Consider the following 72,089-nt stretch of genomic DNA (forward strand, 5'->3'; position numbering starts at 1 on the left):
AATCCCAGTGGATTGGAAGGCTGAGGCAGAGGGATCGCCAGTTCAAAGCCAGACTCAGAGAGACCTTGTCTCTAAATAAAACATTAAAAATGACTGGAAATATAGTTCAATGGTTAAGCACCCCTAGGTTCAATCATCAGTACCTCAGTAGAAAAAAAATTCACAAAGAATTTCTCAAATAACTAAATGAAATTAAGAATTTGAATAAAGACAGCAAGATACATTGCTTTACTAATTTTGGTTTCAAATTCTTGCCTCAGCCAACTTCTGTCCTCATTTTTTTTCAGGGATTATTGCTAATCTTAAAGCATCTCCTCAAGCCACCAGTTCAATTCCTAACACTCATTCTCAGGCCCTAAGTCATCCCAATTCTTCCCAAAACATGAGTGCTCAAGCAGTTTCATCATAAATAAATAAAAACAAAGAGACTCTTGTCTCCACCTTGCCCACTATCACTCTGTTTCTGTCTCTGTCCTTGCAACAACACTTCATCAACAGTTACCTCCCTTGTCTCCAATCTCTCCTTGCCATTTTGAAACCCACTAAGATCTTACCACCATTACTCCACCAATGGCTTCCACAGGGCTAAATCCAGTGGTCTATCCCCTGTCCTTGTCTTAGATTATCAGAGTCATTTGACAGAAAGAACTATCTCCTCCCAAACTGTCATCTGTATTTGGCTTCCAGAACAGAGTATTCTACTGTTTTCCCCTTTTCTCTCTAGTTGCTCCTTCTGGGTCACTTTGTCTGATTCTGCCCATATCCCCTGTGCCACATTCCAGCTGCAGCAAAATAACTGGGGGGGTGACTTGTGTACATTGATACAGCAGGAGTAGGAGCCATTTATTGTAGCACAGGAGGGGTATATATACATTACACACAGCTTATCTTAATTAACATAAACTAGATACAGCAGTCAATCAATAAGGCCACACTTAATGCCTCCCTGGGGTTACTTCACAAACCACTCCCTCTGTCAAAATGCCAGGCACCATCCTGAATTGTTTACAGACTTTAACATTTTCCCCTTTTTTTAAAATTTAAATAATGACCATAGTGGTTTTTACACAAACACCATAAATAATCTGCTACAAGCAGAATGGGAGGATACAAAATGCCACAATACCAAGCCAATTGATGGCTCAATGCAAAAAGCCCTTGGAAAAATTATAGCAGCAATGACACCGTTAGCAAAGATACCGAGTTACAATTTGTTGTAGATTACAGTTTGTTGTCTCAGTCCAGGTAAAGCAGTGTCTCAATAGATTAACTCACAGTCCAGGTAAATCACAGTCCAGGTAAGTTCTAAAGGCAGCTAGCTTAAATCACACTCCAGTTAAGTTCTTCAGGCAGCTAGCCTAAGCTGTAGCAGCAGAAACAGCAACAGCTCAGAAGTCTAGTCCGTTTCTCAGCTGAAGTTTTTTCCGGTTTTCAGCAACACTGGAAATTTTTCCACCCTCGTCCTAACCAGCACTGGGATGAAGGCAGGAACTCTGGCAATGATGCTAAAGAAAATCCAGTAGTATTCCACTAAGAACACAACCTTCAGAACAAGTTAGTATATTATCTCAAGGTTTTTTTACATTTGAAATAAGCCTTAATAGTGCTCATTACTCATTAGCTTCCAGGTGTGGGAGAACCACTGTAGTTACTGGCCTTGGAAATGATCAAACTTCAGGGATGCGGGCCGTCTTCCACCTGCAGCATCCTGGGCAGCCACAGATGGCCCTGGGGAGAGTCTGGGGAGTGTTCCAGACTCAAACTGTCACTGGGCACAGGGAGCAAGAGCCTGCGAGACTGTGCCTTTGGGTCAGGTTTCTATCTGGTCTCTCGCAGTGGCATCCCGCTCCCGAGGCAGGGGGCTGGGAAGAGCCACTGCCACTGCTTGAAAAGTCCTTGCTGTGCCATGACCGGCTCATGCACGTGGCAGCCGCCACACAGATTCACGCACCCTCCAGTCATGAAAAGTATTCAGTAATAGCCTATTGCTGCAACTTTTTTTTTTCTGATAATTTTTCCTCCTCTGAACTTTCTTCTTTCTGACTAGAGTTCCTAGACTTCCATCAACACATGCCCTAACTATTCTTGGTTCCACTGGGGTGCCTTCTACCCTTAGTAATTTACTTAACACCCCTTCCATATTTTTGTCACAAAGATAATACAATACACTGAGAAAAAACAAGACACAAACATACTGTATTAGTCTTCTCCATTTTCTCAAAATGACCATTTTTCCTCTCGCCCTATCTGCCTAGGGACAAACAGATTTGGGGCAACTTTTGTTTTCATCACTTACACCCAAGTGTCCCGGGGCTCCCCGTATGGGACACCATCTGCCACAGCACGGCTGCAGCAAAATAACCGGGGGGTGACGAGCAACTTGTGTACATTGATACAGCAGGAGTGGGAGCCATTTATTGTAGCACAGGAGGGGTATATATACATGACACACAGCTTATATTAATTAACATAAACTAGATACAGCAGTCAACCAATAAGGAATCTCCACACTTAATGGCTCCCTGGTGTTACTTCACAAACCACTCCCTCTGGCAAAATGCCAGGCGCCATCATGACTTGTTTACACACTCTAATGCCAGGTGCCATTCTGACTTGTTTACAGACTCTAACATCCCTGTCTCTTAACATTGGAAAATATTAGGACTCAGTATACTGTATTCTCTCTCCCTGGTCATCTCTCCCAGTCTCATGGCTTTAAAGACTTTCTGAAAGCTGTTGGTTCCAACCCCTCCTAGTCAGCTATAAGCCACCTCCTCTCTCTAGCTAGAGTGTTTCTTTGAACTCCAGATTACTAGTTCAAGTTGCCTACTTGACATTTTTACTTAGATGTCAGATTAGCATCTGAAACTTAAAAAAAAAATAGATTCTGATATTCACTCTGTCCTAACCCAGTTTCTCTCACAATCTTTTCCATCCCACTACATGGCAGCCCCAGTCTTCTAAGTGCTCATAACAAAACTCCTGACTACCCTCTTTTGTATCATACACATGACCCAGAAGAAAATCCTTTCACCATTTCAAAATATATCAATAATCCAAACAGTTCTTACTTCTTCCATCCTAGTACAAGCCACCCTCAAATTTTGTCTGTGCTGTAAAACTATCCTAATTGCTCTCCTTGATTTCATCCTTACCCTAACTACTCTCAATACACCAGCAAGAGTGAGGGTGTTACAACTTAAGTTATATCATGTCACACACTTGTTTAAAACTATCCAATAATATATCAGTAAAAGCCCAAGTCCTTACAATTTCCTGCAAGACCTCATGTGATCTGGCCTGTTACCTCTTGAATCACACACCTCCTGGCATCCTCTTTCTCATTCACTCTATTCCAAATTCCCTTCAGCCCCTACCTCTTCCTATATTTTTTTCTAGAAAGCTCCCCCCCCATGATTCATCAAGTCTTCCATGTCACTTCTTTCAGAACTACTCAAATGTCACCTTCAAGGTCTTCTCTATTTACGATGGGTAAACTGTAGTTTCCACCTCAACACACACACACACACACACACACACACACACACACACACGTCATGAGCTATTGGTTCCAACCTCTCCCTGTCGGCTATAAGCCACCTCTTCTCTCTACATCATGTGCAACATGTCCTTCTCTGACAGATATTCTTCCTCAAAGCTCACCAATCCTTAAAAAAATAAATAACATTTAGACTTTCTCATTTGTTCTCTTTATCTCAATATTTCTAAATCAATAAACCACAATAACAGACCTCACCTCCTCACCTCCCTTTCATTCAATAGCCCTCTGCAGTCTGATGTAGCCCTTTGTTACACTGCTGAAACTGCTTTCACTGAGAAATCTCCCAATGGACATTTTTCAGCATTGATCCCTTCTGTTAAAAAAAAAATCTAGGATTTAGCAGGGCTGCTGTCACAGTTGTTGCCGCCGCCGCCGCCACCTCTGCCACCAACAAGGCTCAGTACAAGGGTGCCCCAAGCGAGGCAGGATGCACCAAAAATCTGATGAAGAAATGGGAAGAGCAGCGGGAGCAGATGAATCAGAGGAAGCAGCAGATCGCAGAAGAGAATGTAATAAAATCCAACATTGACAAGAAACTCTCTGCACACTACAATGCTCTGAAGGCAGAGCTCAAGTCCAGCACCATCTTGTGACCCTGAATGACATTCAAGCCTAAAAGGAAGCACTGGTGAAGGAGCAGGAAAAGCAGCTGGCCAAGAGGTAGCAGTAAAAGGAGCTGCAGGTAAAGCTGGAGAAGCTGCAAGAAAGGAGCACAAGAAGGAGGCCAAGCAGAAGATCTCTAGCCTGCCCTTCACCTGGGAAAAAGAAGAGGAGGGAGGAGAAAAGGAGGAGGCCGTGGCCATGCATGAGGAGGAGCTGGAAAGGGAAGAGATCACCACAAAGAGAAGGAAATTGGGGAAGAACCCAGATGTGGACACTGGCTTCTTGCCTGACCAAGACAGGGAGGAGGAGAAAAATTGTCTCTGGGAAGAGCTGTAGCAGGAGTGAGAAGTCAAGCAGGAGAAGATTAAGAGTGAAGAGATTGAAATCACCTTCAGTTACTGGGCTGGCTCTGGACACCAGCGGACAGTCAAAATGAAAAAGGGCAATACAATGCAGCAGTTCCTCCAGAAGGCACTTGAGATCCTGCTTAAAGACTTCAGTGAACTCAGGTCAGCAGGGGTGGAACAGCTCATGTACATCAAGGAGGACTAATCATTCCCCATCATCACAGTTTCTGTGACTTCATCGTTACCAAGGTACATGGGAAGAATTGGCCACTCTTTAACTTTGATCTTCATGATGATGGGTGGCTACTCAGTGATGCCACTGTGGAGAAGTATGAGTCTCATGCAGGAAATGTGGTGCTGAGGAGCTGTTATGAGAACAACAAGCACATCTTTCCTGCCATCTGCTGGGAGCCCTATGACCCTGAAAAGAAGTGGGACAAGTATAAGATCCAGTGAGCATCCAGAAAGTTTTTTGGCCTTGGCTATCCCTGGCGAACCCCCATGTCTCCAGACCTCAAGGGTCTGACCCCCCTGTGACTGTGCTGCTGTGTCCTAGGAGAATGGTAGCCACTCATCCCCTGGAACTGTTATTGCTTTATTCTTTTACAATACATAAGTGCTCATGTTAAAAAAAAAAGATCTAAATAAATGAAGATGTAATTTGTTTTTTTTAAAGAGAGAGGTAGAGAGAGAGAGAGAGAGAGAGAAAGAGAGAATTTTTAATATTTATTTTTTAGTTATTGGCGGGCACAACATCTTTGTTTGTATGTGGTGCTGAGGATCGAACCTGGGCCGCACGCATGCCAGGCGAGTGCACTACCGCTTGAGCCACATCCCCAGCCCCAAGATGTAATGTTTATTAGAGAAAATTTAATATTATAAATTTGCCAATTCACCAGTAAATCATTCTACACATTTAATAAATTATAATCAAAATCCAAAAAGGGAGTATATGTGTGTGTATGCTTATGTGTATGTAACTAAACAGGCTGGTTCTAAAATTTATATAGAATTTATGAAAGTATATAAGATAAAAAGAGCAAAGGACCGAGAATAGGATTGATGCTATTGAAGATTAAGAAAGTAAGACAGGACCTTAATTCTAAAGTGATTATAAAGATATTGTGTTTATTAGCTTCTGTTAAAGGTGACAAAATACCACAAATATTTAACTTAGAGAAGAAACGACAGTCCCTTGCCTGAGGGTCTGGGCAGAGGAGGAGGGTATTTGGTAGTGGCTGGAGGCTTTTCTATGGGAAGTTGTCACTTTGCTCTCTCTGGGCCAGCCCTCCTCACTGGTTCTCCTTAGCTGCTGTCTGAGGAGTGTACCTGGAGGCCCAGGCTACAGCCCAGGCTGTTTCTCCCAGCCCGGGCAGCCACGCCACTTAGCAGGTGCTGAGTACCTCCCTTGCCACCTTTCTCCTCTGCCTCGCTGCCTGGCTGCCACAGTGCACAAGGGGTGTTGGAGGTAGATGGGCTCCGGACCCAGGAGGCGGCGGTGGATATGGCACTGGACAATAGCAGCCACAGATTCCAGCTACCATGGAGCCACAAGCCCTGCCCCAGGCATCCCTGTGAGCACCCCACTCACCCAGCCCTGGAAACCTCTGCAAGCAGCAGCACCACTCTTGCCTATTGCAGCCACATCACCTGCGGAATTGGAGCCACTATGATCACTGGCTCTTTTCTCCTACTTAGATTCCTTAGCACCACCATCATGGCTCAGCCAGAACCAAAGGCCCCAAGTCTCACTGGCACATACCATTATGTTGACCATGCCACTGGCCAGGTACTAACCTGTGACAAGTGTCCAGTAGGAACCTATGTCTCTGAGCATTGTACCAACACAAGCCTGCGATTTTGCAGCAGTTGTCTTCCAGGGACCTTTACCAGGCATGAAAATGGCATAGAGAGATGCTATGACTCTAGTCAGCCATGCCCAAGGCCAATAGTTGAGAAATTACCTTGTGCTGCCTTGACTGACTGAGAATGCACTTGCCCACTTGGCACATTCTAGTCTAATGGTACCTGTGCCCCCGCCCCCCATACAGTGTGTCCTGTGGGCTGGGGTGTGCACAATAAAGGGACAGAGAACGAAGATGTCCAGTGTAAGCAGTGTGCTTGGGGTACCTTCTCTGATGTGCTTCTAGTGTGATAAAATGCAAAGTGTACACAGATTGAGTCAGAACCTGGTGGTGATCAAGCCTGGGACCAAGGAAACAGACAAATGGAGTAAGGGAAATGAGACAGAAAGTGTAGACCTTGCTCTGTCAAAGACCTTGACTGAAAGTGGAGCAGAGAGTAGGAAAGGGGAAAGATTGGAGAGCCAGGGTCAAGGGCGAATCATTGTAATGAGACAGGACGAATTTTAAAATATAGGATAAAGAAAAGAAAGTTGGCTAGGGACCTTGTAACATTCCTATAATCTCAGCAACTCAGGAGACTGATGCATGAAAATCATAAGTTTGAGGCCAGCCTGGGCAACCTAGCAAGAACCTCTCTCAAAAAAAGAAAGAAAGAAAGAAATGAAAAGAACTGAGAATGTATTTCAGAGGTAGAGACACACTGGGTATAATACTCAGCACTGTTTAAAAAAAAAAAAAACACACCAAAACATTGAAAAACAAAAGAAAGTTTTACTTTTCCTCTTTTAAAGGAGATAAGAGGACATGAGGCCAAGAAGTACCAAAATTGAAAAGGAGAACAAACACTTCACTCCCTGAGACTAAAGGAAAGAAAGTAAGCACAGGCATAAATAAAGATAAACTAATACTTGACATATTTAATATTTAGGCTAATTTTCTGCTTAAATCTCAGCAAGCAGTTTTAAGCATTTTCCATATGTTTGCTCATTAACCATCAAAATAATCCTAAGAGGTAAGCACCATTATTGTCCCCATTTTACTATTGAGTAAACTATGAGAGTACCAAAAGTCTGAAGAGGTTTGTTCAGGCCACCTCCATGTAGCCAGTGAAGTAATTGGTATGTTCATCTATTGGAAGGGAGGAGCAAGGTGTACTAGGAATTTGCAGTTGAAATAAGTCAGGGTACCTCAATGTCAATATTACTGACATTTGGGTTCAGGTAATTCTTTGTTGTCCTGTGCAATATGACATGTTTAGCAATATTCCTGGCCCTTTGCACAAATATGTGAATGCACACACACACAGGATCTTAAAAAATGTCCAAAAACAATGCCAATGTCCCTGGGGAACCAAGTCATCCCTGAGGTGGAGGTACAGAAGACAGTGCTAACTCTAGACAGCCTGATGAAGAAGAGGAGAGGATCCAGCTCTTGCTGAAAAGATAAATGTTATTGTAAGATTCTCGGGCTAAATTCAGTTGGGAAGAATGATATAACCACTGGGGAGGGTGTTGCTATTGTTATTTGATTGTTTTGATTTGTATAATGAAAGGTGAATGCAGAAAAACTAGAAAGGAACCATGGCCTCCCAGAATCCAGTGTAACCAATGCATACTGACTATTATTAACACTGCCATCTGTGGTTTGATAGGCCTCAGGGAACAAACCATCAATTTCCATAAGTAAAATGTGATATAGCATTATTTATACTACATAGTTGTCTCATTTTCTCTGGCATGTACTTTGTAAATCTTAAGAAAGATACAGTTAATGTTGACTGTTACTATGCTAACATGTTTTTCCTGGACTCAGAGACCCTTGCCTTCACATCCATCATTTAATTCAAGTCTTCCAGAGAGAAATTTATTAGATTTCTTACTTCTTTTCTTTCTGAATTTAATTCTGTTTCTTATCTTGAAAATAGATTTCTACAAAATCTGGGGTCACAGTACTTTTTAAACATATTTGCACCCCCAAAACCTCTTTCACACTGCCCATTGGGCCATATAGTCTCTTAGAATAGCTTAAAGTAAAACAAAGCCTGTTTTTTTTTTTTTTTTTTACTTTATTGGGTCAACTGGTTAAATACACAGCTATAGAAATGAAGAGACTCTTAAAATACAATAGTAATTATACTGTCATTTGTTTATGACAATTCTATACCATAGTGTACAGTATTATAGTATAGATATGTCTTTAGTTTATGGTTGTGCTGTAAATCTGTGGTTGTAATTAATGCCCCCTCCCTGGATCAGCCAAAAGGTCACTGCACAGGGGAAAGCCCAAGACATGCTCCTGCTCCCTGATGAGCACTTGCCCAGGGATGGGGCCTTGGGAGCAACTCCTCTGCAGGGGGGCAGGCCCCAGTTTCCAAGCTGGGATGCCCTTGAGGAGAGCGCTTGGATGAACCATCATCAGCCACCAAGAGGGTCCCTCCACTGGCTTAGTTAGCTCATGTTTCCTTCTATGTATTTAGGTGGCTTGGGCCCCTCAGGCAACACAGTAAGTTTCCCTGGGCAATTCACAGAGCAGCTCACTAATAGAACATGAACTTACACCACGTGTTCCCAGAGCCCCATCATTTGCAGAAGCTGCTCACTGGGAAACAACATCTGAGTCCCTGAGGAGAGCTCGGCAGGATGTAGAGGCCTCGAGCGGCCTACTCCAGCCCCCTGCCATCCAGACGCCACCGCGCCCCACATTGCTGTCCTCCATCAGAGGGACGCCCACGACTTCCAGGCCTCTCAGCAGTTCCTCGATGTTCACCATCCCCAACCCGTGAAGGTCCAGGTTCCGGAAGAGCTCTTCAAAAACGCGGTAGGTTTCATCGTAATCAAGCCCGGCCACCGTGGGCAGCAGAAAGCCCCACACCCCACGCAGCATGGTGACAGAGTGCCAAAGAGCCCGAAAAGGAAGGAGAGCCCCAGCCCTGTAACTGGGTAGTGGGCACTAAAGGGCTTCTGTAGCGCTGCAACCGCCAACAGAATGGAGGGGTCAGTAGGCTGTGGCCCTGCCTATCCTGAGGCCACTCAAGTGTCAGCTGAGGACCACATTGTTCACCCTACTTGTGTTTGGCTGGAGAGTCCCACACAATTTTGATTCAGCCTCTAAACTGGCTGAGTGGTTGTGTTTATGAGGTGGCTGTTTCATTCAGTTGTGCTGGAAATCAAGATTGCTGTAGAGAAGCTTCCATTTGGTCCTCCTGGGCCAAGGGAGAAATACATATGCACATATAATACCAAACAAGTCCTAATGTTGTTTTCTCCTTGGATGTGTGTGTGTGTGTGTGTGTGTGTGTGTGTGTGTGTGTTTGTGTATTACATGTATATGAATATATATGCATGTGTATGTATCTAAAACCAAATCCTAATGTGTGTGTGTGTGTGTGTGTGTGTGGTGTGTGTGTGTGTGTGTGTGTGTGCATGTGCGTGTGCATCTAAGGGAAAAAATTAACTTTCTGATATGTAACATGAATTGACAATTGCAAATGTATACAATATATAAATATATGTTCACACATTCAGAGGAAATTTGGAGCCCATTCCTCAATTGTGTATTCTGAATTTGGAAAAAAAAGGCATCAGTATTTTTTAAAGCATCTTTGATGAACTGATGGGACAAAAATCAGTTAATGAGCATTAAGTACAAGAAATAAAAATACATTTCAGGTGAAGATCTAAATTTAAAAAGGTGAACCTTCTAGGAGAATTTTAATCTCCTAGATTTAAATTAAACCTTTAAAACCTCAGTATAGAAAAGGAGTTCCAAATTCAAACATAAAAAACAAATCATAAAATATAAATTTGGTAAAGTTTAAAACATCTGTGCATCAAAATATATCATAAATTTTTTGGGGAAACCCCCAGATAGAATGAAAATACAAACCTTAAAACCAACAAAAGATGGTGCTCAGAACACACAAGGAATCTATAAATCCATAAGAAGACAAATAACCTAATAGTCAAAGAAAAAGGACCTCACAGGACCTACAATTTATTAATGTTTCCATCTTGTCAAAGTCCTCACTTCATCATGTCCTCATTTCTCTCTTTAGTCCCACTTAGATTCCATAATCCATCATCTTAATCCGTAAATTACACATCCCTTTATTCCTTGCTCTGTAATCCATTTATCTTACTCATTTTCAAAACCCTGTTCTTGAGAAAATCCAGTTCTCTGTATTCACACCTGTAGCTGACTTTGGCTGTAGATAATCCTCCTTCAATGCAAAAAAAAAAGGAAAAAAATAGGTGCAAACTCTATTGAGAGTTTGGAGATATGACAGTAGAAAAAAGATATGACCTTGTGGAGAAAGGGTCCATTCAGTAGCTTCCATTTCTTAAATGAAAAATGAAGAACTATGGAAAAAAATGAGGATGTAATAATGTAAAGCAGAAAGTATCAGAAGGACAGTGTGTGAGGATCAGAAATTTGAGAAAATAAGAGATTCAAGATCATTACTGTGAAGAATGAGGCGGTTATGTTACAAAAGAAATAAGATATTTGGCCCTATGAGTACTAATTTAGGGCTATGAATTCATAGGATATCAATTTCCGAAATTTACTGGGCAACATGTAGCTCAGAATTGAGCACACCAGCCCTGACACATGCCTATAATCCCAGCAGCTTGGGAGGCTGAAGCAGAAGAATCACAAGTTCAAAGCTAGCCTGAGCATAGTGAGGTCCTAAAGCAAATTATGAAGACTCTGTCTATAAATAAAAAATAAAAAAGCATTGAGTACACCAATATTATAGAGTTGTAATGGACCATTACATCACACCTTCTGTCAGTATACCCATATGCCAACCTCCACTCTGATGTGGCATACAGACATCCTAATGCACTCTCACAGAGGCTCTGTGTCTCTTCGTAACACTTAGTACACATGCCTGATACATGACAGAGCAATAAGACAGAAGGAGTCAGGATCCTGTGGACAATGGAAACTTCATGTCAGACCTGATATACATAGATTTGTGTGTAACAGAAACAAAGTCAGATCTTAAATCACTAGTATTTTCACATTTTCTGCCTCCCACAGTTGATCCTAACTAACCAGCAAAAAATCTCTAATTAACTAAAAAGAATAACATAGCCACAAAAGTACTCATGTTAAACCACAGTCAAAATGTCTACAAATAAAGGGTTTGAAATGGTGAGTAATATCGATAGATATTAAAATAACTAATTCTTTATGGAATTAATATATTAGAAATTTTTTACTAATTTTATAAATATAGGGTAATGATATTTATAATAAGGAATTTCATAAAAAATGATAAATGAAGACAAGAATAATTGCACAGATTGCCTCAGCATTTTCTTTGCCTAACATTTATTGAGTACACAACCATGCTAAACAGTATATTGGCTGCCAGGGATAAGAAGATAAAACAAGGAGTCCCTGTCATTGAGGAGTTCACAGAGACATAAACAGATGATTTTATGTATTCTAATTTCCAGTATTATTTATTTATTTCTGAACATAAGTAGTTGATTAAGCAAATGGACAATTACTTTTTTCTTTTTTTTAACCTGTAGAAAAGAAATCAACTTTGGTAGAGAAAAGGGCTAACTGTAATTTCTCTCTCTGAGCAGTAGAGGGCAACAGAACATCAAAATGACAGCTTGAGTAAGCCTCTGTGGACCATGTTGTAGGCCTTTTCCTATAAAAGCAATTTATTCAACCAAGTGTTTTTTTTTTCTTTTCCCAGACTCAATAACATATTTAACTATGAATATACAAATTGCACAAATTCATTCTGAATAAAATACATTCATGACTTGAAAAAAAATAACAATTTTGTGGGGCTGGGGTTGTAGCTCAGTGGTAGAGCACTTGCCTAGCATGTGTGAGGCATCTGGTTCAACTCTCATCACCACATATAAATAAATAAAATAAAAGTTCATTGGCAACTAAAAAATATTTTTTTAAAAATAATAATTTTAATTTATTTCTGTGGCATTTATCATTTTTTTACATTTTTTCTCCATGTTATAAAATCATGAAAATTCATCATTCAAGAAAATACATTTAACCTGTTTTTTTTTTTCCCTCAAGTATCACTTCTTTCTTATTGGTGTCTTCTCAAGATTAATTAATCAAACACAATGTGGGCACCATCTGTGGGTTTTGACAGAAGAATAAAAAAAATTTCTTCAAATTACTTGTGAGTAGCATCTCTTTGCATAGTAAAATTTGACAACCTTCATTTATGTCCTCTCCTTTGACTATAATTCATATAAAAATATTCATGTGATCAAAGCTTTTTAAATTGCACTAAAGCATTTTATATTAATCCACAGTGTGTTTTCTGTGAAAAAGAAGGGGAGAATGGCTTTTCTTCATCATGTTTTGTTTAAGATTACTGTGGAAATGCTCCTCTAGGTACCAGTGAGTTAGTTAACTCTCATTTGGAAAGTTACCAGCTGGCACTTATTTGTGGAGCTCCAGTAAATGCTCAAATTATAAGTATTCACAGAAGGAGATGTTTTAAATTTGAGCTAGGGCAGTTTCCTAGGATTTCTGTAACAAATTACCAGAAACCCCATGACTTAAGACAATAGAAAATTACTCTGTCCTAGTTCAGGAGGCAGAAGATCAAAATAAAGGTGTTGGCAGAGTGTGTTCCTTCTAAAGGTTCAGAGGAGATTCTCTCCCTAGCCCCCTTTCTAATGTATGGTGGCTGCCAGCAATCCTTGATTTTCTTTTACTTTTAGCTGCATCACTTTAATCCCTGCCTTTGTCATAAGAGGTATTCACCCTATACGTGTCTCTGGGTATTCCCATGACCTTCTTACAAGGTCATCAATCATTGGATTTGAGGGCACATTCCAATCCTGTATGGCCTCATGTTAACTAATTACATTTGCAAAGACCTTATTTCTAAACAATGTCATATTCTGAGGTTCCAATAGACATGAATTTTGCAGATTCCTTTTTCAATCCACTACAAATAGTAAGGCTATTTTGTATGTCTTCAAAGAAATATTTAAAAGGAAGAAAAGTATTTTCTCTATGGAAATGAGTACCAAATATATTATATTCTATCAAAATAGATACATACCAAAATGTACTCAACTAAATTTTTTTATTTACTTTATTTTCATATTCATGTTATTTATGTTATCTTGTACAGGAGTTTTGAAGTGTATAATAAAATAACCCATTTATTTTACAATAAGTATAACATAAAATGTATGCTGATCTTTGTCAACAAATAGTGTGAACATTTTATTAACCCTGTATAATTAATAAATAAAGGAAGATACAGTAAAATTTTACTATAAGTAGAGTCCAAAAAGTTCTATTATGTAAGAATTATGGCCACATTACTGCAAGGTTAAAAAAAATTCTCAAGTAGATTTCCAGTTAATGTGTATTTTAATTTATGTTTACATTTATAAAATGTATAAGAAACAAATTATGTTAAAATTGTACCATATATTAAATATAAAAAGCCTTAAATAATCACAGAGCACTCCTCACCCTGGACACCTTTACCCTGTCCCCATTTGAGAATTGCAGCCAGGTAAAGTATGAAACCAATTACCAACCAAGTTCTACCTCAATTTATATTATCTTCTTCTTTTTTTCCTTTTTTTTTTAGTTGTAGATGGACACAACACCTTTCTTTCTTTCTTCCTTTCTTTCTTCCTTTCTTTCTTCCTTTCTTTCTTCCTTTCTTTCCTTCTTTCTTTCCTTCTTTCTTTCCTTCTTTCTTTCCTTCTTTCTTTCTTCCTTTCTTTCTTCCTTTCTTTCTTCCTTTCTTTCTTCCTTTCTTTCTTCCTTTCTTTCCTTCTTTCTTTCCTTCTTTCTTTCCTTCTTTCCTTCTTTCCTTCCTTCTTTTCTTTCTTTCTTTCTTTCTTTCTTTCTTTCTTTCTTTCTTTCTTTCTTTCTTTCTTTCTCTCTTTCTTTCTCTCTTTCTTTCTCTCTTTCTTTCTCTCTTTCTTTCTCTCTTTCTTTCTCTCTCTCTTTCTCTCTTTCTTTCTTTCTTTCTTTCTTTCTTTCTTTCTTTCTTTCTTTCTTTCTTTCTTGTGCTGAGGATCAAACCCAGTGCCTCACATGTGCCATGCAAGTTCTCTACCACTGAGCTATAACCACAGCCCTGAATTCACATGATCTTAGAGACACTTTTAGAATTTTCAGATAATAAAAATCAAGACTAAAGAACTTTAAAAAGATGATAAAGGGAAATTCCATCATGTTGCTTAATGACAGGGATGTATTTTAAAAAACAAATCTTTAGACAATTTTATAGAGTAAACACCAGAGTGCACATACACAAACCAAGGTGCCATAGCCAAACTACACACTAAGCTGTATCTTGTAGCTACCACATATAAGGTATGTCTTGTTGATCAAAGCATCTGCATTCAGCACATGACTTTACAATGAATTGTACAATACTAATTATCAAAAAGGAGGGAATGCATCTGTGTTGTGAAAAATGTAAAGTTTTTGTAGCAAAGAGTTTTTTGAAAAAAATCTTTCTGGAAGATAAAGATAGTGGATAATGTCTCTTAAAAATTCCTAAAATGATCACAATAACAGGCTTAATAAGGGTACTATGTTGTGTTGTTAAAATGAAGGTCATAAAGCTTAACCACAACTCATTCAATGAAGTTATGGCTAAGACTAGGCCAATGATTGTTCCAATTTATTTGAAGAATAGAAGTTAAATAATTGAAATAAATGTCCTCTAAACACACTTCAAATATCACCCTCCTGCTGGCCTTTTGGTAGGCAGAGGATGACAGACTCTATGAGCCATGCTCCCTGATGAAAACCCAAAATTAGTAGTCTGAGCTGCTAGTTATGAACATGCTTTAAAACAATTGAGCAGACAGAGAAGTGACCTTTTAAAGATAATATAGACAAATAAAACTCTGGTTGAATGCATGAAACATTCCTGCAAGGAAACTTCTGGGGTTTCAAGACCCAGCACAAGACTTCTTCTTCCCTACCTTTCTAAGGCCTAGTGATAAATGGGAATTAATTCAGAACACCAAGGAAAGCAGGAGGAGAATTGCCAGTGCAGGATGGAATATGCAAGAAGTGATTTTTGTGTAGGAGAGATAAATCTCCATGGCAGAAACCCACAGAAGCTTCAGGCTCAGTTTGCAGGTGCTTCTAAGTGCAGAGAACTAAGAGGCTAAAATGGAAGGATTGTTTGAAAGTGGGCCTAGCACATGATGACACCAGATATCTGCCTACATTTCCTGCCTTCCTCTGCCATTTTTAAATACATGAAATACCAACTAGCATTTCACCTCTGGGAAAAATAAGTTTTCTTCTTCTGAAAAACAGAATAAACTGAGGAGAATTAGGTATGCTGAGGATGGACATCAATGTCCTCAGTAAAGCCCTCTGCCTTCTTCTTTGGAGTTCCAAACCTCTCCCTGCAAAACTAAAAGTCATCAACCTTCTAACCCCAAGATTAAGGCAACTAGTGGGTAAATCTGTTTATTGACACTGTGGTTAGCTTGGGCTAGGGTTGTGGCTTGGTGGTAGCACATTTGTCAGGCATGTGTGAGGTACTTGGTTTGATCCTCAGTACCACATAAAAATCAACAAATTAATTAATTAAATAAAGGTATTTGTTCATCCCCAATTTAAATATATATATTAAAAAGCTGTGTTTAGCTATGTAACAAGAACTTGACTTCCTCATTCCTTAACCTGATGCTTTTCTGGGAAGGGACTACCAGACTAGGTATTTCATTTTCTGGCCTCCCTTATATCCAAATGTAGCTATTTAAGTACACAGAATGTGAGTAGAAGTGGTGTGTGTCACATTCAGGCCAGGGCTTTTAAGAAAGCAACTGCGGAGCTGGGATGTAGCACAATGGTACAGCACATGCTAAACATTTGTGAGGCCATGGGTTCTGTACCCAGTGGATGGTGGGGTGGTGGGGAGAAAGTGGGAAAGAAAGGAAGGAATAAAGAAAGAAAAAGTGCCTTTTCACATTCTCACTCACCCTGTGCCAGCTGGAAGCAGAAGCCACGAAGTTCAAAGATGGCTGTAGTATCAGGTGAAGGAGCCTGGGTCTCTGAGTCACTAGATGAGGAAAAGCCACCAATGAATCAGGAACATCTGAGCCATGCTGCAGTTGAGAAACAAGCAAATATCATAGAAAACCAATGAAGTTTTGAGGCTTATTTTGGTTACCAGGATTACCATAATTAATTATCCTTCCCATGTACATGGAGCTCCCAGCACAGGCACTTAACTTGTAGGAGGAAAGACCTATATATTCAATAGTAAGAAACTCCGAAAAGCTTATCTAGGACAGTCCCATTCTTAAATATGATGGACAAATAAAGATCCACTTTAGTGGTAAAATGCCCATAGGTTCAATGCCCAGTAACTCCCCGAAAAAAATTGAAGTGTTGAAAGACAAAGAAAATAAGCAGAATAAACAAACAAATTCAAGATTTACTAATCCAGAAAGAAGAACAGAGATTGTAGGCTTATAAAATAGGAAAAAAAAAACCTAAAATATTTGAATTTGAATTTTTAGAGAAATTTGAAAATATATTAATTACTTCCACAAAATTAGCCCTAGATAATCCTACTCCTAACCCTGCCCCCCCACACCAAAATAAAAATACAAAAGGAAAGTCTTGCAAACTAAGCATATGATTGCTAAAATTTAAAAAATCAATTGAAAGTTCATGGGACAGTGTGCCAGGTTTTGTGGCACATACCTGTAATCCCAGGGACTAAGGAGGCTCAGACAGGAGGATCACAAGTTTCAGACCAGCTCCAGCAACTTAGTAAGACCATGTCTTAAAATAAAAACATACAAAGATTGGTTATGTAATTTAGTGGTAAAGTACCTCTAGGTTCAATCCCCAGTAACCCCCAAAATAAAATTGAAGTGTTGAAAGACAAAGACTAGGACCTCTTCTAGAACATAAATCAAAAGATTAGAAAAAGAGAGCTTCAGAGAAGGTGAAACAAAGAAAATAAATCCTTAAGTTCCAACATCCAGCAAATAGAATAGAGAAGAAAAATAGCTGGGGGTATATCTCAGTTGGTAGAGTGCTTGCCTCACATGCACAAGGCCCTGGCTTCAATCCCCAGCATCACACACACACACACACACACACAATGTTGGGCCTGGGGTAGTGGCTCAGCAGTAGAGCGCTAGCCTAGCATGTCTGAGGTGCACGTGTGAGGCCCTGGATTCGATCCTCAGCACCATATAAGAATGAAATAAAGATAACGTGTCCAACTACAACTAAAAAATAATCAATACTTAAAATTTTTTTAAAAAGAATAGAGAAAAAATAAAAATAAGGAAGAATGAAATGGTAAAAATTTTAGAGACATCTCCTCCAAAGTTAAAGACATAACTATTCTTAATAAAGGTGATAAAGGAGTATCAAGGGAAAAAAAAAAGACCATGTCAGGTTACCATGAAATTTTAGAACACCAAATGATTAGAGAAATGATTTTATTTTTATTTTTATATTTTACTGTAGTAAGAACATATAACATGAGGTCTACCCTTTTTACTACATTTTAAGTTTATGGGACAGTGTGTTCACTGCAAGCATAGTGTTGTACAGCAGATCTCTAGAACTTACTTATTCTGGTTCACTGAAACTTTCTAGACATGGATCAAAAACTGCCCATTTCCCCTCCCCTAGTACCTGGCAGCCACCATTATATTTCTGCTTTTACAAATTTGACTATTTTAGGAATCTCTTGGAAGTGGAATATTGCAGAATATGTCCCTCTGTCATGAACTCATTTCAGTGAGCATAATGCCCTATATGCTCATCTCTGTAATTGCAAATGGCAGGATTTTCTTCTTTTTATGGCTGAATAGAATTTCCATTGTGTACATACCACATTTTCTTGATACATTCACATCCTGATAGATATTTAGGTTGATTTCATATCTAGGCTATTGTGCACAGTGCTCAAATAAACATAGGAAAAGTAGATTTTTTTTAAAGTCTGTAGAGAAAAGGAGGAAAAAGAGGTCAGTTACCAAGAAACAATAATAAACTGTCATCAAACTCCTTATTAGGAACACTCTGTGCTAGAAGAGAATGAAACAATGTCTTCACCATTCTGAGGAGGGAAAAACTTTGAGTATACAATTTTGTGCTGCCCTAACTGTTCTTAGTTCCACTAGGGTGCCTTCTTCCCTTAGCAATTTACTTAACACCCCTTCCAGATTTTCGTAACAAAGACAATACAACAAACCAAGACAAAACAAGACACAAACATACTGTATTAATCCTCTCTATTTCTCAAAATGTCCATCCTTCCTTTTGTCCTCTCTGCTTCTAGGGATGAGCAGATTTGCTCCTGTCCTATCTATAGGGATGGGCTGCTTTTCCTTGTCACTTACCCCCAAGTGTCCTGGAGCTCGCCATACAGGCCACCATCTGTCGAAGTCTGGCTGGGCAAAATGAAGGGGGTGGGGTGGGGTGGTGGATGGTTACAAAAATCTTGTGAAGGTTGATACAGTGGGAGCCACTTTATTATGAGACAGAGAAGAATACATACCCAAATAATTACACACAGCTTAACTTAATTAACATAAACTAGATACAGCAGTCAACTAATAAGGAATCCTCATCATCTTAATGATTATACACAGCTTAACTTAATTAACATCATTAGATACAGCAGTCAGTCATTAAGGAATCTGCATCATCTTAATGACTTGCTGGCCTTACTTCTCAAACCACTCCCCCTGGCAAAGTGCCAGGTGCCATCTTGACTTGGTTGTGTCTCTCAACATTGTGCTCTACCAAACTATAAATCAACATGAAGGCATATTAAAGACATTTTCAAATTTGCAAGTGCTCACAAATTTCATCTCCCTTCTATGTGATTGTCTGTTTCTGTTAAATATGCCTTTGGATATATTCCAGAGAAGTGAGGTACAAACCAATGATGATGTACAATATGAGGGTGTGGAACTAGGAGTGAAGTTTAATAAAAAAAAAAAAAAACAATTCCAGGTTGAGAGTTGTGCATGGAGTTTGCTAAACAATCTAAATCAGAATAGGAAGCCAGTTGGCCCCCAAATACAATGTCTTCAAGAACAAAAATGAAATGTGGTCTACATTACAGATAGAATAATTATGGAAATGTGTGATATCCATGATGTAGTAAAGAAATGTTCTCTCAGTAAAAATAAAAGAAAGACAAATAGAAATTTCAGGAAACACAAACAACAAAAATTATGGTTTGGCTTGGATATTGGTGGAACTATTGTCATGCTGGTTTATTTTGAGCCCAAAGACATCACTGCTGAAGAAGAAGAGGAAGAAGTGGAGAGTCTTCAAAGCATTTGAAAGTACTTGACCTCCAATGTGGCTTATGGGTCCAGGGGCATTAGGGATGTGCACCTGGAGCTGAAGGTCCTGACTCTGTGTGGATGCAAAGATAGGTGGTCTTCAGCTTTGCAAACTGCATGAACTAGACTGCTTAATCCAAGGAATTTTATGTATTGACTCAGTTGGTTTCAATGGACTATCACAGTGCTATTACTTTGAAATTCCTGCTGATTCTGAAAAATGTCAGAAGTTACCATTTGAGTTGAAAAACCCACATCCTCTGCTTCTGGTGAACATTGGCTCAGGGGTTAGCATTTTAGCAGTGTACTCCAAAGATAATTACAAGAGGGTCACAGGCACAAGTCTTAGAGGAGGAAATTTTTTTGGTCTCTGCTGTCTTCTTACTGGCTGTACCACTTTTGAAGAAGCTCTTGAAATGGTATCTTGTGGAGGTAGCACCAAAGTGGATAAACTAGTGCGAGATATTTATGGGGGAGATTATGAGAGGTTTGGATTGTCAGGCTGGGCTGTAGCTTCGAGAACATTAACCAGGTGGTATTTGTTGGAATTTTTTTGAGAATTAATACCATCATCATGCAGCTTTTGGCATATGCTTTGGATGATTGGTCCAAGAAACACTTGAAAGCATTTTTTTCAGAACATGAGGGTTATTTTGGAGCTGTTGGAGCACTCCTGGAACTGCTGAAGATTCCCTGATTGTTACCTTGGAGGCTATCCTGAAATTTCTACAATTGGATCTGTGGAGTTTTGTTTTTTAAAAGACTTACTCAGTTTTATGATCATGTACTACGTGAATCAAGTTGAGAAATGACATGTATTTTTCTAAGTCATCAAGATAAATCCTTAAAAAATTTCAGTCTAATCTAGCAACCAGTAAGGAAAGAAGCATTAAAAAACAAGTGGACCATGTTCAGATAGCATGAGAATTGCTGTGTTTAAGTTGTAAACTGTAGTTTCCACCTCAACACACACACACACACACACACACACACACACATCTTGAGATGTTCGTTCCAACCCCTCCCAGTTGGCTATAAGCCACCTCCTCTCTCTGCATCATGTGCAACATGTCCTTCTCTGACAGATATTCTTCCTCAAAGCTCACCTATCCTTAAAAAAATAAATAATATTTAGACTTCCTCATTTGTTCTTTTTCTTTATCTCAATATTTCTAAGTCAATAAAACACAATAACAGACCTCATCTTCTCACCTCCCTTTCATTCATTAGACCTCTGCAGTCTGATGTAGCCCTTTGTCACACTGCTGAAACTGCTTTCACTGAGAAATCTCCCAATGGACATTTTTCAGTATTGATTCCCTTCTGTTAAAAAAAAATCTAGGATTTAGCAGGGCTGCTGTCACAGTTGTTGCCACTGCTCACACCTCTGCCGCCACCAAGGCTCATTACAAGGGTGTCCCAAGCGAGGCAGCACGCCAAAAATCTGATGAAGAAATGGGAAGAGCAGCAGGAGCAGATGGAGCAAAGGAAGCAGCGGGTCACAGAAAACAACATAATGAAATCCAACATTGACGAGAAGTTCTCTGCACACTATGATGCTGTGAAGGCAGAGCTCAAGTCCAGCACCATCGGCCTTGTGACCCTGAATGACATGAAAGCCTAACAGGAAGCACTGGTGAAGGAGCAGGAAAAGCAGCTGGCCAAGAGGGAGGAGTCAAAGGAGCTACAGGTAAAGCTGGAGAAGCTGCGAGAAAAGAGCACAAGAAGGAGGCCAAGAAGAAGATCTCTAGCCTGCCTTCACCTTGGAGGAAGAAGAGGAGGGAGGTGAAAAGGAGGAGGAGATGACCATGCATGAGGAGAAGCTGGAAAGGGAAGAGATCACCACAAAGAGAAGGAAATTGGGGAAGAACCCAGATGTGTACACTGGCTTCTTGCCTGACCAAGACAGGGAGGAGGCGGAAAATCGTCTCCTGGAAGAGCTGTAGCAGGAGTGGGAAGCTAAGCAGGAGAAGATTAAGAGTGAAGAGATTGAAATCACCTTCAATTACTGGGCTGGTTGCAGACACCAGCAGACAGTCAAAATGAAAAGGGGCAATACAATGCAGCAGTTCCTCCAGAAGGCACTTGAGATCCTGTGTGAAGACTCCAGTGAGCTCAGGTAAGCAGGGGTGGAGCAGTTCATGTACATCAAGGAGGACTAATCATTCCCCATCATCACAGTTTCTGTGACTTCATTGTTACCAAGGTAAGTGGGAAGAATTGGCCACTCTTTAACTTTGATCTTCATGATGATGGGTGGATACTCAGCGATGCCACTGTGGAAAAGTATGAGTCTCATGCAGGAAATGTGGTGCTGAGGAGCTGGTATGAGAAGAAAAAGCACATCTTCCATGCCATCTGCTGGGAGCCCTATGACCCTGAAAAGAAGTGGGACAAGTATAAGATCCGGTGAACATCTAGAAAGTGGTTTGCCTCGGCTGTCCCTGGTGCACCCCCATGTCTCCAGAACTCTGATTCCCCTGCGACTGTGCTGCTGTGTGCTAGGAGGATGGTAGCCACTCATCCCCTGGAACTGTCATTGCTTTTTTCTTTTACAATAAATAAGTGCTCATGTTAAAAAAAAAAAAGATCTAAATAAATGAAGATGTAATGTTTATGAGAGAAAATTTAATATTATAAATTTGCCAATTCACCAGCAAATCAAGCTACACATTTAACAAATTATAATCAAAATCCAAAAAGGGAGTATATGTGTGTGTATGCTTATGTGTATGTAACTAAATAGGCTGGTTCTAAAATTTATATAGAATTTATGAAAATATATAAGATAATAAGAGCAAAGGACCAAGAATAGGATTGATGCTAATGAAGATTAAGAAAGTAAAACAGAACCTTAATTCTAAAGTGATTATAAAGATATTGTGTTAATTAGCTTCCGTTCAAAGTGACAAAATACCAGAAATATTTAACTTAAAGAAGAAAGGACAGTCCCTCGCCTGCGGGTCTGGGCAGCGGAGGATGGTGTTTGGTAGTGGCTGAAGGCTTTGCTATGGGAAGTTGTCCTTTTGCTCTCTCTGGGCCAGCCCTCCTCCCTGGTTCTCCTCAGCCGCTGTCTGAGGAGTGTACCTGGAGGCCCAGGCTGCAGCCAAGGCTGTTTCTTCCAGCCCAGGCAGCCACGCCACTTGGCAGGTGCTGAGTGCCTCCCTTGCCACCTTCCTCCTCTGCTTGGCTGCCTGGCTGCCACAGTGCACAAGGGGTGTTGGAGGTAGATGGGCTCCCGTCCCAGGAGGCGGCGGTGGATATGGCGCTGGGCAATAGCAGCCACGGATTCCAGCTACCATGGAGCCACAAGCCCCGCCCCGGGCATCCCTGAGAACGACCCCCCCCAGCCTTGGGTACCTCTGCAAGCAGTAGCACCACCCTCGCCTAATGCAGCTGCATCGCATTGCATCACATGTGGAATTGGAGCCACTATGATCACTGGCTCTTTTCTCCTACTTAGATTCATTAGCACCACCACCATGGCCCAGCCAGAACCCAAGGCTCCAAGTCTCACTGGCACATACCACCATGTTGACTGTGCCACTGGCCAGGTACTTACCTGTGACAAGTGTCCAGTAGGAACCTATGTCTCTGAGCATTGTACCAACACAAGCCTGTGAGTTTGCAGCAGTTGTCCTCCAGGGACCGTTACCAGGCATGAAAATGGCATTGAGAGATGCTATGACTCTAGTCAGCCATGCCCAAGGCCAATAGTTGAGAAATTACCTTGTGCTGCCTTGACTGACTGAAAATGAACTTGCCCACTTGGCACGTTCTAGTCTAATGGTACCTGTGCACCCCCCCATACAAGGTGTCCTGTGGGCTGGGGTGTGCACAAGAAAGGCACAGAGAATTAAGATGTCTGGTGTAAGCAGTGTGCTCAGAGTACCTACTATGATGTGCTTCTAGTGTGATGAAATGCAAAGCTTGCACAGATTGAGTCAGAACCTGGTGGTGATCAAGCCTGGGACCAAGGAAACAGACAAATGGAGTAAGGGAAATGAGACAGAAAGTGTAGACCTTGCTCTGTCAAAGACCTTGACTGAAAGTGGATCAGAGAGGGGAAAAGGGAAAGATGGGAGAGCCAGAGTCAAGAGAGGATCATTGTTATGAGACAGGAAGAATTTGAAAATATAGCATAAAGAAAAGAAAGTTGGCTAGGGACCATGGAACATTCCTATAATCTCAGCAACTCAGGAGACTGATGCAGGAAAATCAGAAGTTTGAGGTCAGCCTGGACAACCTAGCAAGACCCTCTCTCAAAAAAAGAAAAAAAGAAAGAAAGAAATGTAAAGAACTGGGAATGTATTTCAGAGGTAGAGAGCCCCTGGGTATAATACTCAGCACTGTTGAAAAAAACAAAAACACACCAAAGCATTGAAAAACAAAAGAAAGTTTTACCTTTCCTCTTTTAAAGGAGTTAAGAGGACATGAGGCCAAGAAGTACCAAAGTTGAAAAGGAGAAGAAACACTTCACTCCCTGAGACTAAAGAAAAGAAATCAAGCACAGGCATAAATAAAGATAAACTAATACTTGACATATTTAATATATAAGCTAATTAACTACTTAAATCTCAGCAAGCAGTTTTAAGCATTTTCCATATGTTTGCTCATTAACCATCAAAATAATCCTAAGAGGTAAGTACCATTATTGTCCCCATTTTACAACTGAGTAAACTATGAGAGTACCGAAAGTCTGAAGAGGTTTGTTCAGGCCACCTCCATGTAGCCAGTGAAGTAATTGGTATGTTCATCTATTGGAAGGGAGGAGCAAGGTGTACTAGGAATTTGCAGTTGAAATAAGTCAGGGTACCTCAATGTCAATATTACTGACATTTGGGTTCAGGTAATTCTTTGCTGTCTTGTGCACTATGACATGTTTAGCAATATTCCTGGCCCTTTGCACAAATATGTGAATGCACACACACACACACAGTCAGGATCTTAAAAATGTTCAAAAACAATGCCAATGTCCCTGGGGAACCAAGTCATCCCTGAGTGGAGGTACAGAAGACAGCACTAACTGTAGACAGCCTGATGAAGAAGAGGAGAGTATCCAGCTCTTGCTGAAAAGATAAATGTTATTGTTAGTTTCTAGAACTAAATTCAGTTGGGAAGAATGATATAACCACTGGGGAGGGTGTTGCTGTTGTTATTTGTTTGTTTTGATTTGTATAATGAAAGGTGAATGCAGAAAAACTAGAAAGAAAACGTGGCCTTCCAGAATCCAGTGTAACCAATGCATACTATTATTAACACTGCCATTTCTGTGGTTTGATAGGCCTTAGGGAACAAACCATCAAGTTCCATAAGTAAAATGTGATATAGCATTATTCATACTACATAGTTATCTCATTTTCTCTAGCATGCACTTTGTAAATCCTAAGAATAATACAGTTAATGTTGACTCTTACTATGCTAACATGTTTTTTTCTGGATTCAGAGACCCTTGCCTTCACATCCATCATTTAATTAAAGTCTTCCAGAGAGAAATTTATTAAACATTATTTCTTTTCTCTTTCTGAATTTAATTCTGTTTCTTATCTTGAAACAATATTTTTACAAAATCTGAGGTCACAGTCCTATTTTAAACATATTTGCATCCCCACAACCTCTCCCACACTGCCCATTGGGCCATGTAGTCTCTTACAGAAGCTTAAAGTAAAACAAAGTCTGGTTTTTTTGTTTGTTTTTTTTTGTTTGTTTGTTTTTTTACTTTATTGGGTCAACTGGTTAAATGCACAGCTATAGAAATGAAGAGACTCTGAAAATACAATAGTAATTATACTGTCATTTGTTTAAGACAATTCTATACTATAGGGTACAGTATTATAGTATAGATATGTCTTTAGTATATGGTTGAACTGAAAATCTGTGGTTGTAATTACTGTCCCCTCCCTGCATCAGCCAAAAGGCGACTGCACATGGGAAAGCCCAAGACATGCTCCTCCTCCCTGTTGAGCACTTGCCCAGGGATGGGGCCTTGGGAGCAACTCCTCTGCAGGGGGGCAGGCCCCAGTTTCCAAGCTGGGATGCCCTTGAGGAGAGCACCTGGATGAACCATCATCAGCCACCAGGAGGGACCCTCGACTGGCTTAGTTTGTTCTTGTTGCCTTCTATGTATTTGGGTGGTGCTGGTCCCTCAGGCAGAACAGTAAGGTTCCCTGTGCAGTTCACAGAGCAGCTCACTAATAGAACATGGACTTGCACCAAGTGTTCCCAGAGCCCCATCATTGACAGGAAGCCACTCACTGGAAAAGAACGTCTGAGGCCCTGAGGAGAGCTGGGCAGGATGGAGAGGCCTCGAGCGCCCTACCCCAGCCCCCTGCTGTCCAGACGCCACCACACCCCACCTTGCTGTTCTCCATCAGAGGGATGCGCATGGCTTCCAGGACTCTTGGAAGTTCCTCAATGTCCACCATCCCACACCCGTGACCGTCCAGCTGCAGGAAGAGCTCTTCAAAAACGTGGTAGGTTTCGTCGTAGTCAAGCCCGGCCACCGTGGGCAGCAGAAAGCCCCACACCATCGCGCAGCATGGTGGTAGAGTGCCAAAGAGCCCGAAAAGGAAGGAGAGCCCCAGCCCTGTAGCTGGGTAGTGGGCACCAGGGGGCTTCCGCAGCGCTGCAACCGCCTGCAGAAAGCAGGGGTCAGGAGGCTGTGGCCCTGCCAATCCTGAGGCCACTCAGGTCTCAGCTGAGGACCACATTGTTCCCCCTAGTTGTTTTGGCTGGAGAGTCCCACACAATTTTGATTCAGCCTCTAAACTGGCTGAGTGGTTGTGTTTATGAGGTGGTTGTTTTATTCAGTTGCGCTCAAAATCAAGGTTGCTGTAGATAAGCTTCCATGTGGTCCTCCTGGGCCAAGGGAGACATATATATATTCACATATAATACCAAATAAGTCCTAATGTTGTTTTCTGCTTGTGTGTGTGTGTGTGTGTGTGTGTGCGTGTGTATTACATATATATGAATATATATGCATGTGTATGTATCTAAACAAAATCCGTGTGTGTGTGTGTGTGTGTGCATGTGTGTGTGCATCTGATATGTAACAAGAATTCACAAATTCAAATGTATACAATATATAAATATATGTTCACACATTCAGAGTAGCTGAACAAGGAAATTTGGAGCCCTTCCTCAATTGTGTCTTCTGAATTTGGCAAAAAAAAAGCATCAGCATTTTTTTAAGGGTCTTTTAATTAATTGATGGGGCAGATATCAGTTAATGAGCATTAAGGACTAGAAATAAAAATACATTTCAGGTGAAGATCTAAATGTAAAAAGGTGAACCTTTAAATTCTAGGAGAATTTTAATCTCCTAGATTTAAATTAAACCTTTAACAATATCAGTATGGAAAAGGAGTTCTAAATTCAAACATAAAAAACAAATCATAAAATATAAATTTGGTAAAGTTTAAAACATCTGTGTATCGAAATATATCATAAATTTTTGGGGAGGAAACCCCCAGATAGAATGAAAATACAAACCTTAAAACCAACAAAAGATGGTGCTCAGAACACACAAGGAATTGTATAAATCAATAAGACGACAAATAATAGTCAAAGAAAAGGACCTCATGGGACCTACAATCTATTAATGTTGCCATATTGTCCCAGTCCTCACTTCATCATGTCCTCATTTATCTCTTTAGTCCCACTTAGATTCCAAGATCCATCATCTTAATCAGTATCTTACATATCCCTTTATTCCCTGCTCTATAATCCATTTCTCTTACTGATTTCAAAACCCTGTTCTTGAGAAAATCCAATTCTCTGTATTCACACCTGTAGCTGACTTTGGCTATAGATAATGCTCCTTCAATGCAAAAAAAGAAAACAAAATAGCTGCAAACTCTATTGAGAGTTTGGAGATATGACAGTAGAAAAAAAGATGACCTTGCAGAGAAAGGTCCCATTCAGTAGCTTCCATTTCTTAAATGAAAAATGAAGAACTATGGCAAAAATGAGGATGTAAGAATGTGAAGCAGAAAGTATCAGAAGGATAGAATGTGAGGACCAGAAATTTGAGGAAATAAGAGATTCAAAATCATTACTGTGAAGAATGAGAAGGCTATGTAACAACAACAATAACAACAACAACAAAAAAAAAACAAGATATTTGGGCCCTATGAGTACCAATTTGGGGTATGAATTTATAGGATATCAATTTCTGAAATTTATTGTGCATCATGTAGCTTAGAATTGAGCACACCAGCCCTGACACATGCCTATAATCCCAGCAGCTTGGGAGGCTGAAGCAGAAGAATCACAAGTTCAAAGCTAGCCTGAGCATAGTGAGGTCCTAAAGCAAATTATGAAGACTCTGTCTATAAATAAAAAATAAAAAAACATTGGGCACACCAATCTTATACAGTTGTAATGGACCATTACGTCACATCTTCTGTCAGAATACCCATATGCCAATCTCCACTCTGATGTGGCATACAGACATCCTAATGCACTTTCACAGAGGCTCTGTGTGTCTTCTTAACACTTAGTACACATGGCTGATACATGACAGAGCTATAAGACAGAAGGAGTCAGGATGCTGTGGACAATGGAAACTTCATGTCAGACCTGATATACATAGATTTGTGTGTAACAGAAACAAACTCAGATTTTAAGTCACTAGTATTTTCATGTTTTCTGCCTCCCACAGTTGATCCCAACTAACCAGCAAAAAATCTCCAATTAACTAAAAAGAATAACATAGCCACAAAAGTACCCATGTAAAACCACAGTCAAAATGTCTACAAATAACGAGTTTGAAATGGTGAGTAATATTGATGTTAAAATAACTTTAATTCTTTATAGAATTAATATATTAGAAAAAAATTTACTAATTTTATAAATATAGGGTAATATTTATAATAAGGAATTTCATAAAAATGATAAATGAATACATGAATAATTGCACAGATTGTCTCAGCATTTTCTTTACCTAACATTTATTGAGTACAATACCATGCTAAACAGTATTTTGGCTGCCAGGAATATGAAGATAAAACAAGGAGTCCCTACCATTGAAGAGTTTACAGAGACATAAACAGATGAATTTATGTATTCTAATTTCCAGTATTATCTATTTATTTCTGAACTTAAGTAGTTGATTAAGCAAATGAACAATTTTTTTTATTATTATTATTAATTTTTACCCGTAGAAAATAAGTCAACTTTGGTAGAGAAAAGGGCTAACTGTAATTTGTCTCTCTGAGCAGTAGAGGGCAACAGAACATCAAAATGACAGCTTGAGTAAGCCTCTGTGGACCATGTTCTAGGCCTTTTTCTATAAAAGTAATTTATTCAACCAAGTGTTTTTTTTTGTTGTTGTTGTTTTTTTTCCCCAGACTCAATGACACATTTAACTATGAATATACAAATTGTGCAAACTCATTCTGAATAAAATACACTCATGACTTGACAAAAATAACAATTTTGTGGGGCTGGGGTTGTAGCTCAGTGGTAGAGCACTTGCCTAGCAGGAATGAGGCTAAATAAATAAAATAAAAGTTCATTGGCAACTAAAAAATAATTTTTAAAAATAATACTTTTAATTTATTCCTGTGGAATTTATATATAAATTATATATATATATAATAATTCATATAAAAATATTCATGTGATCAAAGCTTTTGAAATTACACTAAAGCATTTTATATTAATCCTCAGTGTGTTTTCTATGAAAACGAAGGGGAAAAATGGCTTTTCTTTATCATAATGTTCTGTTTAAGATTACTGTGGAAATACTCCTCTAGGTACCAGTGAGTAGGCTAACTCTCATTTGGAAAGTTATCAGCTACCAGTTATTTGTGGAGCTCCAGTAAATGCTCAACTTATAAGTATTCACAGAAGGAGATGTTTTAAATTTGAGCTAGGGCAGTTTCCTAGAATTTCTGTAACAAATTTCCAGAAACCCCATGACTTAAGACAATAGAAAATTACTCTGTCCTAATTCAGGAGGCAGAAGATAAATCATAAAGGTGTTGGCAGAGTGTGTTCCTTCTAAAGGCTAAGAGGAGATTCTGTTTCTAGCCCCTTTTCTAATTTCTGGTGTTTGCCAGCAATCCTTGGTTTTCTTTAACTTTTAGCTGCATCACTTTAATCTCTGCCTTTGTCATAAGAGGTATTCACCCTATACGTGTCTCTGTGTCTTCCCATGACCTTCTTATGAGATCACCAATCATTGGATTTGGGGGCCCATCCTAATCCTGTATGGCCTCATCTTAACTAATTACATTTGCAAAGACCTTATTTCTAAACAAGATCATATTCTGAGGTTCCAATGGACATGAATTTTGCAGATTCCTTCTTCAATCCACTACAAATAGTAAGGCTATTATTTTGTATGTCTTCAAAGAAATCTTTAAAAGGAAGAAAAGTATTTTATTTATGGAAATGAGTACCAAAAATATTATATTCAAAATAGATACATACCAAAATGTACTCAACTAAATTTTTTAATTTACTTTATTTTCATATTCATGTTATTTATGTTATCTTGTACAGGAGCTTTGAAGTATATAATAAAATAACCCATTCAATATAAAATATGTATAACATATCAGTATGCTGATCATTGTCAACAAATAGTGTGTACACTTAATTAACCCTGTAGAATTAATAAATAAAGAAAGATATAGTAAAATCTTACTATGAGTAGAGTCCCAAAAGTTCTATTATGTAAGAATTATGGTCACATTATTGCAAGGTTAAAAAAACCCAAAAATTTCTCAAGTAGATTTCCAGTTAATGTGTATTTTAATTTATGTTTACATTTATAAAATGTATAAGAAACAAATTATGTTAAAATTGTACCATATATTAAATTTAAAAAGTCTTAAATAATCACAGAGCACTCTTCACCCTGCACACCTTTAGCCTGTCCCCATTTGAGAATTGCAGCCAGGTAAAGTATGAAACCAATTACCAACCCAGTTCTACCTCAATTTATATTATCTTCTTCTTTTTTCCTTTTTTTTTTAGTTGTAGATGGACACAATACCTTTATTTATTTATTTATTTATTTATTTATTTATTTATTTCTATGTGGTGCTGAGGATCAAACCCAGTGCCTCACATGTGCCAGGTAAGTTCTCTACCACTGAGCTATAACCACAGCCCTGAATTCACATCATTTTAGAGACACTTTTAGAGTGTTCAGAGAATAAAATCAAGACTAAAGAACTTTAAAAAAATGATAAAGGGAAATGCCATCATGTTGCTTAATGACAGGGATGTATTTTAAAAAACAAATCCTTAGACAATATTATTGAGTGAACACCAGAGTGCACATACACAAACATATGTGGCATAGCACCACTACACACTAAGCTGTATCTTCTAGCTACCACGTATATGGTTTGTCTTGTTGATCAAAGCATCTGCATTCAGCACATGACTCTACAATGAATTGTACAATTCTCATTATCAGAAAGGAGGGAATGCATCTGGGTTTTGAAAAAAGTCAAGTTTTTGTAGCAAAGAGTTGTTTGAAAAAATCTTTCTGAAAGATAAAGATAGCAGATACTGTCTCTTAAAAATTCCTAAAATGATCACAATAACAGGCTTAATAAGGGTACTATGTTGTGTTGTTAAAATGAAGGTCATAAAGCTTAACCACAACTCATTCAAGGTAGTTATGGCTAAGACTAGGCCAATGATTGTTCCAACTTATTTGAAGAATAGAGGTTAAAGAATTGAAACAAATGTCCTCTAAACACACTTCAAATATCATCCTCCTTCTGGCCTTTTGGTAGGCAGAGGATGACAGACTCTATGAGCCATGCTCCCTGATGAAAACCCAAAATTAGTAGTCTGAGCTGTTAGTTCTGAACATGCTTTAAAACAATTGAGCAGACAGAGAAGTGACCTTTTAAAGATAATATAGACAAATAAAACTCTGGTTGAATGCATGAAACATTCCTGCAAGGAAACTTCTGGGTTTTCCTGACCCAGCACAAGACTTCTTCTTCCCTACCTTTCTAAGGCCTAATGATAAATGGGAATTATTTCAGAACACCAAGGAAAGCAGGAGGAGAATTGCCAGTGCAGGATGGAATATGCAGGAAGTGATTTTAGTGTAGGAGAGATAAGTGTCCATGGCAGAGACCCAAAGAAGCTTCAGGCTCAGTTTTCAGGTGCCTTCAAGGGCAGGGAGCTAAGAGGCTAAAATGGAAGGATTGTTTGAAAGTGGGTCTAGCATATGTGGCACCCGTTATCTGCATATATTTCCTGCCTTCCTCTGCAATTTTTAAATACATGAAATACCAACTAGCATTTCACCTCTGGGAAAAATAAAATAAGTTTTCTTCTTCTGAAAAACAGAATAAACTGAGGAGAATTAGGTATGCTGAGGATGGACATCAATGTCCTCAGTAAAGCCCTCTGCCTTCTTCTTTGGAATTTCAAACCTCTCCCTGCAAAACTAAAAGTCATCAACCTTCTAACCCCAAGATTAAGGCAACTAGTGGGTAAATCTGTTTATTGTCACTGTGGTTAGCTGGGGTTAGGGTTATGGCTCAGTGGTAGCGCACTTGTCAGGCATGTGTGAGGCACTAGGTTTGATCCTCAGTACCACATAAAAATCAACAAATTAATTAATTAAATAAAGGTATTTGTTCATCCCCAATTTAAATATATATATTAAAAAGCTGTGTTTAGCTATGTAACAAGAACTTGACTTCCTCATTCCTTAACCTGATGCTTTTCTGGGAAGGGACTACCAGTCTGGGCATTTCATTTTCTGTCCTCCCTTATATCCAAATGTAGCTATTTAAGTACACAGAATGTGAGTAGAAGTGGTGTGTGTCACATTCAGGCCAGGGCATTTAAGAAAGCAACTGCGGAGCTGGGATGTAGCACAATGGTACAGCACATGTTAAACATTTGTGAGGCCATGGGTTCTGTACCCAGTGGATGATGGGGTGGTGGGGAGGAAGTGGGAAAGAAAGGAAGGAATAAAGAAAGAAAAAGTGCCTTTTCACATTCTCACTCACCCTGTGCCAGCTGGAAGCAGAAGCCATGAAGGTCAAAGATCGCTGTAGCATCAGTTGAAGGAGCCTGAGTCTCTGAGTCACTACATGAGGAAAAGCCACCCATGAATCAGGAACATCTGAACTATGCTGCAGTTGAGAAACAAGCAAATATCATAGAAAACCAATGAAGTTTTGAGGCTTATTTTGGTAACCAGCATTACCATAATTAATTATCCTTCCCATGCACATGAAGCTCCCAGCACAGACACTTAACTTGTAGGAGGAAAGACCTATATATTCAATAGTAAGAAAGTCCGAAAAGCTCTCTAGGAAAGTCTCATTCTTAAATATGATGGACAACTAAAGATCCACTTTAGTGGTAAAGTGCCCCTAGGTTCAATTTCCAGTAACTCCCTGAATAAAATTGAAGTGTTGAAAGACAAAGAAAATAAGCAGAATAAACAAGCAAATATAAGATTTACTAATCCAGAAAGAAGAACAGAGATTGTAGGCTTATAAAATAGGAAAAAAAAAAACCTAAAATTTTTGAAATTCTATTCTTAGAGAAATTTGAAAATATATTAGTTACTTCCACAAAATTAGCCCTAGAAAATCCTACTCCTCACCATGCCCCCCACACACACATCAAAATTAAATACAAAAGGTAAGTCTTGTAAACTAAGCATATGATTGCTAAAATTTCAAAAATCCATTGAAAGTTAATGGGTCAGTGTGCCAGTTTTTGTGACACATACCTGTAATCCCAGGGACTCAGGAGGCTCAGACAGGAGGATCACAAGTTTCAGACCAGCTCCAGCAACTTAGTAAGACCATGTCTTAAAATAAAAACATAAATAGGACTGGGTAGGTAATTTAGTGGTAAAGTACCCCTAGGTGCAATCCCCAGTAACCCCCCAAATAAAATTGAAGTGTTGAAAGACAAAGAGTAGGACCCCTTCTAGAACATAAATCAAAAGATTAGAAAAAGAGAGCTTCAGAGAAGGTGAAACAAAGAAAATAAATCCTTAAGTTCCAACATCCAGCAAATAGAATAGAGAAGAAAAATAGCTGTGGATATAGCTCAGTTGGTAGAGTGCTTGCCTCACATGCACAAGGCCCTGGCTTCAATCCCCAGCATCACACACACACACACACACACACACACACACACACACAAAATGTTGGGCCTGGGGTTGTGGCTCAGCAGTAGAGCGCTAGCCTAGCATGTCTGAGGTGCATGTGTGAGGCCCTGGATTCGATCCTCAGCACCACATAAGAAAGAAATAAAGATAATGTGTCCAAATACAAATAAAAAATAATCAATACTTAAAAAAATTTAAAAGAATAGAGAAAAAATAAAAATAAGGAAGAATAACATGGTAAAAATTATAGAGAGATCTCTTCAAAAGTTAAGGACATAACTATTCTTAATAAAGGGGATAAATGTGTACCAAGGAAAAAAAAAGACCATGTCAAGTTACCAAGAAATTTTAGAACACCAAATTATTAGAGAAAGGATTTTATTTTTATTTTTATATTTTACTGTAGTAAGAACATATAAGATGAGGTCTACCTTTTTTACTACATTTTAAGTTTGTGGGACAGTGTGGTAACTGCAAGCACAGTGTTGTACAGCAGATCTCTAGAACTTATCCTGGTTCACTGAAACTTTCTAGCATGGAACAGAAACTGCCCATTCCCCCTCCCCCAGTACCTGGCAGCCACCATTATATTTCTGCTTTTACAAATTTGACTATTTTAGGAATCTCTTGGAAGTGGAATATTGCAGAATATGTCCTTTTGTCATAAACTCATTTCAGTGAGCATAATGCCCTATACACTCATCTCTGTCGCTGCAAATGGCAGGATTTTCTTCTTTTTTATGGCTGAATAGAATTTCCATTGTGTACATACCACATTTTCTTGATCCATTCACCTCCTGATGGACATTTAGGTTGATTTCATATCTAGTCTATTGTGCATAGTGATGCAATAAACATAGGAAAAGTAGATTTTTTTTAAAATCTCTAGAGAAAAAGAAAAAAGAGGTCACTTACCAAGAAACAATAATAAACTGGCATCAAACTTCTTATTAGGAACACTCTGTGCTAGAAGAGAATGAAACAATGTCTTCACCATTCTGAGGAGGAAAAAACTTTGAATATACAATTTTGTGCTGCCCTAACTGTTCTTGGTTCCACTAGGGTGGCTCCTTCCCTTAGCAATTTACTTAACACCCCTTCCAGATTATCGTAACAAAGACAATACAACAAACCAAGACAAAACAAGACACAAACATACTGTATTTATCCTCTCCATTTTCTCAAAATGTCCATGCTTCCTCTTGTCCTATCTACTTCTAGGGATGAGCAGATTTGCTCCTGTCCTATCTCTACGGATGGGCAGCTTTTCCTTTTCACTTACCCCCGAGTGTCCTGGGGCTCCCCATACAGGCCACCATCTGTCAAAGTCTGGCTGCGCAAAATAACGGGGGTGGGGGTGGGGGTGGATGGTTACAAGAAACTTGTGAAGGTTGATACAGCAGGAGCCACTTTATTATGAGTCAGAGAAGTATATATACCCAAATAATTACACACAGCTTAACTTAATTAACATAAACTAGATACAGCAGTCAACTATAAGGAATCCTCATCATCTTAATGATTATACACAGCTTAACTTAATTAACATCATTAGATACAGCAGTCAGTCATTAAGAAATCTGCATCATCTTAATGGCTTGCTGGCATTACTTCTCAAACCACTCCCCCTGGCAAAGTGCCAGGTGCCATCTTGACTTGGTTGTGACTCTCAACATTGTGCTATACCAAACTATAAATCAACATAAAGGCATATGAAAGACATTTTCAAAATTGCAAGTGCTCAGAAATTTCATCTCCCTTCTATGTGTTTGTTTGTTTCTGTTCAATATGCCTTTGGATATATTCCAGAGAAGTGAGGTACAAACCAATAATGATGTAGAATATGAGGGAGTGGAACTAGGAGTGAAGATTAATAAAAAAAAAAAAATTCCAGGTTGAGACTTGTGCATGGAGTTTGCTAAACAATCTAAATCAGAATAGGAAGCCAGTTGGCCCCCAAATACAATGTCTTCAAGAACAAAAATGAAATGTGGTCTACATTACAGATAGAATAATTATGGAAATGTGTGATATCCATGTTGTAGTAAAGAAATGTTCTCTCAGTAAAAGTAAAAGAAAGACAAATAGAAATTTCAGAAAACACAAACAACAAAAATTGTGTAAAATAAGTCATGATACAAAAACAAATCCCATTAAAATACAGCATCATCTTAACTTATATCTGAAATGATAAAAGAGAATTTATTTCATTTGGGCACTAGAACATTCTTCTCCAAGGATTCTAGAGATCATAACCTTAAACCTATAAAAAGAAATGGAATTGTTGCACATTATTTGACTATGCAGTAAATGATAGTTAAAAAGACACAATAATATAAATTAGGGAAAGCACTAATTTTCAATTTTGAGGATCAAACTATAAGCAACATATGAAAGATGGTTCTCAGGAAAAGAATGAATTTGGCATTGACCTTGAAATGCAAAAACAAAAATACAGATGACAGAATATGTGAGGGTTCAGGTACAAGCATGTGGAAGATGGAAGAAAGGAGAAAAGGTCCAATTGCCTCACCAAAACATTTCCAGAGGCTCAGGAAGGACTGCCTCTGAGGAGGCAGGAGGATTGCCGCCCTATGGGGGCTGGCTGGTGGGCGGGGCAGTGGTGGGGGCTGCCAATGGGGGCCGGCCAGATCGACTTGCCCCTGGAGCACCATGGCAGGGCAGCCTCCACCTCACCCTCTTGGGCTGGGAGCCAGGGCCCACAGGCTCCGAAGGGCAGAGGCAGGGGTCACTGTGGCCTCTGGCGAGCAGCCTGTCAGCACCTGCTGTTGGGCTTCAACAGACGGTGTGAGGCCCCATGGGCTCAACTCCTACAGCGGCCCTGCCTGGGTCTCTGGCTCACAGGTCGAAAGCCTCCAGAAAAAGCAGCCGCTTTTTCCATGGTTTGGCTTGGATATTGGTGGAACCCTTGTCAGGCTGGTTTATTTTGAACCCAAAGACATCACTGCTGAAGAAGAAGAGGAAGAAGTGGAGAGTCTTCAAAGCATTTGAAAGTACTTGACCTCCAATGTGGCTTATAGGTCCAGGGGCATTAGGGATGTGCACCTGGAGCTGAAGGTCCTGACTCTGTGTGGATGCAAAGATAGGTGGTCTTCAGCTTTGCAAACTGCATGAACTAGACTGCATAATAAAAGGAATTTTATGTATTGACTTAGTTGGTTTCAATGGACTACCACAGTGCTATTACTTTGAAAATCCTGCTGATTCTGAAAAATGTCAGAAGTTACCATTTGAGTTGAAAAACCCACATCCTCTGCTTCTGGTGAACATTGGCTCAGGGGTTAGCATTTTAGCAGTGTACTCCAAAGATAATTACAAGAGGGTCACAGGCACAAGTCTTAGAGGAGGAAATTTTTTTGGTCTCTGCTGTCTTCTTACTGGCTGTACCACTTTTGAAGAAGCTCTTGAAATGGTATCCTGTGGAGGTAGCACCAAAGTGGATAAACTAGTGTGAGATATCTATGGAGAAGATTATGAGAGGTATGGATTGTCAGGCTGGGCTGTAGCTTCGAGAACATTAACCAGGTGGTATTTGTTGGAAATTTTTTGAGAATTAACATCATCGCCATGCCATGCAGCTTTGGCATATGCTTTGGATTATTGGTCCAAGAGACAGTTGAAAGCACTTTTTTCAGAATATGAGGGTTATTTTGGAGCTGTTGGAGCACTCCTGGAACTGTTGAAGATTCCCTGATTGTTACCTGGGAGTGTATCCTGAAATTTCTACAATGGGGTCTGTGGAGTTTTGTTTTTTTAAAAGACTTACTCAGTTTTATGATCGTGTACTACCTGAATCAAGTTGAGAAATTACATGTATTTTTCTAAGTCATCAAGATAAATCCTTAAAAAAATTCAATCTAATCTAGCAACCAGTAAGGAAAGGAGCATTAAAAAAAAGTGGACCATGTTCAGGCAGCATGAGGATTGCTGTGTTTAAGTTGCCCTTCAGAGTAGTGCTGTTGCACCTGTGGTGTTTTTGGAAATCAGCATAACTCACTACAGACACCTTGGAAGAGCTGTCCTGCCTTGAGCTGGCTGTGGTTGTGCATCCTGATTTAACTAGCTGTGTGCAGGACAGCCTTCTGTGTGTGATAATCTAGTCACTGTTTTCTCAGTACAGCCTTAGAGATCACCTGTGCATTACTCTGGTTTGCATTTAGCCTTTGTGTGTACATATTGAAAAAATGGTTTATTTTAAGTATCTGCAAACTTAATTGGGTGGGTTAATTCTGTTCCTGAAACTGAAAAAGCAACTTTTAGAAGGGCAGCTCTTGTGTTACTTCTCTAAATCATGGGAAGATCCATATGGAAGGAGAAAACTGCTGGCAGAATTCCCTAGGGTAAGGGGCATAAGGACCTGACCAAAGTGGGTGAGCTAGTGGAAAAAGCAGAGGCTGGCAGTGTGACACCAAAGAGCCTCTGGTATTGACAGCTCTTCAAGGAGCCATGTAGAGAGTATCCTTTCAGGCTGAGTAGCAAAGGAGGATTTGAAATGTCTGCTGATGAATTCTGGGAGCCTCTCATGCTCATAGGTTTCAGGCTACTTGAGGGTCTTGCTAAGGGCTGGACCTTTTCTTTCTGCTGTGCAGAATAAGTTAAGAATCATTCCCCTTGGAGACAGTTCAGCTTTTATATCTAATGTACCAAGTGATGTGGGACTCACAGTTGAAGTCAAGGAAAGGCCTGGTATAAAGCAGCCTTGTAACCAGAAGGAAGATCTTAAGGTCTTCCCTGTTCTGTGATCTCTACATGTAGCTCAGTTTCTTTCTGTGGTGGAAGAGAGGGGTGAGTAGATTGGGTGTTGGTTGTGTGATGGAAGCAGAGAGCCAGCTGCATGCTGGGCATCCCATAGCCTTTTCCCCGAGGAACACGTGCCTTTATGCATGTGCCTTGACACATCTAGAGGGTGGGTCCAGCTGGGTTGGGTCCTCCTGCAGCAGAGTAAGAGGGATGTTGCTGGGATGGCAGTCCACCATTATTGCAGCCACTCATCTCTAGGCCTTCCACTCTCAGTTGTCTGCTTGTTGGCTGCACTTTCTCCTTGCTTCCAAAAACACCACCACCATCCACCCACTTGTATTGGGACTAGAGGTAGGGATTTCTCAGCTCCTGTGCCCTTGACTTTCCTGCTCCACTGGGCAGATTATTCCCGTGAACTTCCATCTCATGGAGCACACGAGATTATGACAGTGCTCCACATGGGCAGTCTTTTCAGCCCTGGCTATTCCTACAGTCTAGCCTAGAAGGAAATTGAAGCCCAGAAGTACAAATATACCCAAGGTCACTCAGCTGCAAATGGGCAGAACTGGAATCAAGCCCAGATCTGTGTGGACCCAGAGCATGAGCTGTGAATATCTCGCTGGCCTTCCTCTAATCCACTGCTCCTCTCTTGAGAAGCTGTTTTTCCTCACTTTCTACCTTGTGTTCAGCCCACCCTGTCATTCCATGAGAGTGTTTTTTATAGGCCACCAGTGAACCTCAAGTTACAAATTTAATGGGTATTTCAGGATCTTAGCTGTGTCAGTTCTTAGCAGGCTCTTCTTGCTTTTCTGCCTTGTGGGATATTTTCATATTTGCCAGCTTATTCTCTGATGACAGATGGTGTCAGTTCTCAGACACAATCCTGGATCTCCTCAAGCCATCACCACAATCCTGGATCTCCTCAAGGTAGCACCCCACCCAGATATGGACCTTGAACTCAAGCCCTAGATGCTGTTTCCTCTCCACCTGTAGACCTCCAAGCTATCCCTGCAGATGCACACATCCTCATCCAAACTTCCTGCCATCTCATGACCTTTAGCCCATAAGGTGCACTCAAGGTAGTCACCATGGCCAACACCCTGTCTGCTCTCAGTGGTTGTCCTAGTCTGCTTTCCATCTAGTGGCCTGAGTGTCTTACCTTATCTTACCCCCAGTAGAAGCAGCATGTGGGCTGGGGCTATGGTGCAAAGAAAAATATATGGAGGAGGGTGGCTGGTATGTGATAGGAGGTGGCTGGGTGTAGGGAGATGAGGGCAGTAAGGACACCTATGCTTGATTTTGGACTGTCAAATAGGCAGCTGAGTTTTTAAGTCAGAGATACAGAGCTGGATAATGTTCATGCAGATGGGAAAAGCAAGGAATTTTGTGAATTCCAACAGCATGAGAAAAATAATAGTAATGCAATGGGCAGTGAAGGAATAAGAGACAAAACAAGCTCTTCATAGGGTCCAGTGGCTCAGACCGATTGTAAATCTTCAGGCACCTGGTGGAGAATGGATGAGGCTGTCCAGATTCAACTACATGGTCATAGATGCCCTCACAACAAGTTTTCCTGAAGCCATGAGACTGAAGCTAAGCTACAGATGTCCTAGTGAGGAGTGAGGAGTAGCACTGGCTTAGAGGACTTTGGACCAGCACTTTTTCTCTTCAAGACAAATACTTTCAGGTCTGGGATATATAGCAAAAGGGTTGGTTTGGGGGTTAATCCTTGGGGTCATGTGGGCTCAACAGGGAAAAAGACCAATACTGCTACTTCAGGCCACCCTGAGTTCACAGTTGGAGACTGTCAACATGTGCCTGTATAATTGAAGCCTAGGTAGTTGGTAACACCTGGACTTCCACTGTAATCTCCATTTGAAGCCTAGCATTCTCACACTATGGCCTGTTACAGAAGTGACTAAAGGCATCAGCACCTACCTCCTCTGCTTGAGCAGAACCTTGCCCTTTGTATTTCCAAGTCTTGCTACCCAGGCAACTACTCTGAATTGAAATGCACACACTCGGACATTAAGCATTTTCAAAACTTGCTTTTTATTTACATGTGTTTCAGTTTTTAAACAAGTGATTAGCAAAAAAATACATTAAAATTTTAAAATAGCAATTAAATATACAAAAATATACCTTACAAAAAAAAGTATATCCAGAATGGGCTACTTCACTAACTCTAAGAGCACTGCCTACTCAGAAGGAACCTCATCTTTCTGGGTTATTTAAGAGCTGCATGGTTAGTCCCCTGCCTCCACGAATGTCGTCCTGCACCTATCAACAGGGAAGACACACACAGCCTTCTAAAAACACAGGTCAGACCATGTCACTTCTCTGTTCAAAACCTTGCAGTGGTTTCCCATTTAACTTAGAGTTTAAAAAAAATCCCTAAATTGATCCATGTGGCCCTCCACCATCTCACACTCCTGCTTTGAGGCTTTTGCTTTTGCCCCTGTCTGGAACTTTCTTCCAAAGATATTCACATGGAATACAGAAAGTGAATAGATAGTATCTTTCATGGTTTTGTTTTGTGTTCCTAGGGATAGAACCCAGGGCCTCCTGCATGCTAGGCAAGTACTTTACCACTGAGCTATACCCCTAGCCCTTATCTATTTTTATTTTGAGACTCGGTCTCCCTACATTAGCCAGTCTGGTCCCAAACATGCAATCCTCCTGCCTCAACCTCCTGAATAGATGGGATTACAGGTATGAACCACTGTACTCAGAAAACACTAACTTTTAAATTGAGAAATAAAGAAATATCAGCAAAAGCATATAATTGAATGTCTGGAGGTCATTACCAGAATACTAAAAAGAAAAAATAAATATTTTTTGCAGTACTGGCAATTAAAAAGTGGCTGCTGTTTCTACCTATGTACAGTCATGTGCTGAATAACACAGCAGTCCACAAACACATTAGTTGTCCTATAACGTGATATCTAGTGGTTATTGACATGGTAATTGTTCCACTTTGTATAAGTACATACTGTGGTGTTCATACAATGACAAATTGCCTAAAGATACATTTTTTCAGGACATAGCACAACCATAGGCAATGCATGACCATATGTATGTTTGTGATGAGCTGAGAAATGAATTTTTGAAAGATATGCACCAGATTACTTGCAGATGTAACTTTTCAGGGATCAGTTGAAAGGAATACAGGGATAAAAATCAGTATTAAAGCTTTTAGTCTTTTTAACCTGCCAAAAAGGGGAGAATATTTGCCTGTGGCAAGTGGGACTGAAAAAAGGCAAAACACTTGTTTTTCTATAAAAACTTTCCATAGTATTTTATTTTTACCTTGATGGAAATTAAAGAAAATCAATATTAAAAAAGAAAAAGAATAAATAGTTCTTGGTTCAGTCTAGTACATGCAAAAATGTACACTAGAACCCCAAAGTACCATCACAACTGAAATGATGTTAGATTTGGAAATTTTCAAAGTACTACCAGCTGCTTACTAATGAAATAAGATAACATGAAACATTTGGTTTTAAGCATTTTAACTTCTTGATATCAACCTGCAAGGATTTCAAAATGTTCCTCTATTAACAACATAGTCACTATATGAACATCAGGGCCTCTTCTCTTATTCACCTGTCAGCTGCTGGGGAACTGGTCCAATATTTTAGCATTTAGTCTTATTTTTCTCCCTCTGGATCACGTGGTTGGCTTGGCCAAATGCAGGTGTAACATGCCAAGCCAAACATCTGTCACTAGGCAGCAGGACATTTATTGGTCTTATCTAAAACAGTGTTTTCTACACCATGAACACTGTAGTCATTAAGCCAAGATGAGGACCCAACCTTGGTGAATGGTGTGGCTGGACTTCAAGGTCTCAGGCATCAACCAGATTCTCCCCATGCTCACAGAGCCCTGAAGGGCCCAGCCTCTCCTTTTCAAGCAATGTCCAGAAAGAGAAGAGGGAGGAAATTCTGATGAAGAAACAATAGGCAGGTCTACAAAGGGTTCTTTGAGTCACTTCTATAGTTTCTATACAACTCAAGGGCTAAGACTAAAAGTGGCTTCTGCTGCTTATTATTGGGTCAGCCTTGGCATCTGATGCAAATGCTCTTCCAAACCCTAGCTGGCAGGGGGGATAATAAACACAGTTTTGTCCAGACTGCAAGAAAAAGTGAAATTATTTTCTCTACCACTGATTTTATCCCAGGCAGGAAGGGAAAAGAATAACAAAAGGTTCCTGTATCTCCTCAGCAGATATTTAGCATGGGAATGAGTATGTTGCCCTGCTTATGAAGATCAATTGACTACAACATAGGTAAGTGCCAATCCAAACTGGCCTGTAGTGCCACATGCCTGTAATCCCAGTAACTAGAGAGGCTGAGGCAGGAGGATATCAAGTTGGAGACCAACCTCAGCAACTTAGTGGGACCCTGTCTCAAGGAGAAAATGAGAAGTGCCAAGGAGGATATAGCTCAGTGGTAGAGATTTACCTAGCATATAGGAGGATCTGTGTTCAATTCCCAGCACCAGAAAAAGGGGAGATAAGGGGTGGGGTGTGTGGGAGAAAAGCCATTTAAGGTGTTTAAGATAACAGGGCCCCAAAACTTTGTCTGTCCATTTATGTGTGAACTTTTGAGGACAAAGGCCTGAAGGCTATATTACAGTCCACACAGGTAAATTTATTATGAAGTTTATTAAGTTTATAAGACATCTAACAATTACATTTTGGAAGTGGGTGTTTGGAGAGTAACATGTCCTTAGAGTGCATGATTAGAATGTACAAGGCCCTAGAATTAGTCCCCAGCATCAAAAGATACAATATAAGTAAAATAAAAATTGGGAGAATGTATCAAATATGACATTCATTTTAGAATTATTAATATCATTCAATTTTTTTCTGACAATGATATTACTCAAGGATTGATTGTCCTTTAAGATCATTCTTGATTCTTGAAAGAAAACCCCTATTATCACCTAATTACCTATGGCTTCCCCAAATCTCCAAAATAGTGGGGCAATGGGTTAGAAAGGGAACTTCCTTTGAAAGTACTTTTTAAAAAGTCCCCCCCTCCAAGTACTGGGATTTAAAACCAGGGGCACTGTAACACTGAGCTACATCCTCAGTTCTTTTTCATTTTTTTTTTTTTAATTTTGGGACAGGATCTCACTAAGATGCTGAGGCTGGCCTTGAACTTGCGATCCTCCTGCCTCAGCTTCCCCCACTGCTAAGATTATAGGCCTGAGCCACCTCATTCACCTCTCCCACTGCTTCTTTATTTCTTAGTTTTTAGGCCTCTTAAGCATGATCCCAGGTATGCATTAAGACCAAGAGTTGTTTTTTTTTTTGTTAACCTCATAACAATAAATTTTCCTAAAATCGCTCCCTTCGCCCACCCTGTTATTCTCTATTTTAATTTACAGCTTCTATCATAGGTTATAATCCTAAATTGTAACTATTTGCCAAAGTATTTCCACTTTCCTCATACAACTGACCTTCATTTCCTGATCTCACTTGCAGTTAGCTGCAGCCAGATGACTGTTCTAGCCAAGGGAATATAGGCAGCAAAAAGTAGCTTCCGGGTCCAGCCTGCAGAGTTCTGCCACATGTAATCCTCCATTCTCTTTTTCCATTCACCAATTTCATGGATAAGATATAAAGACCCAGAGGAGTATAGAACTGCAAAGGAGAAGTAGGTAAGTGCTTATGGAGAGAGTCCAGGATCCTAAAGACATCAGCAGCAGCCTGGTTGGATCATTCCCTAACCAAAAGCAAGTTTTTACTGGATTAGTCTTTTGAGTTCTCTCTCTCTCAACTGGACTTTGAACTTGGGCACTTTACTGCTAAGCCACATCCCAAACCCTTTTTTTTTTTTTTTTTCTGAGACAGAATCTCACTAAGTTGCTGAAGGTCTTGCTAGATTGCTGACACTGGCCTTGAACTCTCATGCCTCCTGCCTCAGCCTCCCATGTCCCTGGAATTAAAGGTAAGCACCAGGGCACCCACAGGAGTTTTCTTCTTATAGAAGATTCTAGTTAATAAATTGAAAAAAGAATGATAGAATTAGATTACCACCATTTTAAACACTAATGAATTAATGAATCTAGACAATGATCATCAATGACTGTTATTGTTGATGGAAAGAGGGATCTTTGAGATTATTCACAGAATACTAAGAACCCTTCATTGAGTCCTAGGTCTCTCTTTTCTATTTACATTCACTTCCAGATCATAATCAATCCCAGGTTTTTAATACATCTACACATTGATAACTTACAAAATTATACCTCCTTCTCTAACAATCCAGCAAAGTTCTAGATTTCTATTTTGATCGTCTTCTCAAAGTCTCTACTTGGCTGCTTACAAGGAATCTAAAGCATAACATGTCTTCCCCATCTGAGTAGATGAGTCTAGGCCACTATTGTCTATCACCCAGTAACAATCTTCTAAGGGGCCTCCTCTAGGAAGTTCTTCACACAACATCCAGAGCCAGTTACCTTTTCAAAAACACAAATCAGTGCTGTAGCAGGGCTTGCTGAGATCCTGGTGGGGAATCTCTCAGAGCTTCTGCCAGTAGCCCTAGGAGGCCATGGGGCCAGACTGGGAGGTGGCCTATGCTGCCACTGAAGAGCAGGGCTCAGCTGGCGCCCTGGCTCAGCGCCCTGGCAGTGAGTCCCAGCGGGTCCTGCTCAATGGGCTCAATGTCAGTGTCACTTACTTCCCCACCCCCCAGCAGACACTATTCCAGAACCGAAGTCTTTCCTATACCATTTGTGGTAGGCCAATTCCAACCTGGACTCAGACAAGGTGAGGGCCTCGCAGGCCCAAGAGGGACCCTGGCCCCGCACCTGGGACACAGGACAGCACTGCACCCTGGCACCCACAGCTGTCTCAAGGACTCCAGAAGCTGTTCCAAGGGAGCCCTTTTTCCGTGCCTCCCACCTCCAGTGGTGGAGGAGGAGGTCCCCCAGACTCCTGACTTGGCTGCAGACCTACTTTTGCTCCCTGGACTCTGGCCCTGGGGTGAAAGGGGTGCCTATTTATTTTACAGGATCCCAGGGACCTTGGAGCTGTGTTGAACCCCTTGAGACATGGGAAGCTGGTCCTTAACAAAGACCTCGCTGAGGAAGGAGTGTGGGAAGAAGCAGAATTTTACAACATCACCTCACTCATAAAACTTGTAAAGGACAAAATTAGAGAACGAGACAGCAAAACATCACAGGTGCCTGTGAAGCATGTATACCCTGTGTTCAGTGTCAGGAGGAGGGGCTCACACAGATGGTGTCCACCATACCTGATGGCTGGAAATTTGAGCAGCTGGTCAGTATCAGCTCCTCTTACCAATATGGGAATGAAGACCTGGCCGAGCTCCTTCCTGTGGCTTCCAAAGAGCTGCCCAACACCCCATATGGCACAACCAGTGAGCCCAGCAAGGAGGCCAAGATCTTGCAAAACGGGGCTCAAGGATGAGAGATGCAGCACTGGCAGCTGAAGAAATGATATACTTTTGCCCAAGATTCAGTGAACCGTCATCTCCAGGAAGTACGTCTGTGAGAAGAAAACTGCTTTTGATCATTTCTCTAGAGATCTGGGTCTGCATCCTTTTTTGCCTCAGATATGGCTGGTGAGAGACAGCCCAGCTGTCTAAGACCAGGCATCCCCATAGACAGGAGGCACAGGGGCCAGGAAGGCTCTCTGGGAGCCTGCTCTATTCTTTCCCAGTGCTGCATGAGACTGAGGCAGGTTGCTCCCAACTAGCCTGCACAGTCCTGAAGACCATCTGAAGGGCAGGGCCCTTGGTGCTACATTCACAGTCTGTGATAGCAGTTCAGGCCTCACCAGAAGGAAGGGGCAGCAGCCATGTGGATTGTCCTGCACACCGTGGCTCAGCTCCAGATGCCTGGGTGATCGCTGCTTAAGCACCTGAACATCATCCTCAGGTCAGGGAGGATGCTCTGCCTTCAGTGTGATCAGTTGACAGTTTCTGGACCTCGGTGAAGACCCCTGACAATGGTGGACTCCACATCATCACTACTTTCTGGGCACCTACCCTGAGGACCAGCCTCCTTCAGAGCCAGGCTCTTATTCCAGCCTACACAGCCAGGAGAGTCAAGGCTTCTTGATTTGTATTTCCCAGGCAAGAGATTTCTGTACCCCCTTTTTTTAAGTGTGGATAGATTACCCAATGTTTATACTCTTTAGAAATGCTTAAAAGTGTTGCTATGTTTTAGATGGATCTGTCAAATAGTTAAAATGGAAGTAGAAGTTTTGCCTCATGGTTTCCAACTGAGGGCTCATCAGGGAGCTGGTGCCCACCAGTGCCTTTGTCACACCTGGGATGGAGGATAGGTGGAGGGCTGTCCCCTAGCTTCTGGAGCTGACACTCCAAGTCACATTGAAGAGTCGGGATATTTTTAGTGCATCATGTGTCCTTCCACTCTGGCTCTGTTTTCTCTGTAAAACTATGCAGTTCTTCTTTCTAATACTCCTGGAGCATTTGAGACTTGACACAAGTTATATGACCCAGCCAGTGTGCCATCCATGCTGCTGGGGTTACTGTAGAGGCTGCCCCCTGCAGGCTCTAAGACTGTTGAGTTGGGGCTGGGGGCCTGGCCCCAGTGAGCAAGCTCTGCCTTTTGAACTCTGTTTCCAGTGGAGCTGTGCAGACTGACCACTGGAGATGCCTGTGTGAGGTCAGAGGCTCTGATGCTGTCCAATGTCAATGCTTCCAGAAACTTCTTGCCTAGGTCCTCTTTTTTTTCTTCTTTGCCAATAACCTGATTAACCAAGTTTTCCAGCATCTAGGATTTACCTCCTCCTTTTGTAAGGCCTCTTGTATGTTGTTAAAGGTTCAGCTTAAACAATTTATAAAAACCTTTCTATAGGGCAGATTTAGTCACTGGCTGAACTGGTCCTCCCCAGCAGAGCTCCAAGGGAAGGTGTCCCTGTTGGCCCTGGGGAGCTGCTGGGTACTTAGCATTTTTTGATTTTGACATTGACATAATAGGTAGGCTTGTGGATTGTTTTGTTTTTGTTTTTTAACTTAAAGATATTAAGACTTAATTCATTAAAATTTATTCTAAGGTGGTATTTATACTTTTTTATTTTTTCAGTATCCATATTTTATCAGCTTACCATTTAATGCCTAAGTTTCTCCTGAAAATAGCAAATAAAATTGTGTATTTATAAAAAAAATAACACAAATCAGATAATGCCACACACTTATATAGAATCCTCATACATTCTCCTTTCACACTCAGTAAAATTTAAACTTTTTTTTCATGGCCTCTTCCTTCCTGGATACCTCTCTGACTTAACTTTATACCACTCTCCTGATTCTTTACTCTTCTCTACTTTTGTGATTGTTCCTTGAAGGCAATAGCTTCTTCCTGCCTCTGTGCCTTTGCATCTGCTCTTCTTCTGCCTTGTATACTCTTCTACCATGTGTGCTTATGGCTTTGTCACTCACATAATTCTGAAATCCTAGAGAAGCCTTTCTGGACAATCTATCAAAAAATAGCACCTTAGACAGGCACAGTGGTGCACATTTGTATTCCTCAAAGTTTGTGAAGCTGAGGCATGAGAATCTAAAGTTCAAAGTCAGCCTCTGCAACTTAGCAAGATTTGTCTCATAATAAAAAAATAAAAGACAAAAGGGGCTGGGGATGTAGCTCAGTGGTTAAGCAACCCTGGGTTCAATCCCTGATAATCCTCCCAAAATAGCATCTTGCCTCTTCCCATGGCCACCACCCATGTTCACCATTTCCTTCCCCTGTTTACTCTTTTCCATTGCCCTATTACTACTTGATATTACATATCCGCTTGCTTGTTATGTGTCCATTTAAAGCCTGTGGAAGTTCATGAGCACAGGAATTTTGTGTGCTTTGTCCACTGCTGTTTCTTCAGTGCATAGAAGAAGTGCTCTCAATGCATAGGAATGCCGTATATATATAAAACAAATGTATTAATGGATTCTAAACAAATGTTCCTGTTTCACTCAATTAGAGTTGTGAATCTAATTAACAAACCCTATACATTGCTTACTGATTGGGTAATCTTAGGAGAATTGTTTAATATCCCTGTGCCTCAATTTCTTCATCTGTGAAATTTAAGAAAATGTCACCTATTTCATTAAATATTAGATTTGAATAAATGAATACATGAAGTGCTTATTCTGGAATAATACCTAATAATACTAAGTATTCTACTAGTGCTTGCTGATATTGTTGGGTTGTGTTTATTTATTAATTTATATTTTTGGTGGTGCTTGGATTGAACCCAGGGCCTCCTGCATGTGAGGCAAGCACCCTATGAACTGAGCTATATCCAGCCTCCTGATATTGTTATTGTTACAGAAATCTAGTCTTTCAAAGTTTAAATTAAGGAGGTAGAAGAAAGGGCCATTTTTCACATTTTAAAGGACATTTGAAAATCATAACAAATGAATGTGTATTAGGATTTACAAAGCAGAAGTTAAAAATAGTAGAGAAACTTGAAATGAAAGTCTTAGAAACTTCTGCCAATTAAAAATCAATCAGCAGCTGGGTGTGGTGGCACATGCCTGTAATCATAGCAGTTTAGGAGGCTGAGGCAGAAGCACCTCAAGTTCAAAGCCAGCCTCAGGAAAAGCAATGTGCTGAGCAACTCAGTGAGACCCTGTCCCTAAATAAAATACAAAAAAAGAGCTGGGGATGTGGCTCAGTGGTCAACTGTCTCTGAGATCAATCCCCAGTACTAAAAACAAATAAAATAAAAATCAGCAATAAAGACAAAGGAAGTCTGAAACTATGATGGAGCCATTCAAATTTGATTAACAACCAAAAAAAATTAGTTTATATACAACTTTGCAGGATAACAATTGCAGTATATATTAAAGCACATATGTATCTTTAAAACTAAATGCCACAGTATAAGCAAAGAAGGTGGAATCCTTTCCCACTATCTTTGTGTTTCTACACCACATAAGCACCATGTCCCTCTTTACTAACAGCTTTGATCTGGAGGAAGAAACATAATTTTTGCTCCAGTCCAGACATCACATTAGTGCAAAGCCAATAAACTTGACCCACAAAAAGGGTTCTACAAATGAAGGTGATTGATTAGCTAAATGTTAACTATCAATTCTGCACTAAAAATAAGCCAAAAATTGAAGCAAAAATATGGATTTTTTTAATAAATTTTGATTTATGCCAGTTGCTTATGCATTTATCTCAGTTTCTTTTTCTACGTGTAATTAAGGAAAACATGTTTTTTTTTTCTATCTTTTTTGCTGTTGTTATTTGCATTGTTCTGGTGTTTTTACTTTGTATTTAAACCATCAGGATTCTGCTGTACTCTCCTTTGGCCAAACTGACTTGCCAAGCATGTAGCATTCTTCTGTTCCCACAAAACAACCTCCCACCTTTTATTAGAATTTCAAAATATGCCAATGAAAGGAAATTGTGCTTGGTGCCTCAACATGCCTTGAGCCTCATCCCTCCTGTCCTTCCAACAGCCAGACAAAAGAAGAGCTTCTCATAAAGAAAGTTCTTAAGATTCAAGGGAGAATTAAAAATCAGTGAAATTAACTATAGCACTATAAATACAATGCTAGTTGAGCCTACCGCATATTCCTACTGTGATTTCATATTGAAAATTCAAAGCCATAGATATGGAATAAAGTATTGCTTAAGACATTTTGTGTTATAAAGTAACTCAAAAAATTTAAAAAAAAATGACTCGCTTGTAATAACAGATCTTCCCTCCCTATTTAGTACCTTGTGAAACAATTGGTTAAGCATTTATTATTATTATTATTATTATTATTATTATTATTATTATATATTAACACCAATTTGGAAATCTGAATACTCTTTCTCAGAGAGATTGCCAACTGAGAAATTGTATTTCATTTCATGACAGCAATTGGATATGGGCTATTTATTTTAAATTTGTTAAGCATATCATATTTAATCTAGAAAGTCCTTCATTTTAAGTGTTCAAAGAGCATGTGAGCTAAAAGCTTAAATCAAGTCTTTCCAAGGATGGACACTTTTTGTTGTTGGTACAATAAAGATCTTTTGTGCTATTTTAAGAATTCCCTTGGCTAAAGATTTTGAATGCAGTAAGAAAATCTATAGACCTCAGACACTTGGTTAACCATGAAGGTCAGCTTAAAGTTACAAGAAGCATTTTTTCAACCCTCAGTCTGAGAGAATAAATACACTTAAGTAATAAAGGAAATAGTATTAAATACAAGTAACCTGGACACTCATTACCTCAGTTCAAAAATTCAAGATGTCCCCAGTGCCTTTCTCATTTTCATCATTGGCATCAGTTATATATATATATATATATATATATATATATATATATATATATATATATATATATAGAGAGAGAGAGAGAGAGAGAGAGATGAATAGATGGATATAGATGCCTAAAAATTATGTATTTTTTTCTAAAATGTAGTTTGAATATGTTGCTTCCTTGCAAGAGCATATTTTCTAATGTCAGCCTAAATCTGATTTCCCTCCTGCATTTCTTAAATTTTCTTGAAGTACCACCATCCTATTTAACAGGGAGACTTTTAATACCAAAGTCATTTTTTAAAATTTTTCCCTTATTTCATCACCATATGTACTCAGTTGCCAGGTTCTATTGGTTCTAGCTTTGCAATAACCTCTCGAGTGCCCTCCTCTCCAATCCCTCTAACAGGAGAGATTACCTGCCCTGCTGTGATAACTACTCCTAAAATTTATCCCTGCATTTAGCCTCTCCTTATCTCAAGGCAAATAGTTCTCTCAAATCAATCTTTTAACAAACAACTATGATTTTTCATTCCCTTCTCAAATGTCTTACAAACTACAAAACAAAACTTAGATGCCCCTCTCTAGCATTTAAAACCAGAATATGAAAATGATCTACCATCGACCACTGAGCCACATCCCCAGTCCTATTTTGTATATTTTTTATTTAAAGACAGATGTTTCATGGAGTTGATTAACATCTCTCTGTTGCTGAGGCTCGCTTTGATCCTCCTGTCTCTGCCTCCCAAGCTGCTGGGATTACAGGTGTGTACCACCAAGCACAGCTATTTTTTTTTGTTGTTGTTGTTGTTTTGTTTTGTTTTTAGTTGTAGATGGACATGATACCTTTATTTGTTTATTTATTTTTATGTGGAGCTGAGGATGGAACCCAAGGCCTCCCAAGTGTTAGGCGAGCACTCTACCACTGAATTACAAACCCAGCACTGCGCCTGGCTTTTGTGCATAGATTTTTTTAAAACATTTTTAGTTGTAGCTGTACAGAATACTTTTCTCTATTTATTTACTTTTTTGTGTTGCTGAGGATTGAACCAAGTGCCTCACATGTGCTAGGCTAGGACTCTACCATTGAGCCACAACCCCAGCTCTTGTGCATTATTTTTAATGGACATTTCACAGGAAAGCAGGGAGCTAAAACTCCAAACCTCTGTTCTTGAATTCTGATGAAAAAAAAATTAAAGTCAGACAACGAAAACCATGCAAGAGAACTTGATTATAAGTAAATGTAAAGAGAAAGTGAGGTGAAAGTAAAGTAAAATCCTATTGAGGCTTAAGCAAAGAGCACTGCCAAGAGAGAGGATGGGCTGTCTCCCACAGATATTGACAAAGGATACAATGCTGTCTCCAGGTTTATTACTGTGTGTTGTTTACCAGGAGAACTGGGGACTGCCTTCTGCACTCTTTGCCAATCAGCTGTTCAACCCCTCCTTCACCTCAGGCACTGGAGCTTTGACTTTAACTGTCCTCTCAAGATCTGTCATGGTGGCCATCCTTTTGGGGAGTGGGGGGCAGTCATCTACAAGTCAATCCCATGTTAATGTGTGTACTGGAGTCAATAGCCAGTTAGAAGTTACCTTAGTGCACCTGAGCTACTAAAGGAGCCTTCTTTCCCACACCTATGGAAACCCCTCTAGCCATAATTCCTAGCCTCATGCCAGTCTTAATGGGCCCTGTCAAGAGTTATTTCCATTAATCCTTTTCCCTTGATGTGTGTTCTCATTAGCATCTTTGATTCTATTTATTTTCTACAAATGAACTACCATAATTTGCTTTCTCATCTACTTTGGAAGTACTTTAAAGAACAACTTGTGACATTGCCATGCATTTCACTACTCATCACTAGCTACTGCCTAACAGACAGATATGCAGAACTATTCATCTTTCTTTATTATTAGGATGAAGCAACACTCCTGATTTGGCCCTAGCTTGTTCAAATAACATTTGAAACACCATCAATTCTAAATATGTCCCGAGTGAACACAGCACCTGGTAGTAACCATTTCCTGAAATATAAAGTCTTTGTTTCACTATGAACTTTTTAGATCACCTTAACACATCATCAGATTTCTTCTTATTTTGTTTTGTTTGTTTTTTCCTGTGTGTGCCTAGCAAAGTCTTAGTATTAAAACAAAATAAAACAACACCTCATTAAATATTGAATTAATGAATGAATTAATTAATTAATCAGCCACATAATCAATGGATGAAATGAGCATGTACATAGTACTTGTTTCCTTATATCCCCATATTAAGAAATAGAGCCAATAAACAGGTTGGTTCCTACTATCTATATATTAAGAAAGAAAGCCAATAAAGAGCACCACAGATAACAGTAAAGACTTGCTAAGTTTAATTCATTCAATTTTAGAGCCAAAGAGGACCTTTGAGATGATTCCAGTTATTTCTCTCCTTTATGAGTACATGGTTGTTTTGAATCTGTATTAGCAAAATCATTTAGTTTTTTTCCCTCCTTGAGGGCAAAGACATTATAATGACCAGTGTCCTTGCCTTCAACTCACCTGTTCACCTGTTGCTTGGGGGATTGTAGGCACTCAAAAGCTTTCTGAGTGATGGTGTGAGAGTGCTTGTAGCCCTCTCTTGTCCAATAAGCAGCCATTAGCTACATGAGGCTATTTAATTAATTAGAATTAAATAAAATTTAAAATTTATAATTTGTCACACCACATAAGCAGAGAACAATCCCTTCATTGTAGAAAGTTCTATTGGCCAATGGTGGTCTAGGCTATTTCTCCCAATTTGCAGAACTGAATGAGCTCAGGGAAGTTGTCACTTGCACAAAAACAAGCTATTAGGAGCAGAACTGGGAGTAAAACTAGAAACTCCTAAATCAAATCCATTGTTGTTAAGTTATAGATGACTCATTGCAGAATTCCAATTATGTGTAACCTTAACTTAGAGTTCCAGTGGTATTATACAAAACATGGTCTTTGTCTTATGATTGCTATAGAAGTTATTTGTATTTTAATTATCAATTCACATGTTTTATAAAAAATATGCAGCAGGTACAAAATGTATCTAGGAGTTCTGTACTCCTGGTGTATGAGGAAAAAATGATGCTAACTTTCAAAATGCTTTCAATGTGTTTAGCAAAAAAAATATTAAAATATTATGGGTTTGTGCCAATTTAATTAGAAAAATTGATTCATAGAATATGCTCTGATTTTAAAGGGTGCTTTTTATTTTGGTGTCTTTTAATGCAGTCCTAGATTTACTGATTTGTAAAAATTGACTGGATCTTGAACAAAAAATGAATACAGTTTGTTATGACTTGAAATTCAAAGTTGGTTTGAATTTGAAGATTTTTTTTCTGCTTTAATAGGGAGCATCAGTTTTTTTTTTCAATACTTTTAGAGAAAAAGTCTCATTTTCTTCAACTTCCATGATGTCTTTGTTTATGAAATTAGTGTTTAGTGTTCTCTGGAAAAAGAGAAATCCAGTTCAGCCTGATCGGACCGGAATAATTATAAAGAGGTGATGTGATAGTAGGAGCAAATGTGACTCCATTTTGTTTTATGACTTCATCCTGTAAAACAACCATGCCAAGTAGAAGAGTAATAACTGGGGCAAAATGTTCTTTTCCTTTTGCTAAAGAAACCTTTAAGAACACGGAATTACCTAATGGGGCATTGTTTCTGTAACTGAGGTAAGGGGGCTCTGTTTCTGTTACTGGGGTGACTGGGATAACTGTGATTAATTAGGCTTCCCTCCGCTTGACTGCACTGTCCTGCTTCTGTAACCTGGCTTGCTTGAATTGGCTAGACCCCCTGAATATCTCTTTTGCGGTTTTCAGGCTTATAAGGAGTGCCCTTGCAATTGTTCGGGGCTGATCAGGGGAACAGCTTTATGTTCTGATCAGCCTCCATTGGTGTGCTTCAATAAAGGCTTGATTCAATTATTCATGAGTGGTCTGGAAGTCAGTTTATGAAACCCTGGGAAAAGCTTTAACTATAACTGTGACAAAGCCACTGTTCCTGATCATTCATCTGCCTTTCCTAACAGTGGACTATCAAGAAGGCCAGGTAAAAAAGGACCAAGTAAGAATTTGGAGATCCCCTTCAGGCTATCCCCTAGAGAGGAACTAGAGCTCTCACAGTTGCTAAGCTGAAGATCACTCTTGATCCACTCAAGTTATGTCCTAACTAGAAAAAAGTTCTTGAAAAGCATTCTCGTTTTTTTTTTTCTCTCTTCGTTTTTTCATTTGAGCTTTCTACTTATACACAGTCGTTGAGTTCATCCCAACAAATTCATGCTATTTTGTTTTGCTTTGTCTTCTAGAAATTGAACCCAGATGCACTTGACAATGGAGCTACATCCCCTACACTTTTTTAGTTTTTAATTTTGATCTCCTAAGTTGCTTAGGGCCTTACTAAGTTTTCCAGGCTGGCCTCTAACTTGTGATCCTCCTGCCTCAGCCTTCTAAGTAGCTGGGATTACAGGGGTGCTCTGCCACATCTGGCTAAACATGATAGTGTCTCATTGAAAATTCTACAATCTAATATTTGTTTTTAAAAGCTACAAAGGCAATTTTTCATCTTTTCATAGAAATTTGAACATGGGTCAAACAAAAAGAAATAGTGAAAAAAGAGATCAAGTTTTAGCATTAAAAGATAATTCAGAAAGGTTTTATATTTGAAAGCCAAGCCTTTATTCTTCAATCAGGTAAACTAGTATTAAAGATGATTATGTATCAGTTCTTAGGGATCAATAATATCTATTCAACCACAATACCAAAGAAAAATGTGTTTACCACCACATTTCTTCAGAAGTGAACTTTTTAAAAACTGTTTTAGATGTTGATGGACCTTTATTTTATTCATTTATTTATATACAGTGTTAAGAATTGAACCCAGTGCCTCACACAGGCTAGGCAAGCACTCTATCACTGATAGACAACTCCAACCCAGGAAGTGAATTAAAACAAAACAAAACAAAACAAAACTTTTTCTTGGCTAGTAGTGTAATTATTTTGAGGTCCTCTGTTTTTTTTAAATCTCTCTCTCATACCCACACACACACAAATTTCATAGACTTCCAATAGGGAAACAGGCTGATAGAGCCTTTTCCATCTACAACACCTGGCTTCAAAGTTCATTCTTGACATTAATATGCAGCCATCAGATGTAAAGAAGATTGACAGGATCACACCCAGGAGTTCTTCATGAACCAGGCTCGGATGTTGCACACATTTTGTTGACTGAAATTTTCTTGCAGCTACATCTAATTACTAGAAATAGTTTAAGTAAGAAATATCAGCTTTGGGAGATGAAAGTGTTTGCCCTAAGAAGTTTATAGCTTCATTTTTTGTTTACAAGACCAAGGTAATATTTATACTATTAGAGCTCTTCATTTGAGGAGTTTGTTTTCAATTAATCTGGCAGTTGGTAGGATAAGGAGGAGGATGGTGAAGTATAAGACTGATGCTAGTTGACCAATATTAATGAATGGGTTAGTGTAAATAGGTCAGCTACCAGGATTCAGAATATACACTGACTCAATGGTAGGAACATCATGCTACTTTGTTTAGATATATGGAGTATAGGGAAGAGTATAAGAATTAGGATAGAGAAAACTAAGGCCAATATGCCTCCTAGTTTATTAGGAATAGGTCAGAGGATGACATAGGCAAAAAGAAAGTATCATTCTGGTTTAATGTGAGGGGTTGTTTAAAGGGTTAGCAGATGCGTAAAAATCGGGGTCTCCTAGGAAGTCTGGTGAGAATAAGACAAGGACTATTAGGACTAGGATAAGGAGAAGGCCCCCAAGGATGTCTTTGATAGTACAGTATGGGTGAAAAGGGATTTTATCTCAGTCAGAGATAATTCCAGAGGGATTGTTTGACCCTGTCTCGTGGAGGAAACGAAGGTGATTATTACTAGTGCTTCGATAATAAATGGTAGTACAAAGTGAAATGCAAAGAATCATGTTAAAGTAGCTATGTCAACTGAGAATCCTCCTCAAATTTATTCGATGAGGGTGGTTCCAATGTACGGGATAGCAGATAGAAGATTAGTAATAAAGGCTGCCTCTCAGAGTGATATTTGGCCTCAGGGAAGAACATAGCCTATAAATGTTGTGGCTATTACAGCGAAGAGAAGAGTAACTCATGTTTCATGCTTCAAAATACGTGTAGGACCCGTAATACAACCTTTGGCCTATGTGAAGGAAGAGACATATAAGGAATATGAGGCGCCCTTAGCATGTAAGTAACTAATGATTCAGCCATAATCAATGTTTCTACAAATGTGAGTGACAGATGACAAGGTTGTTACGGTGTCTGACGTGTAGTGCATTGCTAGAAATAGCCCTGTAAGAATTTGGATAGCTAAGCAGAGGCCTAAAAGGGAACCCAAGTTTCATCATGTGGTAATATTAGAGGGTACAGGTAAGTCGATAAAGGAGTGGTTGACAATTTTAATTAAGGGATGAGTTTTGCGGATGTTTATCATTAATGTTTTTATAGTTGAATAAGAATGATGATTTTTCATGTCATTGTTCATGGTTACTCCATGTAAAAATAATGACATACGTTACATATTTATTAAGCATACTTTTTGTTTTAGGTTTTGTAGGATTTTCCTCAAAGCCATCTCCTATTTATGGTAGATTAGTGTTAATTGTTAGTGGAGGAATTGGGTGTGAGGTTGTATTATATTTTGGAGCGTCTTTTTTAGGTTTGATAGTATTTTTAATTTATTTAGGAGATATGTTAGTGGTATTTGGTTATACTACAGCTATAGCAATGGAAGTGTAGTAATTTGGGGTGTACTGTTGTTATGATTTTTAATGGAGTTTTTGATTGTTATGTTTATGGTATTGTATGATGAGGTAGAGATTGTAATTGAATTTAAGAATTCTGAGAATTGAATGATGTTTGAGGGGGGATGACTTAGGGTTGACTCCTGAGGATTTAATGGGGTTTGCAGCTATTTATAGTTATGGGAGTTGATTGATGGTTGTAGCAGGTTGATCATTATTTGTTAGTATTTTTATTGTAATTGAAATTACACATGGAAATAGAGTACAGTGATAATTGCTAGTAGTGTTGAGATTAGGAAGGATAGGAAATACAATTTGATGAGACCCTTTTGGTTTGAGGTTATAACAGAGGCCATTGAGTGAAGGTTGGCAATGAGTTTGAGGATGGCTTTTTCTAATCAGACTAGGTCTAGCAGGGTTGATGAGAGTTTTTCACTCATAAAGAGGTTAAGGTAGGCAACTGAGCATTGAATAATAGTAGGGAAATAGCCTAATAGTTTGGAAAACTTTGATGTGCTTGAGTACATTTTAGTTTTAAGATAGAAGTTTATTAAATTTAGTTCCATAGCAATTATAAATCCTAGAGTTCTGATTAGTAGTGTTGAGATTTTTAGATACATAAGCATGGTTATTACTGGAACATTTATAGGTGGGATGATGTAGGAAAGGATAAATCCTGCAAAGATACTGCTGATTTGAAAGCTTTTAATTGAATTAAGTAGCTGGGGGTTGTTTTCACTGATAAAGATTTGTGTTGAAATTCGAGGCTGTCCTTTAAGAGCATAGAAGATAATCCGTGTACTATATACAGCAGTTACGGAAGTGGCAAGAAGTGTGATAGTAAGGGCTCAGGCATTGGTGGTATACAATGTGTTTTCAGACTCAATAATTAGGTCTTTGAAATAAAATCCAGTTAGATAAGGGGTCCCTGTTGGTGCTAGGCTTCCAATAATGAGTGAGGATGGGGTGAATGGAAGGGTTTTGAATAGGTCTCCTATTTTTCGAACATCTTGTTCATCATTTAGGTTATGAATTGATTGACCCAGAACATATAAATAGTATGGCTTTGAAGAATGCATGGGTGCAGATGTGGAGAAATGCTAAGTGGGGTTGGTTAATTCCAATAGTGACTATTATTAATCCCAGTTGGCTTGAGTTAAAAAATGCAATAATTTTCTTAATATCATTTTGGGTGAGGGCACAGATGGCAGTGAATAAGGTGGAAATGGCTCCCAGGCAGAGAGTAAGTGTTTGGATAGTCTTAATATGTTCTATTAGGGGATAAAAACAAATAAGGAGAAATACTCCTGCTACTACTCTAGTGCTGGAGTGGATTCGAGCTGATTAGGGAGTAGGGCCTTCCATGGCAGAGGGCAATCAGGGGTGTAGGCCAAATTGGGCAGATTTTCCTGTTGCTGCTAAGAATAAACCTAGCAGGGGAAGTAGAGATACATCTATTATGAAGAGTTGTTTAGTTCTAATGAGTTTGAGTTGAGTAGAAATCATGCTATGGCTGAAACAAATTCAATGTCACCAATTTGGTTGTATAGAATAGCTTGGAGAGCTGCTGTATTAGCATCTGTAGGATCATATCATCAACCAATACATAAGAATGATATAATGCCTACTCCCTCTCAGCCAATGAACAGTTGGAATATGTTGTTGGATGTGACTAAGATTATCATGATAATGAGGAATATTAGTAGATATTTGAAGAATTGGTTGATAAAGAAGTCTGAGTGTATATATCATATTGAGAATACTATGATTAATCATTTAACAATAGTGCTATGGGCATGAATAGCATAGAGAAGTAATCTAATTTGAAGCTTATGGAGAGAGTAAAAGTTTGAATTGTCATTCAGTGTCAGTTTGAAATAACAAGTTCATAATTTGAATTGATAAATATTAGTGTTGGAATTATACAAAATGAATATGCACAGTAATAGATGTTTTTACATAGTTTGGATAGTTGCTGTGTTTATAGGAGTCAGTTATGGTAAGGAGAATGGGAAAAGTTAGTGTAACAAGTGACATGAGGATGAGTGAAGAAAATATATTAATTACTTTTATTTGGAGCAATTTTTTTGCTCCTAAGACCAACGAATTACTTCTATCCTATAAAAGATAAGAAAGTTATGGCTGTAATCATGGAGAGCATGAATTAGCAGTTCTTGCATACTTTCTTGGTAAATAAGGGATTGTGATTCTCTATTGTTAGATTCACAAGCTAAAGTTTTATTTAAACTATATTTACAGTATAAATGTCCCAGGATGATAGTAGGATTTGCTGATAGAATGACAATTTGGAAGAGGTGAAGTAACATGAGTGTGTTTTCTCACGTGAAAGAAGGATTAATGTTAGATGTGTGGTATGCAAATTTTCCCCATTGTGTTATGATTAATATATATAGTGAGTAAAGGGCAGTGATTAATATATTAAGACCAGTAAAAGTAATTGTAATATTTGATCAGGTGAATGATGTTGTGATAATGAATAATTCTCCAATCAAGTTAATTTTGGGGGAAGAGCTAGATTAGTTAGACTAGCCAGAACTCATCATGTTGCCATAAGGGGAAAAATGGATTGTAAGCCTTGGGCTAGCCTTATAGTTTGGCTATGAATTCACTCATAATTAGTGTTTGCCAGACAAAATAGTATGGAGGATGTTAATCCATGGTCAATTATTAGTGCTGTGGTTCCTATAAAGCTTCAGGGTGTTTGAATTACAATTGCTACAATAACTAATGATATATGATTTACTGATGAGTAGACAATGAGGATTTTAGGTCTTGTTGTTGTAAGCAGATTGAGCTTGTTATAATTATATCCTATAGCAATAACATAATAAAGGGATATGCCATATTACTCGCAATAGGGTGGATTACAGCTGAAATTTGGATTATTCCGTAGCTGCCAAGTTTGAGTAGAATAGCTGCCAGGATCATGGAGCCAGCAACAGAGGCTTCAATATGGGTTTCGGGGAATCAAAGGTGATGGAGACAATTCAAGGGTATTTTTACTATAAAGGCTATAATACATGCTAGTCACAGGATATCACTAGTTCAGGAAGAAGAGAGTACAGATGACTGGTATATACAGATAATAAAGTTAAGGGACCCGATGGATTTTTGAACAGACAAATGCTACTAGAAGGGGAAGGGAGCCTACCAGAGCATAAAATAGAAAGTACAGTACTGCATTTAGACACTCGTTTTGCTTTCCTAGTCGAGTAATAATAATTAGTGTGGGGATTAGGGTTGCTTTGAATAGAATATACAATACGATTATTTTGGTGGCTAAAAAAGTTATAATTAAAAATGATTGGGCTGGGGATGCGGCTCAAGTGGTAGCATGCTCGCCTGATTAAGTCAATCTGGAATTGCATCCATTTTTAAGCCAAGGGATGGGACCATTCAGGAGTGGAGCTTGTCTTCAGATGAAATTAGTATTCACACAGGTAACTCTATTGGAAGTACTACTCAGTTATCTACTTCCAGAAATCGAGGATCTCCTGGGGCCAGATCCAAGGTTGGAATCATATAGGAGTCAAAACTAAGATCTTCATAGTCTGTATATTCATAATTCAATATCACTGATAGCCTATAGTTTTTACCATTAGAGATGGATCGTAAATTCAGTCTATTATGTATAGAATATCTAGTGAGGGAAGGTCAATTAATATGAGAATAATAACAGGAAGAATATTTCAGATAGTTTCTACTTCTTGGGCATCTATGGTACTTGTATGGTTAGTTTTGTAGTTAATATCAATGAGATAATGTAGAGGATAAGAGAGCTAATTAAGAACACAATTATAAGAGTGTTGTCATGGAAGTGTAGGAGCTCTTCTATAATAGGTGATGTGGCATCTTGAAATCCTAATTCAAGGGAGTATCCCATAGAGATATAAAGGAGTTTAACCTATAAGTTAACTTTTACAAAGTTATGCAATTATTTTACTAATATCTCATGAAGAAAGTCATAATGGTTATGAGGCTGGCTTGAAGCTAGTTTTAGGAAGCTCGATTCTTCCCTTTCTTGGTCCAGGCTTTAATAAAAATCGGTTCTTCAAATGTGTCATAAGGTGGAGGGCACCTGTGTAGTTATTCTAAGTTATTGGGTGTTAATTCTATGGTAAGAACTTCTCGTTTTGATTCAAATGCCTCTCAAATTATAAAAAAAATATAATTATGATAGCTGTGAGGAAAATAAATGAGCCTATCCAAGATACAGTGTTTCATGCTGTGTATGCATCTGGGTAGTGGGAGTATTGACGTGGTATTCCTGATAATACCAAGAAGTGTGAGGGAAGAAAGTTAAATTTACCCCTACAAACATTACATTAAGTGGATTTTAGCTCATATGTTATTTAGCATATAGCCAGAAAAAGGGGGGAATCAGTGAACGAACCCTCCTATAATGGCAAGTACGGCTCGTATAGATATGACATAGTGAAAGTGGGCTACAACATGATATGTATCATGTAAGACAATATCTAATGAAGAGTTAGCCAGAATGATTCCTGTTAGCAGGAATCTGCTAACCTCCAATGGTGAATAAGAAAATGAAGCCGAGGGCTCATAGTATTGCTAGTGACCATTTATATTACCTCTGTGTAAGGTTGCTTAGTCAATTGAAAAATTTACCCCTCTTGGAATAGCAATAATTATACTTGCAGATTTGAAGTAAGCTTGGGTATCATTGACATCTATCCCAACGGTGAACATGTGGTGCACTCATACAATGAATCCGAGAAAACCAATAGATATTATAGCTCATACTATTCCTATATTACCGAATGGTTCTTTTTACCTGAGTATATGTTACAATATGGGAGATAATACCAAACCCTGGTAGAATAAGAATATAGATCTCAGGGTGCTCAAAGAATCAGAATAATTGTTGATAGAGAATAGGATCTCCAACTCTCACGGGGTCAAAGAATATACTATTTAGATTTTGATCTGTAAGAAGTATTGTAATCCCTGCTGCAAAGATTGGAAGAGATAAAAGAAGGAATACTGCTGTGATTATACAAACAGAGGATCATACAAACAGAGGGGTTTGATATTGGAATATAGCAGTGGGTTTTATGTTAATAATTATGTTTTATGTAGTAATAAAATTAATCACTCCTAGAATTTATGATATTCCTGCTAAGTGAAGGGAGAAGATAGTTAATTCTACTGAGGCTCCTGCATGTGCAAGATTTCCAGCTAGTGGGGGATATACTGTTCAACCTGTTCCCATACCTGCTTCAACTATAGAAGAAGCAAGCAAGAGGAGGCAGAATGTGGGAAGGAGCCAGAAGCTCATGTTATTTATATGGGGAAATGGTATATCAGGGGCTCCAATTTTAAGGGGTACTAATCAGTTCCCAAATCCATCAATCATAATTGCCATGACTATAAAGAAATTTATAACAAATGTGATTGTAGTTACGATAAAATTATAGATCTGATGGTCGCCTAACAGGGCTCCGGGGGTTGGCCTAATTCAGCCCAAATTAACAGACAAACTGCTGTTTGTTCTATTCCAGCTCAAGCGCCAAATAGGAGGTAAAGTGTTCTGATATCTTTGTGATTAGTTGAGAAGAATCAAGGGTTGATGAACATAGGTAGATGGTAAAATGGCTGAGTAAGTATTAGACTATAAATAAAGACAGAGGTTGAGCCCTCTTTTTACCAAGCCCAGAGGTGAATAATCACATTGAATTTCAAATTCAAAGGAGCAGCTTCAACTCTGCCAGGGCTTCTCTGGCCTTTTTACTTACCACAGGAGAAGTAGATTGAAGCCAGTTGAATTAGGCATTTAGCTGTTAACTGAAGATTTATGGGTTTAAATACCATTAGTGTAGATGAAAAGGGCTTAGCTTAATTAATTGATTTGCATTCAGTTGATGTAGGGTAGAGTCTTGCAGTTGTTAACACAGGAATTAAGTGTTGGACACTTACTTAGGGCTTCGAAGGCCCTTGGTCTTGGTTAATCTAAATTCCTAGCTCAGAGATGATAGGAGAGGTGTGAGTGGTAGGGAGAGGGTAGAGATAAAAATAAAATTTGGTAGAAGGGGAGTTAGTTTTGTATTTTTAAATTGTCACTTGATTTTAGTGTTGTTAAATGATGGAAATAGTCTTAGGGATAGAGAGTAAATAAGTCATGTGTAAAAATATAAATTTAAGAGGGCTAGTATTGGTATTAGTATAGAGAAGATAATATTGTTGTTTGAAATTAGTTTCTTAATAATAATTCATTTGGGGGCAGATCTGGTTAGAGGAAGTAATCCTCCTAGTGATATTAATATGATTAGAATTGATGGGGTTAGTAGCAGGAATTTATTTCATAAATTTTATAAGGAGAGGGTAGAAGTTTTTTGTTGTATTGGAAAAGTATAAATATATTAATGGTAAGTGTAATATAAATGATTAAGTTAAATATTATTAAAGTTGGATTATATGTAATAATTGCAATTATTCATTCTATATTCGTGATTGATGAATATGCTAAGATTTTTCGTAGTTGAGTTTGGTTGGGTCCTTCTCAGCCTCTTAACATAATAGACAGGATTACCATAAGTAATATAAGGGTGGAGTTTATAGAAGATGCAATTTGACATGCATGGAGATTGGGGCAATTTTTTGTCATGTTAGTAGGATTAGTCCTGATTTAACTGCAATTCCTTTTTTTTGCACATACATTGAAATTTATTTTTTTGAGTAATATTTTATTTTATTTTATTTTAATTTTTATTGTTGGTTGCTCAAAACATTACATAGTTCTTGAGAAATCATATTTCACACTTTGATTCAAGTGGGTTATGAACTCCCATTTTTACCCCATATACAGATTGCAGCATCATATCAGTTACACATCCACTGTCTTACATATTGCTATACTAGTGTCTGTTGTATCCTGCTGCCTTTCCTATCCTCTACTATCCCCCATCCCCTCCGCTCCCATCATCTCTCTCTACCCCATTTACTGTAATTCATTTCTCCCCCTTGTATTTCCCCCCTTTCCCCTCACTTCCTCTTGTATGTAATTTTGTATAACCATGAGGGTCTCCTTCCATTTCCATGCAATTTCCTTTCTGTTTCCTTTTCCCTCCCACCTCTCACCCCTGTTTAATATTAATCTTCTTCTCATGCTCGTCCTCCCAACTCTGTTCTTAGTTACTCTCCTTATATCAAAGAAAACATTTGGCATTTGTTTTTTAGGGATTGGCTAGCTTCACTTAGCATAATCTATTCTAATGCCATCCATTTCCCTGCAAATTCTATGATTTTGTCATTTTTTAATGCAGAGTAAGACTCCATTGTGTATAACTGCCACATTTTTGCTATCCATTAATCTATTGAAGGGCATCTAGGTTGGTTCCACAGTCTTGCTATTGTGAATTGTGCTGCTATGAACATCGATGTAGCAGTGTCCCTGTAGCATGCTCTTTTTAGGTCTTTAGGGAATAGACCAAGAAGGGGAATAGCTGGGTCAAATGGTGGTTCCATTCCCAGCTTTCCAAGAAATCTCCATACTGCTTTCCAAATTGGCCACACCAATTTGCAGTCCCACCAGCAATGTACAAGTGTACCCTTTTCCCCACATTCTCGCCAGCACTTGTTGTTGTTTGACTTCATAATAGCTGCCAATCTTACTGGAGTGAGATGGTATCTTAGGGTGGCTTTGATTTGCATTTCTCTGACTGCTAGAGATGGTGAGCATTTTTTCATGTACTTATTGATTGATTGTTTGTCCTCCTCTGAGAAGTGTCTGTTCAGGTCCTTGGCCCATTTGTTGTCTGGGTTATTCGTTTTCTTATTGTTTAATTTTTTTTTTAATTCTTTGTATACTCTGGATATTAGGGATCTATCTGAAGTGTGAGGAGTAAGATTTGTTCCCAGGATGTAGGCTTGCTAATATTGTCTTGCTAATATTGTCTTTGTAGACCCTTTTCGGTCTGCTAGGTATAGAATCATGTCATCTGCAAATAGTGATAATTTAATTTCTTCTTTTCCTATTTTTATACCTTTAATTTTTTTCCTCTGTCTAATTGCTCTGGCCAGTGTTTTCAGAACTATGTTGAACAGAAGTGGTGAGAGAGGGCATCCCTGACTTGTTCTAGATTTTAGAGTGAATGCCTTCAATTTTTCTCCATTCAGAATGATGCTAGCCTGAGGCTTAGCATAGATAGCTTTTACAATGTTGAGGTATGTTCCTGTTATCCCTAGTTCTTATAGAGTTTTGAACATAAAGGGATGCTGCAATTTGTGGAATGCTTTTTCAGCATTTATTGAGATTATTATATGGTTCTTATCTCTAAGTCTATTGATATGGTGAATAACATTTATTGATTTCCGTATATTGAACCAGCCTTGCATCCCAGGGATGAATCCTACTTGATCATGGTGCACAATTTTTTTGATATGTTTTTGTATCCGATTTGAAAGGATTTTATTGAGGATTTTTGCATCTAGGTTCATTAGAGATATTGGTCTGTAGTTTTCTTTCTTTGAAGTGTCTTTGTCTGGTTTAGGAATCAGGGTGATGTTGGCCTCATAGAATGAATTTGGAAGTTCTCCGTCTTTTTTCTATTTCCTGAAATAGCTTGAAAAGTATTGGTATTAGTTCTTTTTTAAAGGTTTTGTAAAACTCTGCTGTATACTTATCCGGTCCTGGGCTTTTCTTAGTTGGTAGTCTTTTAATGGCTTCTTCTATTTTCTCAATTGATATTGGTCTGTTTGGGTTGTCTATATCCTCCTGACTCAATCTGGGCATATCATATGACTTAAGAAATTTATCTATGCCTTCTCTATCTTCTATTTTATTGGAGTATAAGGATACAAAATAATTTCTAATTATCTTCTGTATTTCTGAAGTGTCTGTTGTGATATTGCCTTTTTTCTCCCGTATGCTAGTAATTTGAGTTCTCTATCTTCTTCTCTTCATTAGCATGGCTAAGGGTCTGTCAATCTTATTTATTTTTTCAAAAAACAAACTTTTAGTTTTCTCAATTTTTTCAATTGTTTCTTTTGTTTTGATTTCATTAATTTCAGCTCTGATTTTAATTATTTCTTTCCTTCTACTACATTTGTTGTTGTTTTGGTCTTCTTTTTCTAGGATTTTGAGATGAAGTGTGAGAACATTTTTTTTTTTTAAGGAATGAACTCCAAGCAATGAATTTTCCTCTTAGAACTGCTTTCATTGTGTTCCATAGATTCCGATATGTTGTGTCTGTGTTTTCATATATCTCAAATAATTTTTTAATTTCTTTTTTTTTTCTATTGATTGTTCCAAACATTACAGAGCTCTTGATAAATCATCTCTCATACATTTGACTCCATTGGGTTTTGAACTCCCATTTCTACCCCAAATACAGATAGCAAAATCACATCTGTTACATACTCACATTTTTACCTAATGGCATATTAGTGACTGTTGTAATCTGCTACCTTTCCTATCCCCTACTATCCCCCCTCCCCTCCCCTCCCACCTTCCCTCTCTGCCTCTTCTGCTGTTCCTCAATTCTCTCCTTTTTTTTCGCCCTCCCCCTTGCCCATCATATCCTCTTATACTTTTGTGTATCATTGAAGGTCTCCTACTATTTGCATATCCTTTCCCTTCTCTCTCCCTTTCTCTCCCCCCATTTGTCTTTGTTTACTGCTAGTTTTTTCCTCATGCTCTTCCTTCCTGTTCTGTTCTTTGTTACTCTCTTTATATCAAAGAAGACATTTGGCATTTGTTTTTTAGGGCTTGGCTAGCTTCACTTAGCATAATCTGCTCTAATGCCATCCATTTCCCTGCAAATTCTATGATTTTGTCATTTCTTAGTGCTGCATAATACTCCATTGTATATAGATGCCACATTTTTTTATCCATTCATCTATTGAAGGGCATCTAGGTTGGTTCCACAGTCTAGCTATTGTGAATTGTGCCGCTATAATCATTGATGTGGCCGTATCCCTATATTGCGCTCTTTTAAGGTCCTCAGGGAATAGTCCGAGAAGGGTGATAGCTGGGTCAAATGGTGGATCCATTCCCATCTTTCCCAGGAATCTCCATACTGCTTTCCAAATTGGCCTCACCATTTTGCAGTCCCACCAGCAGTGTACAAGTGTACCCTTTTCCCCACATCCTCGCCAACACTTATTGTTGTTTGACTTCATAATGGCTGCCAATCTTACTGGAGTGAGATGGTATCTTAGGGTGGTTTTGATTTGCATTTCTCTGATTGCTAATGATGGTGAGCATTTTTTTCATGTACTTGTTGATTGATTGTATGTCCTCCTCTGAGAAATGTCTGTTCAGGTCCTTGGCCCATTTGTTGATTGGATTATTTAATTTTTTGAGTTCTTTGTACATTCTGGATATTAGGGCTCTATCTGATGTGTGGGGGGTAAAAATTTGTTCCCAGGATGTAGGCTCTCTATTTACCTCTTTTATTGTTTCTCTTGCTGAGAAAAAAACTTTTTAGTTTAAGTAAGTCCCATTTGTTTATTCTTGTTGTTAACTCTTGGGCTATGGGAGTCCTATTAAGGAATTTGGAGCCCAAACCCACAATATGTAGATTGTAGCCAACTTTTTCTTCTGTCAGACACAGTGACTCTGGTTTGATATCTAGCTCCTTGATCCATTTTGAGTTAACTTTTGTGGCTGGCGAGAGAAAGGGATTCAATTTCATTTTGTTGCATATGGATTTCCAATTTTCCCAGCACCATTTGTTGAAGATGCTATCCTTCCTCCATTGCATGTTTTTAGCCCCTTTATCAAATATAAGATACTGGTAACTTTGTGGATTAGTCTCTGTGTCCTCTATTCTGTACCATTGGTCCACCTGCCTGTTTTGGTACCAGTACCATGCTGTTTTTGTTACTATTGCTTTGTAGGACAGTTTGAACTCTGGTATCGCTATACCTCCAGATTCACACTTTCTGCTTAGAATTGCTTTTGCTATTCTGGGTCTTTTGTTTTTCCATATGAATTTCATGATTGCTTTCTCTATTTCTACAAGAAATGTCGTTGGGATTTTGATTGGCATCGCATTAAACTTGTAGAGAACTTTGGGTAATATCGTCATTTTGATGATGTTAGTTCTGCGTATCCATGAGCAGGGTACATTTTTCCATCTTCTGAGATCTTCTTCTATCTCTCTCTTTAGGGTTCTCTAGTGTTAATTGTATAAGTCTTTCACCTCTTTTGTTAGGTTGATTCCCAAGTATCTTATTTTCTTTGAGGATATTGTGAATGGAGTGGTTTTCCTTATTTCCATTTCAGAGGTTTTGTTGCTGATATACAGGAATGCCTTTGATTTATGCATGTTGAATTTATAACCTGCCACATTGCTGACTTCATTTATTAACTCTAGCAGCTTCTTTGTAGACCCTTTTGGGTCTGTTAAGTATATTATCATGTCATCTGCAAATAACTATAATTTAACTTCTTCTTTTCCTATTTTTATGCCTTTAATTTCTGTTGTCTGTCTAATTGCTCTGGCTAGTACTTCGAGAACTAAATTGAATAGAAGTGGTGATAGAGGGCACCCCTGTCTTGTTCCAGATTTTAGAGGGAATGCCTTCAGTTTTTCTCCATTTAGGATGATGCTAGCCTGAGGTTTAGCATATGTAGCTTTTACAATGTTGAGGTAAGTTCCTGTTATCCCTAGTTTTTCTAGTGTTTTGAACATAAAGGGATGCTGTACTTTGTCAAATGCTTTTTCTGCATCTATCGAGATGATCATATGGTTCTTGTCTTTAAGTCTATTGATGTGTGTATAGCATTTATTGATTTCCGTATATTGAACCAGCCTTGCATCCCAGGGATGAATCTTACTTGGTCATGGTGCACAAGTTTTCTGATAAGTTTTGTATTCGATTCGCCAGAATTTTATTGAGAATTTTTGCATCCAAGTTCATTAGAGATATTGGTCTGTAGTTTTCTTTCTTTGAAGTATCTTTGTCTGGTTTTGGGATCAGAGTGATGTTGGCCTCATAGAATGAATTTGGAAGAGCTCCTTCTTTTTCTATTTCTTGAAATAGCTTGAAAAGTATTGGTATTAATTCTTCTTGGAAGGTTTTGTAGAACTCCGCTGTATACCCATCCGGTCCTGGGCTTTTCTTGGTTCTTAACCTTTTGATGGCTTCTTCAATTTCTTCCTTTCTTATTGGTCTGTTTAAATTTTGTTTGTCTTCCTGTCTCAATCTGCCCAAATCATATGCCTTAAGAAATGTATCGATATCTTCACTATCTTCTATTTTATTGGAATATAGGTTTCAAAATACTTTCTAATTATCTTCTGTATTTCTGTAGTGTCTGTTGTGATATTGCCTTTTTCATCCCGCATGTTAGTAATTTGATTTCTCTCTTCTTCTTTTCATTAGTATGGCTAAGGGCTTGTCTATCTTATTTATTTTTTCAAATAACCAACTTTTAGTTTTATCTATTTTTCCAATGGTTGTTTTTGTTTCAATTTCGTTGATTTCTGCTCTAATTTTAATTATTTCTTGTCTTCTACTACATTTGCTATTGTTTTGCTCTTCCTTTTCTAGATTTTTGAGGTGTAGTGTGAGTTCATTTATTTGTTGGTTTTTTTTTTGTTTTTTTGAGGAAAGAACTCCAAGAAATCAATTTCCCTCTTAAAACTGCTTTCATTGTGTCCCATGGATTCCGGTATGTTGTGTCTGTATTATCATTTGACTCTAAGAATTTTTTCATCTCCTCCTTTATGTCTTCTGTAACCCATTGATCATTCAATAACATATTGTTCATTTTCCATGTGGTGTAGGGTTTTTCCTTCCTTCGTTTATCATTGATTTCCAATTTCATTCCATTATGGTCAGATATGGTGCATGGTATTATTTCCACACCTTTATATTTACTAAGAGTTGCCTTATGGCATAATATATGGTCTATCTTTGAGTAGGATCCATGTGCTGCTGAGAAAAACGTGTATCTACTTGATGATGGTTGATATATTCTATATATGTCGGTTAAGTCTAGGTTGTTGATTGTGCTGTTGAGTTCTATAGTTTCTTTATTCAGTTTTTGTCTAGAGGATCTGTCTAATGGCGAGAGTGGTGTGTTGAAGTCACCCATAATTATTGTGTTGTGCTCTATTTGACTCTTGAACTTGAGGAGGCTTTGTTTTATGAACGTTGCAGCTCCATTGTTTGGGGCATACACATTGATAATTGTTATGTCTTGTTGGTGGATGGTTCCTTTTAACAGTATATAGTGCCCTTCTTTATCCTTCTTGATTAACTTAGGTTTGAAGTTGATTTTATTCGATATGAGTATGGCCACTCCTGCTTGCTTCTCAGGGCCATGTGAGTGGTATGATTTTTCCCAACCTTTTACCTTCAGCCTGTGTATGTCTTTTCCTATCATATGAGTCTCCTGAAGGCAGCATATTGTTGGATTTATTTTTTTGATCCAGGTTACTAGCCTATGTCTCTTGATTGGTGAGTTTAGGCCATTAACATTTAAGGTTACAATTGAGATATGATTTGTACTTCCAGTCATGCTTCTTTATTTATTTATTTTAGTTTGGCTAATTTTACTTTTTGGTTATTTTCCTCCCCCTTTACTGAGATACTTCCTGCTATTGGTTTTGGGCACTATTTTTAAATTCCTCTTCTTGTAGTATTTTGCTCAAAATACTTTGCAGTGCTGGTTATCTTGCTGCGAATTCTTTTAGCTTTTGTTTTTTCATGAAAGATTTTAATTTCGTTGTCAAATCTGAAGCTCAATTTTGCTGGATACAGTATTCTTGGTTGGAATCCATTATTTTTCAGTGTTTGAAATACATTGTTCCAGGATCTTCTCGCTTTCAAAGTCTATGATGAGAAATCAGTCGTTAACCTAATTGGCTTACCCCTGAATGTAATCTGCCTCTTTTCTCTCGTAGCTTTTAATATTCTCTCCTTGTTCTGTATGTTGGCTATCTTCATTATTATGTGTCTTGGAGTTGGTCTATTATGGTTTTGAATGTTTGGGGTCCTGTAGACTTCCAGGATTTGGCAATCCATTCCATCTTTCATCTCTGGGAAGTTTTCTACAATTATTTCATTTAATATGCTGTCCATTCCTTTGGTTTGAATCTCTGTGCCTTCTTCTATCCCGATGACTCTCAAATTTGTTTTTTTTATGACGTCCCATATCTCTTGAATAGATTGCTCGTGGGTTTTAAGCATCTTTTCTGTGTTGACTATAGTCTTTTCAAGTTGATAAACCTTGTCTTCATTATCTGATGTTCTGACTTCTACTTGATCAAGTCTATTTGTAATATTCTCGTTTGAATTTTTAATTTGTTTTATAGTTTCTTGCAGTTCTAGGATTATTGTTTGATTTTTTTAAGATCTCTATCTCCTGGTAGAGCTCATTCTTTGCCATTTGAATTTGTTTGTTTAATTCATTTTCAAAATATACTTTTATTTCTTGGACTTGCTGTCTCG

General features: G+C 38.8%; 5 pseudogenes; all 5 read left to right on the forward strand.

The window, feature by feature from the left end:
• Positions 1 to 3,488: 3,488 nt before the first annotated feature.
• LOC113178344 (protein FAM50A pseudogene) lies at positions 3,489 to 4,968 on the forward strand (annotated as a pseudogene).
• Positions 4,969 to 20,124: 15,156 nt separating this feature from the next.
• On the forward strand, positions 20,125 to 20,405 carry LOC144249236 (pantothenate kinase 2, mitochondrial pseudogene; annotated as a pseudogene).
• A 308-nt stretch (positions 20,406 to 20,713) lies between these two features.
• On the forward strand, positions 20,714 to 22,121 carry LOC144249329 (protein FAM50A pseudogene; annotated as a pseudogene).
• A 14,345-nt stretch (positions 22,122 to 36,466) lies between these two features.
• LOC144249220 (pantothenate kinase 2, mitochondrial pseudogene) lies at positions 36,467 to 37,545 on the forward strand (annotated as a pseudogene).
• Positions 37,546 to 43,866: 6,321 nt separating this feature from the next.
• LOC144249330 (BTB/POZ domain-containing protein KCTD5-like) lies at positions 43,867 to 46,032 on the forward strand (annotated as a pseudogene).
• Positions 46,033 to 72,089: the final 26,057 nt, after the last annotated feature.

Source organism: Urocitellus parryii, chromosome 11, assembly GCF_045843805.1.
Source record: "Urocitellus parryii isolate mUroPar1 chromosome 11, mUroPar1.hap1, whole genome shotgun sequence".
In the NCBI taxonomy this organism is placed as follows: domain Eukaryota; kingdom Metazoa; phylum Chordata; class Mammalia; order Rodentia; family Sciuridae; genus Urocitellus; species Urocitellus parryii.